The 72089-nt window shown below is 35.0% G+C and overlaps 3 protein-coding genes across 3 annotated transcripts; all 3 read right to left on the minus strand.

Annotated features, from left to right (window-relative positions):
* Positions 1-4762: 4762 nt before the first annotated feature.
* Positions 4763-6586, minus strand: LOC107850991 (eEF1A lysine and N-terminal methyltransferase). The gene has a single exon (XM_016695864.2). It carries the CDS (start codon positions 6521-6523, stop codon positions 5135-5137), a length of 1389 nt encoding a protein of 462 aa, XP_016551350.1. The 5' UTR covers positions 6524-6586; the 3' UTR covers positions 4763-5134.
* Positions 6587-52504: 45918 nt separating this feature from the next.
* LOC107849719 lies at positions 52505-56508 on the minus strand. Its single transcript, XM_016694280.2, has 2 exons — positions 56266-56508; positions 52505-53866 (listed from the first exon to the last, which is right to left on the minus strand). The coding sequence occupies exon 2, from the start codon at positions 53860-53862 to the stop codon at positions 53392-53394; it is 471 nt and encodes a 156-aa protein (XP_016549766.2). The 5' UTR covers positions 53863-53866; positions 56266-56508; the 3' UTR covers positions 52505-53391.
* Positions 56509-67475: 10967 nt separating this feature from the next.
* Positions 67476-71417, minus strand: LOC107851516 (pentatricopeptide repeat-containing protein At4g02750-like). Its single transcript, XM_016696573.2, has one exon. The coding sequence runs from the start codon at positions 71212-71214 to the stop codon at positions 68491-68493; it is 2724 nt and encodes a 907-aa protein (XP_016552059.2). The 5' UTR covers positions 71215-71417; the 3' UTR covers positions 67476-68490.
* Between the last annotated feature and the right edge of the window lie 672 nt (positions 71418-72089).

A 72089-nucleotide genomic window follows, 5' to 3' on the forward strand; every position in this document is an offset into this window, starting at 1 on the left:
AGAAAACAAGTAGAACAAGAAAATCAAGTTCAAAGGTAGTTTAAATAATAGGAGCGCGTGCAAATTACCTGTAAACATATTGGAAAGCATCCAGTATTCTAGTTTCATCATATGTTGTATCTTTGCCTAAGATTCTCAGAGTATCTGGTGCATGAGCAGCCATTATGCATTCATCAAATACTTATTTGGAACCATCATTGCAAGCTACTGTACAACCTGCAAGCCCGCTTCTTTTATGGTTAGAATCATGCAAGGGTGACTGAATGGTGAGGTATTTGGTATATAGAATGAGGTAGTTGTCACCGTTTGATTTAAATTTTGTAGTATTTATTGAAATTGGTTTTGACAATTAGGTTCCTTGAAAGAAAAAAAAGATGAAGCTACTGATAAAGAACTACAAGTCTACAACTTCAAATGCACCTAATAATGAACAAAATAGACATAAAAATCTCCAATATATTCAAATAGTCTCCGGGGAAAAAAAAGAACTACAAGTCTACAACTTCAAATGCACCTAATTATGAACAAAATAGACATAAAAATCTCCAATCTCTCTTATCAAACTCCAAGAAACTCAAAATTCATAAAATCACCAATTTCCAAACAGTCACCAAAAAAAACTACAAGTTTACAACTTCAAATGCAAGTAACTACAAGTCCACAATTTCAAGGGCAAGTAATAATGAACAAAAATATGCATTAATTGTTGCTTACAGAGAGTTAAAAGGCCAAGGAGTCGGTACCGAAGCTGGAGCTGTAGAGTCACAGAATCCTTCGGTACCGGAGTCGGAGGTGTACGAGTCACATAAACAGAGCCATTATCAGTACTGCCTTATAGAGAATTTTGGGAAATCCCTATCAATTGGGCATATTTAATATGAAATTTCTTAAATTGGAAAAAGAGAGAACTCACTTTAAAAAATGGCTAAGGATAGATCAGAGTTGGGAAGGAAATGGCCGATCGTAGATCTCCCACTGTGTAGCAATGGCCGACGTACCATCCACTGTGTAGCAATGGCTTCTTTCAGTTGGTAGTATTTTTTAGGGGGGAAAATGAGAGAGAGAAATGCTTTTGGGGGGGAATATATGAGAAATATTCTTTCAGTTCGCGATATCTTTTTTTGGATATATAGCGGGGGTTTTAGCCCCCGTAAATTATATAATTTTAGCGGTATTTTTTTTGAACGGATGACGAGGGTTAAAACCCCTGCAAATTATATAATTTTAGCAGCACATTTTTAACCCCGCATGTAATAAAATTTTGCAGGAATTAAAATAACCCCCACAAATAAATTCCCATAATTATATTCTTTTTTTTATAGTGACACTACACCATAGACAATCAGTAGGAAAATAAGAAAATTGAAATAATGCAATAAGTGAGATATAAAATATTAATAAAAGTTGAAATTAAATTACGGGGCTTATAAACATAATGTTAATAATGCTAAAAAGACAAAAAGTTCAAGTATAATCAGGAAGTCCATCTAACAGGAAAGTGATGAAAGCTTAATTACCAATTAATTTTCTAATACATGACCTCCTGACTCTCTTATTTAAGCCAAAGTTTTCGATAAAGGTCAAGATGAACTAGATTCTATCTAATCACTTCTCATAATAATTCTTTAGCTTGCTTCCTCCTTTCTTGAAATTCGCCGCTGCCACTCGCTCATATCTCCTCAATAGGCATATTTACACTCCTCTTTATATGCCCAAATCACCTCAACAAGATAAGTTATAGTAGGAGAAACAATTTAAGAAGGTGTTTGAATTAATTTATTTTTAAATATTTTTAATTTTAAAGTATCATTTTTTTTTTAAAGGTATTTGACAAAGACAGTTTATTTTACATTTAAAACATGTTAAAAAACAAAAATCAACTTTTAGCTTTAAACTTATAAATCACTTAAAAAAATCTAATCTAAATATTCCTAAAACTTTTGAGGACCAAAGTGCTTAAACTAAATCATAAGAGGTCAAACCATAATTTTATCTTGCCAAAAAAAACACCATTTTGTTTGGTTCTCTCCATTTTCCTAAACCTCAAAATTCAATCTTGCCACTACATTTTCATGGCAATATCAATGTACATATCCCCCTCATATTCACCACCAATCCCACAAAACCCATCAATCTCCAAAACCCATTTCCCCTTTTCCCCGATTCACATCCCCAAATCCCAAATTTCCCCTAAAAGAAAAAACTTTCTTGTTTTGACAGCACAAAATGAGACTAACAATACTGAAAAAAATCAAGAAAATGAGTTAAAGAACAATGGTAATGGTAGTAGTAGTGGAGGAAAACCCAAATTGAATTTGAGATGGATGGATCTTTTGTTTGACCCGGATCCGGATAATATTGTAGCAGTTGGGTTAACAGGTTTGTTGACATGGGCTAGTGTTAGTATATTGTGGCAGCTTTTTCTTATAGCTTTGGCTATTCTTCTTGCTGCTCTTAAGTATTCTTTTATTGCTGCTCTTCTTATTTTTATTCTTATTACTCTTCTTTAGAACTTAATTTTTTGTGTAAAGATAGTATAATTGAAATTATGTTTTTGGTACTTGCAGCTTGGTTATATGCTAAAGTTTCTATCTTTGTTATTTTTTGAGTTTTTCTAGTTTGTTGTACTTTGATTTCTGTTACTATATGTTGATTCTTTATACCTCGATTATCGTATCATTTTGTTGTACTGTTACTTCTTTTGCTCGGTTGCTTTTTCTTTGAGTCGAGGGTAGGGGTAAGGTTTGCGTATACCTACCCTCTCCAAACCCCACTTGTGTGGGAATACAGTGGTATATTGCTTGGACTTTCCAAAATTATTGCCATACTTGTTCCGTGTCAGGTTCTCCAAAATGCACTATTTTTGGAGTATCTTTTACACGCAACCGCCGACATTTTTGAAGAGTCATAGCAACATAGGTTGTACTTGCAGTTTAAGAACCAATCAATTGTTAAGAGAGGAGACATTAATTTAATAGGGCAAAATAATTTATCTCTGTGCAACCACTTGAGGAATAAGAACTCAATTACTGCCAGAGATGAATCCAAGATTTGAATTTTATGGGTTATTAATTCTAGGATAGCGATATCAAGTGTTAGTAACTTGGTTCTGAATTTAATTTTTGTATATATTTAGTGAATTTCTTGATACAAATACATGGTTGAAAGTAGAAGTAGTTGGTCAGACCATACATTGATCTGTAGCTCCGCCCCTAGTGACTGCTTGATAATGCCAAAAAGCATGCATAAATCAGAATAATGCAAATACTTTGGGGTTGTTTTAGAAAATCTGTAGAGAATATTGCATTGCACTTGAACAGCTATGAATTCTCTGGGAGAAATATGAAGCTTTATTCATCCAAGATGATTACAACTCCAAATCATATTGCAAATGATATAAAACAAGTGATCAACCTAACTCTAGCACAGGGCTTTATTATGAGACATCAAGAATGGATGCACTATAGGCGATGTTAAACTATCATTGAGTGTAGATGAGCTCAAATTAGCTGGAGAAACCTTTAAGCTGAAAAAGCTACTCGGATCACTTGCATTAGGTACTAAACTAGAGCGAGCTCCTAGTGTGCTACAGCATTTGTGGAAGAGCTGCATGAACTCAAGTTGCAGAGTGTCTGTTCAAACAGGTTGCGAGCAGTGACTACATAAATTCTCTTGATGCTTTGACCTTTGTATATCAAGCATCAGTCTAGTGGTAGAATAGTACCCTTCCATGGTACAGACCCGGGTTTGTTTTTGAGCTTGTGCGTAACTCATCCCCACAAAGTAGGGGTAATGTATGCATATTCTACCCTCCCCAGACCCCACTTTGTGGGATTACACTAGATATGTTGTTGTTTTTGTTGCGTTGACCTTTGTATCTAACGGTACAATCAAGATAAAAGTTAATTGGTTATTATACACCTTTAGAAGCTAGAAAGAACTTGTCTAATCCAACATCTTTGTAAAGTGCTCTAGACTCTGTTATATTCATCAAGGAATGATCTCCCAGCTACACCAGATTGTCTGCTTAGACTGGCCTTCAACTCAACCTTTGGCCGTTTGAGCACTTCTCAGTGATATCATAGAATGTTTGCTGCTTGCTCGAAACAACTGTATCTATAATGAGCGTAGGATGTTCCGACTGAATGGATGTTGAGTGTTTGGGAGCTTGCATAAACCGATAAGACGTCTGGCTGAAGGTAGCTTGGCATGGGTGTAGAGACCTTTGAATTCTGAATATCAACTATTGGCTTCTGGATGTTATATATGCTGGAACCTGGTGTTGTTGCATAAGAAACTTCTTGGTTTACCATTATGAGACATTTGCAATTTATTAGAACCCAAGGTCTGGCATAGTGGTTAATGAAGTAGGTTGAGCACTCTTCCCCATCTTTCGAGCTTTGGTAGGAGGTGAAAGGATTCCGTGGAATTAGTCAAAGTGTATGCAAGCTGGTCTGGACTCAACGGTTATCAAATCCCAGCATGATATCTTGCTTGCATGGTGCCTGCCATGTGGTTAGAATTTAGTACGACCAATTGAAAGTTGCATTAGCTATCCAGGGTTATTTTTTCTTATGCAACCAAGCAAACATTGTATTGCCTTTTGCAGGATTTTATACTTTGATTGATTGTTCCATTTACCATCAACAACTCCTAAGAAAACATGCACAACCTTACTCTACTTCTAGGGAGGATTTATCAACTGCTATCGTCGAAATTCAAAGATTAAATAAGTAGCAATTAATGCAAAAACAACCAATCGGAAAAAGCAAGAGTCATGTTTATAATTCTCCGAGCTACCAACAAATGATACCACAATTTTATCCCTCTGTCAACCAAAAAGAATAGTCCATTTTGTCTTTAACAACAAATGATATACAATTTGATCCCTCTATCAAAAAAAGGCAGCCTCGTGAACTCAAGCGGGCCATGCACCAGGTCTAGAGAAACGCTCGACCACTAGAGTCTATTATACACAACCTTATCTTACATGTCGGGAATCTGATCCCTCTATCAACCAAAAAAAAAAATGTATTAGATTTGTCTTTGTCCTGGCTCATCCTTTCTATAGAAAACTTCAAGCAAAAAAGTTACTCCATATGCTGCACAATTTCACTTGGTTACCAAGAATCCTTCATATTATTCTTATAGAGTCCACATAAGATCCTGAAACTTGTTTCAACTTCTGTAGAAATTTACTTTGATGGCCACTCGAATCAGGTCGAATTTCTGAAGCGGAGGCAATAAGAACAAAGTTATCTCCATTCCCGACATCTATCTCATACAACTCGGCGAAAACTTCTTGAATTTCAGCAATTACTAGCTTGTAAGATGACTGATCTGAAGGAATCACATTTATGATAACAACACCATTTTTGTTAAGCAAGGTTCTTGTGGCCAACAACGCGGATTTCTGCACAAATGCTAAAGGAGGAGCACTCATACCTACATAAGCATCGCTCGAGTCTAAATCAGCCATGATCACATCAAATTTACCATCAAAATCATCAAAACGCTCGCCATTCTCCAGAAGATAACCACGAAAACCATCACTGTCTACTTGAGTCGCGAACTTCCCAATCATTTCTAATGCATCTCCAACACACAAATGCATGGAATTACTGTCTTTCAACCCGAAAAACCTCCTTGCAACTTGCAAAACAACATCATCAACCTCAATACCCAAGACTTGAAATCCTAATTGAGACCTCAAAAAACCAAGAAGTGCCCCTCCTCCAACACCCAAACACAAAGCTTTCGGGTTTATACCACTTACTATTTTCGCGTTCAAGAATGACTCGATTACTGATAGACCTGCCACCATTGGAGTCAAATATGGATGAACTAAAACCCCATCATCAACAATCTCAAATTCAACTTCCTCCATGTTAACAAAATCGACTTTCTTGGGTTGAATCTTTATCTGTGTCTGTACCAAATTCGGCATTCTCTTGAACCTCAATCGCCTCCTATACTCTCTACCACCCGAATCCTCCAATTCCATCTCCACATTTTCTATCAACATTTCTCCAACAAAATCCCCAACACATATATCCAACACCACACTCCTTACCACCTCATCTTCATACCTCAAAAATGGAATTTCACCCAACCCGCCACCACCTGTTCGACGAAATGCCTCAATGGGCATCAACTCAATCAACAGCGGCATCAACTTGTCTTCAACAACAGACGAATCCATCACCCTATTCACCCAATTATACGAAATGGGGTTCATCGAATTCGGTGAATTCCCAATAAGCACAAGACGAGAGAGCTGAGGAAAATTAACAAGGAGTTGACGATGACCTTGTTCGGTAGAAAAATACCAATCGGATTCGCGGTTAATGGGAACCAACATTGCTGCAATTTGGGGGAGTTTTGAAGGAATAGGAGAATCAAGAACGGCAATACGGAGTTGAGAAGCATTGAAGTAATGGAGATCAAGCAAAGGATTTGGAATTGTGAAGGAAATGTAGCGGGACGGGATGATTTTTTTGAAGACAGTTGGATCCAATGCCATTTTCTTTTGGTTGAGAACGAGGAGGGAAAGGAAAATGTCAATACTTTTTTTTGGTTATTTATAACACGGACAAACAACATAAATTTTGATATTTTGGAGTTAAATTATAGAAATTTTGATATTTTGTATGATTACCGAAAATTTCTATTTTGAATCTATCGAGATACTTAATTAGCTCTTGATATATCAAACGAAGTTGCATTTTATTCTTTGTTAAGATACATAATTACTTCCCGATGCATATTTTCAATTTTGGGTCTGTTGAGATACATAGTACATCTAACAAAGATATTTTTTTTGTGTGTAAAAATACATAATTAGCTTTCGACATATTTTTTTGATTTTGCGTTTGTCGAGATATATAATACATCCAACGAAAATACATATTTTACTTGTAAAGATACATAATTAGCTTCCGATGCATTTTTTTTTATTTTGAGTCTGTCAAAATATATAATTAGCTCTCAATAATTAGTTAAAATTTTTGTGATTAATTAATTAAGATGGAGATTTATGTAAATATGAGAAGTTAATGTGTAGGTTTATGTTAATTTTTCCATAACTAACACTTTACTCGAAAATAAAAAAGGAGATAGGGAGAAATGATTTTCTTCTTTGAGATTTATATTTTTTTTAATAGATATTTAGATAGTATCTTCTTGTTTCTTTTCTGTTTAAATTGTACGAGGATAAAAGATTTCACTTTGTTAAATTAATTTTAGCGCTTGTTTGATTATAAGTTTTGAAATTAAAATTAATTTTAATTTCAAAACTTATAATCAAACAAGCGCTAAAAATAATTTTACGTGAAAAAAAATATTTTGCAAGTGAAAATGAAAATTTTCTAATTAAATCAAACTGAAAATTTTGACACCATTTGAAGGTCAGACTTTTTGAATTTGATCAAATTTTATTGAATATTTCAAAAATACCAATTGGGTTCCTGGCTAGTGGGACCAACTTTGCAGGGTTTTTGGAACGAATTGGAGAATCAAGAGCGGTGATATTCAACTCGTTGATTTTTATTTTTCATATTTTATTTTTTAAAAATTAAATTGTATGAATTTTGATTAATATTTTAAAATATATTTTTTTCATATTAATATGAAAAGTATTGCAACTTATAGCATTTTTGATATTATTTTTGAACATTTTAATTTTATAAATTTTAAATATTAAATTAATTTACTTTAATTTAGCTTTAAAGTTTAGCTAAATTGATTTTCATAAAGCAAAACGTGACAAGTAAAAGTGAATGATTTGAAAAAAAATATTATTCACTACATTTATTTTTAGATTGATATGATGATTTTACTGTAACGTCTATCAATTGATCCTGAGTATGGAGAAAACTTTGTTGGGAGTGCTGCTATCTTAATGGGCCCTGCAACCCACGATCTGAATTAGTCAAAACTTCAATGCGGACATCGGACACCGGTTGGAAAACTAAAAAAAAAAAATGTCTATCAATTAATGTTTATTATTATTAGATTTTGGAAAATGATTTAGAAATAAGTAATTAATGTTGGAGGTAAACAGAAAAAAATTACTTCTCCCATTTTATTTTAGTTAATCCTCTTTCTAAAAATATTTGTTTCAATTTAGTTATTTCTTTGATGAAATCAAGAAAATTTTATTATGCTCTTCAATATTATCCTTATCATTAAATGTCTAGACAAAGTGTATATACTCAAATTTGTATTTTTAAAATATAATTAATAAGATTAATTTATTAAAATAAATACCTAATAAATATTTTCATAAGGAGTATGTCAAGTCTACAGAGGCTAACGAATAAGAAACGGATGGAGTATATTCTCTTAATATGATAAAACTTATAATTAAAAATGAAAATTTTTAGAATAATTGACAATGACAAGTGAAGGTAAATGGTGAATGAGGTAGTAAATTTTTACAAATTACAAGTAGAAGTGGAATTTCTCCGCTAAGCAGGTTGATGTGGGCATCTAAAACAATTTGAAGATTAAATTTTATGACCAAATAAATACTATTCTCTTTGTTCCTTTTTAGTTAATTCATTTTTCGAGAGTCAATTTGATTAATGTTCAAAGTTAAATTAAATTAGATTAATTTAATATTTTAAAATTAAAATTTAGATATTTAAAAATTATATAAAAAGTATTATAAATTGCACTTTTCCTTTAATCAATATGATTAAAAAAATGAATATCTTAAAATTTTGGTCAAAGTTTACATCATTCAACTCTAAAAATTAAAAATATGTCAATTAAAAAGGAACGGAAGGGAGTACAACAACAACGGAAGGGAGTATTTTTGAAAATAAATCTCCAAAATCTTATCCATAAACCTATAGCTAAATGGCAGCTTAGTCCATCAATTAGTAATAAATTCTCATTTTAATCCTCGGGTAAGTATATCTAACTTTCGTTTTTCAATCAACATATACATTTTTAGTCTTTCAAATTTCAGCAATTTTTGGTATATTAGCATATGGAGTAACTTGTCTGCTTAAGCTTTTGATCTAAACATTTTTTTGGTCGTGTAGAGATATAAAATTCAACGGGTTAAATTCATACAAAATTTGAGTTTAATTCATGATCATTTGGGTTGCTTAACTAATTTCGGCCCTACAAATTAATTAGTCCATTTTGTTAAATTCAAGCCCAAGGTCCATTACATTTTGGAGCCCGAACCCATGCCACGTGTTAGGGTGACTTGGCATCCCCGTCAAATTAAAGACCAACAAGGTGACGCCACATGTCCAAGTGATGTGGAAATCTCATTCAAATTCAAGAACCAGTCAAAAGTCGCCAAGTATCAAAGTGACATATTTCAGCCTATCACAAGCAACCAGGTCCACTCCCTACAACTATAAATAGGGGGTAACATAACATTCTAAAGGACATTCTGAAAAGAGGACTTTGACAAGCATTGACAACGTCGACATTGACTATCAAGTTCTTGTTAGGAGCAATCAACGGAGTTCTTCCTGGAGATTATTCCAAAGTGATTAAACACCTTCCGACATCCCCGACGATTGAAATATGTCTCAAGGAGTCCAAATCATCCAACGATTCGAGAAACATGCTACTGAAGGCCCTCAGATCATTTCTAAGTTTAGGAGAGAAGAATCAAGAGAGTCACGAAATTGTACTCATAGGATTTATATTAATAAAATTATTATTTTCTTTTTATTTATTTTTGCTTGCAGTTAATTTTCAGCACTAGCAAAAAATTTGTTGCGAACAAATTTTGGCACGTCCAGTGGGATCGGTTCTGCTCTTCATCTCTTTATCCTGCAAATCGAAAGCTACAAATTCAACTATTGCGATGGACTTCGAAAAAATAAACGATGTTACATGCAAGGGTTCTACTGCTGCATCTACTGACCTCAGTCGTGTTGGACCAATTATTCGCCGAAAGTTCAAGGCTAGTGGCCGGGATGAATTTGAATACTTCACTTCGTTGGAGGTGGCGAAAAACAACAACTCTCATGTGACGATTGCTAGGGGCAATCTTGCATCCATGTTCTTTGACAAACTTTCTCTAACCGGATCTAACTTTGGTGAACCTGAAGATTCAACGGATTCACCAGTTTCAACGAAGGTCAATGCCTTAGTGGTTGACTCAACTGACATGGATGAGAAATTCGCAATGATGGAGCAAACCATTGAATCCCTAAAGAAGTCGATTGACGATAAAAATCTTCATATCGCTCAACTCATGAACAAACTGGAGGCCTATGAACTAGGAGAGTCGAGTCACGTCCCTACTTATTCACCCGGTTTCACTCCACAGGACAAAGATGTTGAGGAATTACCTGCTAAGTCTAAATTTCAGAAGTAGAAACAATCTGTTTTGGTTGCGACTTTATCTGTCCTACAGTTGCAAGACATGATAACAAACACCATCAGGGCTCAATATGGTGGAGCACCACAGAGTTCGTTGTATTACTCCAAGCCTTACACAAGACGAATTGATTGTCTACCCATGCCAATGGGCTATCAACCACCAAAGTTGCAACAATTTGATGGCAAGAAAAACTCGAGGTGTAACACCCCGAAAATCTATCCTGAGATGTCACACGGTGCTTAGGGTCACAAGTGATCCCAAGCTAACCCTTCTACTGGCATACTTATAAGCATCTGAATAAAATATATACATTTGAACAAAATCAGTGAAAATATAAAAACTCTTCTGAAATGGATCAATACAAATCTAATTTTATAAGATTACAACTCTGCTGTTACAAACAAAATGAAAATTAAATACATTAACACTACTAACTGTCTATGAAGCCTCTACTAGTACTGACTATAGGTAGCCGGGTCATGACTCTCAACTAGCCCAACTCAATACGACTGAATAAAGAAAATACAATACTTTTCAACTGTATAACTGACTTAAGCCCTTGAATCAAAAGGACTCATCACCTGCTGACTAAAAGTTGCGAACTGACTGAATATGGTGTATGCGCTATAACTTGTACCTATATTATGAGACAATGTAGCACACAAACGTATATATGGATTAGTACTTTGAGGATGTACTAAGTATATGGGGGTGTATGCAATAGTTAAACAATATCATCATCATAATTTACAAAACAATGCATGCTAAATGTAAATTACTCACATAAGCTGGAATATCTGAAATCATGAACAATAAATCATACTTTATAAATATAGTGAGTCATAACATTTAGTTCTAAAAGCTGTACTTATATTCTCTCTTTAAATCATACAGTCTAAGTGTAAAAAGGACTCATGCTAAAGTCTGAAATTTAAAAGCTAAAATCTGTGACTAATATCTTTCTGTAAAGCATAATCTAAATAGAGTTGTGAGCCTTTACACTTAGTTTTCTAAAAGCTTTTCTTTTACTCTTTCTTTTCTAAAATCTGAAATCTGTAAGCTTTAAAACTTTAAGGAAGATACTTAATCTGAAAGCTTTAGGGAGGTTCTCTTAACCGGCATAAATAATGTGAGCATCCATGGAGTCCAATGTTTTTCCCACGTTGGGGAGAGTTGTTCTACCCTTGCCATTGGAATAGAACCTAATCCATGCGATTGATCACAAGCTAAATCTGTCATCCAAGTAGAAGTTAGAATAATCTAATAATCTGTACCTACGCTAGCTACATAGTTCTGTGGAAGTAAGATGCGCTAAACCCACACTTTCTGTTCGGTGCTAAATACTAATCCCAATCGCATGCTCAAAATCTTAAGAAAATCCACTTTTAAAATAATCTAATGGTTTATAATAAAACCAGCTATAAATCTGTGAAGCTAAATCTGTAAGTCTGAATCTGTGAAATGGATTTCTTTATCTTTAGATTAGGACCAAAAGGTCAAATCTTTATCAAAATCTGAGTATAATCTTATCATGGGTGCTTATAGCACAAACAATCTTTAAACAACAATCGTTAATTGGGGTCTAATGACCCAAGTATCAATATCATGTTAAAGCATCTCAAAATTCATACTTGGTAAGTTAAGCATTCATAAATTATCTTAAAATCTGTAAATTTCATCAATATGCATGGAAATAGAAGCATAGTCATATAATTCAACTCTTAAATCATGAAAACTCTCATAATCATGTAAATATCAACAATGGGTATAAATCCCAACTTAAATTTAGTGGAAAATCATATATATTTAAAAAAATTCATAATTAAAATAAATCTTTGGGCACAAGGATGAAAGGATTATCCTTGTTGAAAACCCCACATACCTTAATGACGACAAAATTGTGAAAAGATTGGACCTTTAAGCTTGATTGAAAGAATCCTTGGAGAGAACTTTGAAGTTGGAGCTTAACTTCTTGATTCTTGAGAGGTAAACTTAGATTATGTTCTTGGAAAGAGGGGAAGGGTTTTGGATCATAACTTGACTGATTTAGGGCTTTGGGATTGTAAATAATGTGTTTAAAAATCCCTTATAATGATTTGGAGTGATTAGGGACGGTTTAGGGGTGTGAAATGACTTCAACACCCTTGATATAAGTTAAAACGGAGTGTTTTTGGAACTTGGAACTGACTTAGGCGGCGCCCAAGTAATCGCACAAGCCAGGTTGGACGGCACCTAACCAATCGCATACCCTTACTGTCTCTCACAAAAATGGGCATAACTTTTTGCTCGGGTATTGGATTAAGGAGAAATTGGTATCGTTGGAAAGCTAATTTGATTTTATACAATTTGGTGGTCTAAATATGCCAAAATACCACATATACATCAAGTTATACTTGTTCAAAGATGACCCTTGCGAAATCAAACACTAAAACTTGATGATTTCAAAAGCTCTTAGCTTGCATTACCTTAAGTGACTCGTATGAACACGTTAAACACATCATAAGCTCTCTTATCACTAGGATACTCATTGTAAGTCATGTACTCAAATATTAATTACAATATTAGAGGTTTCACACGTAGGAAAAAAGGTTTATTTTCTAGTTTAGAAGTATACGGGGTGTTACATGAGGCAACACATTGTCTACTTTGTTGAAACATGTAGCAATGCTGGAACACATGGCGATCTCTTGGTAAAATAGTTTGTTCGTTCACTGAAGGGGAACACATTTGACTGGGATATTGACTTGGAGCATCAGTCAATTGATAGTTAGGAGCAGCTAGAGAAGGAATTTCTCAATCGATTTTACAACACCCGACAAACTATGAGCATGATAGAGTAAACAGGCACTAAGCAAAGAAAGGATGAACCTATAATGAATTACATCAATCGATGGGGATCATTGAGTTTGAACTGTAAAGACCTCCTTTCTGAAATATCTGTGGTAGAAATATGCATTTAAGGAATGCATTGGGGTCTCCTATACATACTACAAGGAATCAAACCACGAATATTTGAAGAGCTGGCTACACGAGCACACGATATGGTGTTAAGCTTAGCAAGTCATGGGCAGGCATTCTTTTTTACTGACCCGATGAAAGAGAAAAGAGAGTTCAAGAAAGGTATGATTTCAAATACTAAAGATTCTATGGCAGTGAAAGCAACTTCTGTGAAGGTAACTACCAAGAAAAAGGTTAAGGAAGATGAAGGCTAGAGATAATATCCAAGAGAGGATAAATGTCATCCAACCTTGAAAGAATTAGAAGCTAAGGTTTATCCATTTTTAGATTCAGATGTACTTATGATACTGGATAAATTGCTAGTTAAGAAAATGGTTGATCTTCCTGAATTAAAAAGGCCAGAGAAAATTAATAAGGTTAATGATCCCAAGTACTGCAAGTATCATCGCGTCATTAGCCATCCAACGGAAAAGTTTTTTATCTTGAAGGAGAAAATCATGACGCTAGTAAGTAAAGGAAAAATCATCATCGACATAAATAAAATAGTATAGGGAAATCATGCTAGTATCATTCCCGAGAAAAAGTAGTGTTCAATGTTGCAAACCATGCCAAGCTCAATCTTCTTGCAGTTTGGGAGCTTCGAGCCAGTTAAAGTGGATTTTCCCAGGAAGACTCTTAAAGGCTCATTGGGAACAGACAACAAAGCTAAAGGTAATAATGATGATTGTTGGACCTTGGTTTTTCATAAGAAAAGAAGACATCAGACTATTCTAAGAATACGACTTCCTAAGCCAAGAGTGATAAAGAGTAGCGCGGAGTATCTACAATGACCAAAAAGTGTTAAGTTTGATATTAGCAAGAAGATTGATGGTGTGGAATGACCGAAGGCCTGTTACATTATATGAGTTCTTTCCAAAAAAATTTCTTAAAAATAGTCAAATTAGTGCCACTCATGTAATTTCTAGCACATAGGAAGTAAAGAAAAGTAACGGAGGGCATTGTCCACCAATAACACAAGAATTTCAGGCTACTAGAGAAGTTGCATCATGTTGTGCTGCAATTTTCTTCACGGATGATGATTTATTGTTAGGGTCTAAACTACATAACAAACCTTTGTTTGTGGTAGGGGCTATTCGAGGACAACATCTCAATCGTATATTGATCGATGATAGTTCAAAAATCAATATCATGCCAAAGACAGTGGTCAAAAGGCTTTGAATCTCCATTGATGAATTGTCCAAAAGCAACATAACGATTTAAGGCTTCAATCAAGGAGGACAACAAACCTTGGGAAAGATTCGTGTAGGATTATCCATTGGCGACATGAAATCAAACATTTTGATTCATGTTTTAGATGCCAAAACATCATACAACTTGTTTCTCGGACGCCCCTGGATGTATGAAAATGGAGTGGTGTCATCTACTTTGCATCAATGCATAAAGTATGTAAAGGATAGTGAAGTAGTCAAAATTAATATGGATATCAATCCTTTCACTGAGATAGGGTCGTACTGTGCAGATGCAAAATTCTACTTGGATTCTTATGAATTAGGTGTGGAGAAACCAACACTAGCCAGCCCAACTAATGTTGTTGTAAAAAAAGTAGAGGTCCAGCGGGTTGTTGTCAAGATTTCTAAGGAGAGAATTGAAAAATTCTCCACTAAGCTTTCATCATCTGAAGGAGACATGCAGATGAAGATGGATGAAGAACATCTAACTTTTTGCTACATCCCTCATGAGAATCGAAGGGATGGACAACCCTTGCTAGAAGTATGTACTCAATAAAGCCACTCTCCAAGGAGAGAAATGAGCCATAAGACATTCCAAGATTTGAAGGAGGTTATGAATGTCCCAGTTATAAAGGTCCCATCTATCACACCTGATCTACCAGGAAGCAATACTTTGGCTCATAAGATAAAAAGTCAATTTGGTGAGAAAGCCTTTACGCTGCTTAAAAAATCAGGTTACCTCCAAACCGACAAGACTAGGTGAGCTCAAAGATGATGTCACTGGTGAGAAGATACATGGTCTTATAGAGGCGCAAATGAAGTTAAGAAAGCAAGGGCATTATGTTGCCATTCCTAAGTTTAGCCTAGGATTTAAATTGTCGGAACCTCTTCGAATTGCTACTAAGAAGGGCAAGGAAACAACTTCATCACGTTATGCCTCAGTATAAAAAGAAAAGGGATCTAAGGATGAGAAAATGCCATAACAAACTTCGTTGTTTGAACACATAGGAAGATTGACACCTCGTATCTCTGTATTTGAAAAATTGGGTTGCAAGGACAAAAATGGAGCCTTTAAATAAATGGAAGAAGTGGAAGACACCTCAAGAACTTCTATCTTTCAGTGTTTGAGAACCACAAGAAAATCATTAGCACAAAAAAGGTTGCAGGAGAATAAAAACAAGGTTTTCTTGAAGGAATCGATGACAAAGACATTCATAGTATCTTTCTATCACGTATGAAGAGAAAGGTTTTGTTGTCAATCACCACAGATGGTTCACTAAAAGTGAAAAGAAGCACCATTATTTTCACTAACCAGTCTTGTGGAGATACAAAGAAGGAGCAAGAAGAAGTCATCACGATATTTGAAGGAAGTCAATTGGAAGATTCCAACTTTGTTCAAGTATTCTATCACATAACAGTGGAAGAAGGTCCATACTTTGATGGTATGTATGATGATGTTCAAGAGGCTCTACCCCAACTAGAGGATGGCGTACAATCAACCGTATATGAACTTAAAGAACTTAATCTCGAAACTTTGGAAGACCCGCGCCTAGCATTCATTAGTGCACTTCTTATGCCGCAAAAAGAAAGGGACTACTTTAAGTTATTCATTGAGTACAAAGATGTCTTTTCCTGGTCATACCAAAAGATACCAGGCCTTAGTACAAGGGTAGCTATTCATCATTTGGGGATAAAAAAAGGGGCATGTCTTATAAAGCAGTCACAACGAGTGTTTTGTCCTGAGTTGGTAACACAAATTGAAGCAGAGGTTAATAGGTTTATCGAAGATGGATTTATCCAAGAAGTGAAACACCCATCATGGATTTCAAACATTGTGCCTTTCAAGAAGAAGAATGGTCAAATCCGTGTCTGCATTGATTTTTGAGACTTGAATAAGGCATGTCCAAAAGATGATTTCCCGTTATCGATCATAGAGCTCAGGTTGACACGACAATTGGACTTGAAGCTATGATATTTATGGATGGGTCTTTCGAATATAATCAAATTAGAATGTCTCCAAAGGACGAAGAATGCACTATATGCCGAACTCCAAAAGGGATTATTATTACAAAGTTATGCCTTTTGGTCTAAGGAATGCGGGTTCAACCTACCAACGTGCAATACAAAACATTTTTGATGACATATTACATAAGAGGGTGGAATGTTACGTCGATGACTTGGTGGTAAAGACAAAGTGCAGGGACGACTATCTTGAAGACCTTTGCATTGTTTTTTAGAGTTTAAGAAAATTAGACTTGAAAATGAACCCACTCAAATGTGACTTTGGGTTACTTCAGGAAAGTTTTTTAGCTTTATCGTGCGTCATCGAGGAATTGAAGTTGATCCCACAAAGATTGATGTTATTCAAAAAATGCCTGAACCAAAAAACTTGAGAGACCTTCGCAGTCTACAATGAAATTTGGCATTCATTCGGAGGTTCATCTCTTGCTTGGCTGGAAGGTGTCAACCCTTCAACCATCTAATGAAAAAAGATGCACCTTTTTGATGGGACAAATCATGTCAAAATGCTTTTGAAAGAATCAAAAGATACTTGTTGAATCTACCCGTATTAGGGGCACTAACTCCTGGAAGGCCGTTGATACTCTACATTGCATCACAAGAGCGATCACTTGGAGTACTTCTTTGTTAGGAGAAAGAAGATAAAAGGACACAAGCGTTGTACTATTTTAGTCGAACCTTGATAAGAGATAAGGTAAATTATACACCCATTGAGAAAATATGCTTAGCTTTGCTTTATGCAATAAAGAAATTAAGGCATTATTTCAAAGCATACACCATCAAGCTAATTTCTCGGGTCAATCTCGTGAAGTTTGTAATGAAACATCCAGTTCTTTTAGGGCATCTAGCAAGATAGTCTATATTGTTTAATCAATATGAGATCGTATACACACCTCAAAAGGTTGTGAAGGGATAAACACTTGCCAATTTCCTCGCCGATCATCCTTTACCAGCAGAATGGGAGGTTTCAGATGAGTTTTCTGATGAAGAGGTACCATTTACTAAAGAACTACCGCCCTGGACAATGCTCTTTATTGGATATGAACGTTGAGATGGCGCAGGAGCAGGCGTTGTGCTGATATCACCAGAAAAATTATTTTTCCATTCTTATTTGTTTTGGGTGAAACATGTTTCAATAATGCGGTAAAGTACCAAGCTTTAATTGTTGGCCTTGAAATGGCATTAGATATGAAGATTCCACAATTGGATATCTATGGTGATTCTAAGTTGATCATCAACCAACTTTTTGGGGAGTTACGAGGTGAAGAAGGAAGATCTTTTACCATATCACCATTATGCCATTATTTTGCTTGAAAGGTTAGATTAGACATTCCTAAACCATATCCCAATAGGAGAAAATCGTATGGCGGATGTTCTGGATAACTTAGCCACAACGCTGGCATTTGGAGAGAATGAGTTAACAAAGGTGCAAGTATGTCATCGATAGGTTATTCCTGGTTGTCTCGATCTTTAAATAGATGAAAGCCATCATACATTTGTTCGAGTGGTAGAAGAGAAATATTGGTGAAAGCTAATAATTGAGTATCTCAAGCATGGAAGGCTACCTGAGGATCCACAGAAAAGAGCGGATATTAAGAGAAGGGCACCACGATTTATCTTTCATAAGGGAATATTATTTCGTCATTCTTACGAGGGGTTATTCCTGTGATGTTTTGACAAAGAAGAATCTCAACAGACAATGGAGGAAACACATTTTGGCACGTGTGGGACACACCAATCAGGGCCTAAACTTTATTTTTGCATCAAAAGGATGGGCTACTATTAACCGACAATGGTGGTGGATTGTCTAGAGCATGCCAAAAGTTGTCAAGCATGTCAATTCCATGCTAATTACATCCATCGATCTCCAGAGCCTCTTCATCCAATTGTGGCCTCATGGCCTTTTGATTCTTGGGGACTTGATGTTGTTGGACTTTTTCCAAAGTCGTCAAAAGGGCAAATATACATCTTAGCCGCTACTAACTATTTCTCAAAATGGGCTGAAGATGATCCATTAAAAGAAGTAAAAAGGGAAAATGTTGTTGATTTTATTAAGTCAAACATAATTTTCAGGTATGGCATACCAAGATGCATAGTTACAGATAATGGAACACCCTTCAACAATAAACTCATGAATACTTTGTGTGAGAAGTTCAATTTTACGCAACACAAGTCTTCAATGTACAATGCACCTGCCAATGGTCTTGTCGAAGATTTTAACAAAACACTTGGTAACATATTGAAGAAATTTATACAAAAAATAAAAGGAATTGGCATGAGAAAATTGGTGAAGCTTTGTGGGCATATCGTACAACCTTCAGAACTGCAATACAAGTAACTCCGTATTCATTGGTGTATGGCATGGAGGTGGTCCTTCCATTAGAAAAACAAATTCCATCATTGCGAATTACGATTCACGGAGGGATTACAACTGAACATAACGCTCAACTTCGTCTAGCAGAGTTGGAAGCATTGGACGAGAAGAGATTAGAAACGCAACAAAGGTTGGAGTGTTATCAAGCTCGACTTGCTAGAGCTTTCAACAAGAGCGTGGGATCATGATTATTTCAAGTAGGTTACTTGGTATTAGCAGTTCGAAGACCTATACTCCTCAACAAACACATCGGTGATAAGTTTACATCAAAATAGGATGGACCATATGTAGTGAAAGAAGCTTATTCAAGTGGCGCTTATAATATTTCCGATCAATATGGTGTAAGAGTTGGTCCCATCAACGGCAAATTCTTGAAGCAGTACTTTCCATGAAGGTTGCCTACTCTCCTTAAGGCACGAGCTTAAACTGCATGTCACTCCTAGCCCGCATGAGTCTAAACTGTGAATGACTCTCTAAAAAAATATAAAAAAAATAAATAAAAAATAAATTAACTTATCATTCTTGAACTACGTTATGACTTGATCCTTTCGAGGTACATAGGTAGCTTAGAGTATTTTTACTCTAAGTTCAGTCATATGAGTTAAAATAAAAGGGGATAAAAAACATTTGAGCATGGAAATAATACTTTGAATTGATATCAATACCACATGATGATAGAAGTTCCTTCGCTAAGCTTTCCGCGGACGTGCAAAGGTGAAGAGACAAGCAAGGCAAAACAAATTTTGACAATATATCTGTATAAATCCATATAGATGTTCACCATTATTTTTACATATATGGTAGATCTTAGAGTCTTCTTTGAATAAAAAACATCTCATGATTCGAAAGCTCCTACACCAAGTTATGAATATTCTATCAATGCCGCTCAAAGTTGCAAAATAGGCCATCAAATTTCGAACTGAGCTGACTTTGATGAAGTATCTTTATGAATACGTAAAAAGCGTTGAGTGTGGTTTTTATGTATGTTGTAGATCTGCGAATCTTCTTTCGAAAAAAAGAAATGACACCTAATTCTAATACTCCTACATCAAGATACGAAATTGATCGTAACGCTGTGCAAAGCTGATAAATCTAGCAAACCAGGATTAGAAGATTGGATTTGGGATAATATATGGGACGATTTGAGTGTAATCTGATTATGATTTCCGCGTGGGACATAGATCTATGAGTATAGTTTTCAACGCAATAAACGGTACTTGATTTCGATACTCCTATGTCAAAATACGGAGTTTATCGTGACACTATGCAAAGCTGATAAAACTAGCGAACCAAGATAAGAAGAGCAGTTTTGGGGAAATATCTGGGACAATTTAGGTACAATATGATTGTGATTCTCGCTTGAGACGTATCTCCACGAGTCTAGTTTCTAACTCAAAAAATAGCTCATGATTCTGATGTTCCTAAGTCAAGATATGAGAATTTTTGTGAGGCTGCACAAAACAAACAAAAAGTGACGAATCAGAACTGAAAGACTGATTTCGGAAGGATACTTGGGAAAATCCGGAGAACTTCTGGTCATGATTTTTACATCCATTATAGTTACATGAGTTAGATTGCCAGCAAAATAAGAATTCTGTGATTTCGACACTCTTAGTTTGAGTTATGAATTCTTTTACTATAGCCGCTCAAAGCTGAAAAAAATTGGGTGACACGAAGTTCGAGCAAAGCCTTCTATAAAAGATTTGCACAAGTGTTGAAATCTTTTGGTTATAACATTCATGCGCATTGTAGTTTTGAGAATTTTCATTCGAACGACACAAGCGACTCATAATTTTAAATTATTTATCTCATGTTACAAATGTCAAAGCATATGGGTCGGGAAGGGAAATAAAAAAAACATGTTGGCGTGTCAGATTTAAAGAAAAAAACTATATAGCGCGAAAGACATTAAAAAAAAATTACTTTTATTGCTCCAAGAAAGACTGCCAGAAGATCATAATAAGATCCAAAGTAAAACTAAAAAGGGAAAAGAGAGAATTCATAAGCAAAAAAATTAGGGAAAAAGCTTATGGCCAAGAATCTGAAGGCGACTTGTCTCAGCGATTTCCTTTATCTTAGAAAGTTCTTTGATTTCTGTTTCTGACAGTGGGTTGATTTTCTCAAGGGCATGAATCTCTCCTTCAATGTTGGTGACGGTCTCTTGATTTTTGGACAATTTCTTTTGATGTTTTTCAATAAGCAAAATGGTCTTCTTCTTCTTTGACGTTCAGGCTTCTAACTCTTTTTCAGCTCTCTCAAGGATTTTTTGAAGCTCTCCCAAACGCTGGTCTATCTTGACCTTGTCTTCATTTGCAGCATGAAGACGTTGTTGCGTAATAGAAAGCAACTCTTGATGAGCATCTCTAGTTATCTTTTGGGAACTAGACACTTTTTCAACATCATAATCTCCATGCTTCTTAAAAAAGTCTGCAAGTAGAACCTCCAAATAAGAGAGGTCAACGACATTGACCTCCTGAAGACCTTTAAGAGTTAGAGCAACACCTTTCTCTAATTCTTTGAGGTTTTGGAGGATTCGTCAGAGAATTATGTAATACATTCACACAAGGTACGCCACAATCCAGAAACGTAGGACAATTTGAAAGCCGAAATAGCCTTTTGTGGTTCAAAATTTGGGGCAATCTGCTTTAATGGCTGAACCATATTCTTGGAGACATTATAAGGTCTATTATCATTTGCTTCAGTCACCATATCAGTAGTTGAAATATTTTGAAAAGATTCAGCATTTTCTAACAACTTTGCCGACGGATCCTTATTTGTAGCTTGAGTCATGGCATTATCAAGACAAAAATTGAGACTCTTCAACACACTTGAAGGATTTGGGCTTGTGACACAATCCTCACCAAATACATCATCACTAAATATGTTGCTGGAATCGTCCATAAGACCCAAGTAAAAAAAGAAGAAGTTAATATCGATTAAAGAGGCAAGTTGTGATATTAAAGAAGTTATTATTACCTAATGTGCCAAATCAGCCTAGGGTATTGTTAAACCAGCTGCACTATCTTCAAAGATAGCAGTGTCAATACTTATGGAATCCAAATCAACAAACTTATGATGTTGATCGCTTAAGTCCTTATGTTTTTTCTTCAAACGCTTCTAGTGTGGTTCTTGGCTAGCATTGCTTTCATTTGAACTAGAGGTGGCACTATCAATAACAACTCCATTTAATGAAACAAGTGGTTTGGATACATCACAGTAAAATGACACAATGTCTAGTAACTTTTCAACACCTTTATTCGGTGGGCCAAAAGATTTCTTTCTTTTTTGGACAACGTTGATCACTTCGAAAGTGGAGATGGCTACCACCTTGGGGGTCGATGAGGAGTTTTTTACTCTTTTATCCATATGTGTATCCTTGCCCTTCGAATTTTTATATTTAGGAACAACTTGGACAGATTGACCAGGATTACCCGTTACCGCCTTGGACTTTGAAGAGAGAGAAAGCTTGTCTTGACCATCCAACTGAAGTTGGTCTCCTTTGGTTGATGAAGGGGCATCATTTTTCTTTGGACCTCTTAAAATAATGTGGGTATTTTGTCTTAACACAGTCTCCCTATGGGCTGGCCACCAATCTGAGTACTCTCGAGTCATAAAAGGTCCATTATACAACGGATGCATTGGTATCTTAAGCTTTGACAAACTTCCAAGACGAACAAAAGAATCCCAAAGTTGAACCAAAGCTAGCAACGAACCATTAAAATGGTATTTTGCTAGAATGCCGGGAACATCTTGACAAAATTCAAATGTGCGACTAAATCGATGGGGACTATAATGCTCCACGATCAGATCATCATCATGCCTCAAAGTGATAAAACTTGAACGAAGGCCTATGAAGAAGTCACTCCAAGAATTGAACAATTTATTGCTATCATCAATTTGTACCTCTTTTCCCAATATCAAGGCCAAATAAGAAAGCTTCTTTACATTGACTTGTTGAAATAAGTTGCGAGCATCAACAAAGTCAAATTGTTTTTCTATCTTTTCTCTTGAAATTATCCATATTTTCACCCCTTGTTGTACACGGTTTACATGGTAATAAGTTTTAAAATACTTACTTATACATCCATAAACATAATGGATGGGTAAGAGTGCATGGCAGGACCCCAAGTTTGAAGAAGTAAAGATCTCTCAGAGGCCTCGATAGATGGTTGCAAGAACTGGGACCGCTACAGAAAATTTTTCTCCATGAGCCATCAAGCTTGCAACTTTGAAGACGCTAGCACGAATGTAACCAACTTTCTTGTTGGGGAGAAAAAATTTACAGAGTCAACATGCAAGGAAAACTGCCAAATAAGTTTCATCTCTGAGTGATTCTTCCACGCTTAACTCGACAAAAGGGGCATTCTGTTCTTCGGTTCGTGGTAAAAAATTCATGTCAATATTTCCCAATGGGTCATGATTCATCCTTGGATTCGTTCGATTTTTTAACATCTTTTGTGAAGGCTCAACATATTTTCTTGGTCCTCGAAATCAGAAATTAGTCCAATCAAGAAAAGAGACATCATTAATGACACCTTTTGTAAGCCGGTAAAATACCGAAAATACGTGTGAGTAGTTTCTAGGGAGAAAAGGCTTCTCTTTGTGATCCACATATGTCAACTCCTTAGCCGAAGGAATAACTTCGTCATAAAATGATCCATGAATATGAAGACCTCCGATGTTTCTCAAGTCCCATAAAGATATGGACAACTCTCCAATAAAAGTAGAAACTGTGTTGGTGGATGGACGCCAATTCTCACAGAAGGCTTGGAGCACATTCTCGTTATGGTCATACGTGAACAATAAAGCAAAGACGACATCATAAGTCTTGTTACGCTCTAAGGTCTCCTTATTAGGGGCAAGAACGTCTTTTATCCACTCCTAGTAGTTAGATGTATATCGAACCTCCCCAAAGCCGGAGGGAGGAACACGCCAATTGCTAAGGCTCCGATTGCGTATAGGAGAGCTCGCAACAACAACATTTTGATGCGTAGAAGACTTCAAAAGGAGAACTTTTTCAGTCATAATTTTTTCCAAAAAATTGTCCATGACGTCCTTAGTTTCCATCGTTGACCATTCTATGAGGTGGAGAGGAGTTTTCAGTGGCTTTCTAACAAGTGGGAAGGCGCCAATCACCGGAGGATGAACTTTCAAAGTACGGGCTTTGACATGCGAATCTGATTTGCTTTCCACAATCTCAAGACAAGGGTATGGAGTTTCATGATCATTGAAACAAGTCATTATTGGGGACCAAGAACAACCTACACCGTTCTGGAGGATTAATAAGAGAATAGAGATTAACCGTTATGGACAAACAAGTTGAAAAAATTAGGAAACAAAAGAACCTGAAGTTGAGTGTTAAAGTAAAAACCAAAAAAAGATATAAAAAAATGAGTAGCTCGTGATCACAGTCACGTATTTAATGTTGCAATCGTGCAAATCTGAGCGAGCAAGAGTCGACAAGCTGCTATCAAAGTTGCAGTTACCTGAGTAGCAGTTGGTGGAGTCAATCGTATCGGCCAAGGTCACAACTTCACAGTCCGACAATCAAACATAGTCGAACACTTTTTTTTGTGTGGATACCTAGTGCTTTGATGCATTTTCTCTACAAGGAAAAATCATCTTATATAGAAGTTTTGGTGAAAATCTCAATTTCATATATAAGGATGGTTGTAATAAGATTCGAAGAAAAGATTCCCGGAAATTTCAAGTTTTCAAGTAGCTAAAAGAAAATTACCATATTTGAAAGATTTCTTTAAAAAAAATTTGATTCTTTCTGAACACCAAAGGAAAGTTAATATTTGCTTGGTATAAAAGTTCAATTCAAGAATCTTTACTAACATGCAAGGGGCAGTAAGTTAAGGATTTACTCAATATGATCCTATTTCAAATCCATATGGAGGTGCCTCAGTATTGTCTAGTGTGTAACAACTTGAATAAATATTAATGGTCATTTATTTCACGCTTAACCAAGAACTTTTGCTATATGAAAATATGTGGCAAAAATTTTAGACCACTCACAAGTGGCGGTCTATCTAGAAGGCACCGACAAGAAACAAGTACCTTTGAAGTGAAAAAAATAAAAAAGCACATTCATAGGTACTCATTGATACTGTGAGTCTTCAAAACAATACTGCCAAGGAACATCAAAGTTAGCTAAGGCAAGATGGAAATTCAGTTCAAGGATACTACACCACTCAAATATTAGTTTTGCAATGTTTAGTATATCTTTGGCAAGTTTAGCTTCTTTTATTCACTCATATTGTAACACCAGATTAAGACATTCTTTAAGTCTTATTTTGGTCATTAGCTTAATTTTATTTTTTTACTTTATTTTAAAGCTTTGGCTACATTTGTAATGACTTTTGATTTTGAAAAATTTATAAAAAGAACCTAGGCACCTTGCCTAGTGGATTTTGCTAAAAAAAAAAAGTCTCGTTGCCAAGTTTTAACAAGCCTACACATCGACAAGGCTCGAAGTAAGGGGCATTTGTAGATATATAAAATTCAACGGGTTAAATTCATACAAAATTTGAGTTTAATTCATGATCATTTGAGTTGATTAACTAATTTGGGTCCTACAAATTAATTTGTCCATTTTGTTAAATTCAAGCCCAAGGTCCATTACACTTTAGAGCCCGAACCCATGCCACATGTCAGGGTGACTTGGCATCCCCATCAAGTTAAAGACCAACAAGGTGACGCCACATGTCCAATTGAAATCTCATTCAAATTCAAGAACAAGTCAAAAGTTGCCAAGTGTCAAAGTGACATATTTCGGCCAATCACAAGCAACGATGCCTACTCCCTATAACTATAAATAGGGGATAACATAAGGACATTATGAAAAGAGGACTTTGACAAGCATTGACAGGGTCGGCATTGACTATCAAGTTCTTGTTAGGAGAAATCAATGGAGTTGTTTTCTTGAGATTATTCCAAAGCAACAAAACACCTTCCGATATCCCCGACGATTGAAATACGTCTCAACGAGTCCAAATCATCCAATGATTCGAGAAGCACGCTAATGAAGGCCCTCAGATCATTTCTAAGTTTAGGAGAGAAGAATCAAGAAAGTCACAAAATTGTACTCGCAAGATTCATATTTATAAAATTATTATTTCTTTTTATTTATTTTTGCTTGCGAAAATTTATTGCGAACAGGTCGATAGAGAGATCAAATTGTATATAAGTCCACATATGGTAGTTGACAGTATTACAAACATGACTTGTTAGTTGCTTTTCAGTTGATTGTTTTTGCATTAGTTACTACTTCATTTATCTTTGCCATGTTTGCATGGTGACATAAGAAAATATAATCTCTCTATAACTAATGTGACTTTTAATCGGTGGTAGTATCAAATAATATCCACATTAAGCTATACGAATCTTCTAAGTGTGATTTTATATAGAGTAGAAGAATATGATCATTAGTAACGAGGCCCCTGTGGGGATTAAACTATTTAAAGAAAAATGATACGCTTAGGTAATTCATGTGTAACAATCCAGTCGTTGTTAACCAACATATAACAATCGTGTATAACAATCCCTGTATATCCTAATTTAATCCCTGTATATCATGCTAGGATTTGATAATCGCGATGTCCACATCAGCATAGTTACCAAGAACTCAAGTTGCCTGGTGTCTAGCGATTTTCAAATCTCTTGGTGTCTAGCGATTTGCAAATCACTCGGTGTCCAGCAATTTTCAAAGTTCCTTTTTCTAATGAGATTCTGGCACAAACGGAGCTAGAATATCGGAAGGAGGTTTAAATCTTAAAAATTACATATATATTGCTTAACTTTTAAAATCACTTAAAACTCATTGCACACCAGGCAACTTGCAAATCGCTGGACACCAAGCGATTTACAAATCGCTTGACACTGTTGGGTTATTGCGTCTTAGTCCCTTCCTATGTAGATAAATAAAGCCCAATTTGGACCAACCCACTTTTTTCATAGGCCCATTACTATAGGATATATATATAGATCTTTTTTAGGTCTTATTCACCATCACAAAAAGTGTTTTTTAGGAGCCAAAGAGAGAAAAATAGTGCAGATTTTCACACCCCAAACTTCAGCCACAGCTGGCAACTTCAAATTGCGATTTCCACTCCATTTCTCGACCGATTGAGCTGATTTTTGGACAGCTTGTTCCTCTCATCTCAATCTTTGATCAGGAACTTACGAAGGTATATTTGGTGGTGTCGAGCCCAATTTTGAACCGGTCAAAACAACACACGATGTATGGTGGCATTTTAATGACTCTTGGGTTTTGAAATTTTCTTTTTTAGTGTCGTCACCTAACTTTTTAGAAAAATTAGGAAAAAACCATTTTTGTTGTAAAAACTCTGTTTTGGTCTTTTGAAAATATTCAGAGATTCTGAGTAAGGGTTTTAGTCACTCGAGGGGAAGGTGTTAAGCAGCCCTCAGAGCCTATCCTAGGATAAGTCCTTATGCTTAGTTTATGAAAATATTAGGAAAAAGCTTTATTTATTTTTTTGCCAAAATGGTGATGAGAAACTTTCGCTATTTGCATATATATATAACTTATAAGCAAGAAAAATATGGGCAATGCACACGCATATATATATATTTGTATATTATACTCATGTCTGGGGCGTATACATATGTTTACCTTGTACAAATATTTTAATAAAATTGCATCGTGTCATTTTTAGGGAAAGAAAATGTACATTAAGGATCCTACGCCATGACTAGTATTAGCCGATTCCAGAATTCCATTAATTTTAAGGCCAAAGTGCAACATTAGGCCCAAGTGCATTATTGATAAAACAAATGTTTTTTACTTGACTAATTTGAAACATTTAGCTTACAGATCGACTAATGATGCATTAATTAATAGGATATAAGAACGTTAGGCTATTTCGAAAGGAAATTCACAAGTAACATAAGCTACATAAGCACAATGAACCAATGATGCTACTTTAAATAATTAATAAGAATAATTGGTTTGCAAGCTTATGTAAAGTCAATTAACATAATCTATATAATAAGAGGAAAGGCCGAAGAATACTAGACTCTTAACGAAACTAAGCTCCTAATTTGTGACCTCGAGGCTCTGTGATCATATAGTTGACCCGATGTTGGGTCAGACGAGTTCCGTTGAGGAACTTCAGCTCCCGAGAGTGTACATGAAAATGAAACAAGGAAATAAAACAATTAGAAAGTGATAGAACAAAAATGAATGAGTAAATTAGGGAGGAAGCATGGCCATTGGAATGTATTTTTCAATCATACAGTAGCTTAGCGCACACAGATAGAATTCAAGAACCATTCCCATTTATTGTTCCACTTAGTTCCAAATGAATAAGGTTTTATCTCTTAAGGAAATGCTACTTTTAATCTCAACTTCAAACTACTTACCTATTCTCAGTGACTTACTAGAAAAATAGGATCAAAGTAACACTAATAGTCTTAAATTCCCACAAAGATAAAATCCACCAACAAAATACGTAAAAAAAAATGTTAAAATACTTCTAGGCTTACACCATTAATATTATTCACACAATTGATCAAAGAAGAGGAGATAACGTATAATCGAATGAGAAAGGGATACCCAGCCGTAATTCTTATCATGGCTTTAGCCTTTCAATTTTAAAGAAATGGGTTAAGGAAGGAGGCAAGTTTAGCTTAATTCTATACAAATACACTTTTGATAACTACAATGGGCATTGAAGCTTAAGAGGTAAAATTCCTCTACATATATGCATCTCTAATCCAAAAGATACTATTTTCGAACTCTATTTTGCTTCCTTGTTTTCTAATGCGTGCATATTAACTAACCTATGATTTCATCTTCGTGAAACTGGAATTATCAAAACGTCATAATACCTTCATCTTCAAACTCTTATAAGGTAAACATTTTCACTGCTTTTCAAAGTCATGCTTCGGCTATCCTAAATTAGTCCGCGAGGTAAAAAACAACCACATACAAGGATTGAAGTCGTGACGTTTGTACTATCATAATTTCATAAGAAAAACGAATGAAACTAAGAATATGTTGTTTTCATCATTCTTCTAGCCATCCTATTAGTTATTCGAGAAACACAAGAAGATCATTAGATTAATGATGTGCTTAACAACTATAAAATAAGGTTTGGTCCTTTATATCACTAGCCATTTCCAAGTTGTTTTAATCACTTAGTCAGAGACATGAGGATAAAAAAATCTTAACAAACAAAACAATCAGTAGTTTCTACAGCATATGCACACTAATTTTCGAGTTTAAGACAGTGAGTAAGAAACTCCATCAAGTCTGGACGTGCTAATGTTCACTAATATTGAATAACTAACACTAAACCATCACTTGAAGTTGTGTATGCTATATGCTTAACAAGGCAATGAAAAAACAAACTCAAAAATTGAATCATAAAAACAAACTCAAAAATTAAATCATTTTATCAACTTATAATGCCTAACTCGGATTAGTAATTCCTTTGTTAAACCTAAATTCATATCTTGGCCTTAAAGCATTACATGTTGATTCCTATGAAGAACACTGATCCTCAAAAAAGTAAAATAAATATAATAGAAGCAACAGTATCATTTCACAAGTTTTGATATGCACCACTAGAATATTTTCGCAACACACACAGCTTAACGTGAACGAAATCAAGCGTTCACACAACGTTTTACTTTGCACTCACATCCGTAATCAACCAATCAAACCCAAATGGTTAAAGAAACCCAGAAATTAAATACACTGTGATTAAACGGGATAAGAGTTTCACCTTGTGTTGGGCAGCAAACCTGGGGTTCCACGTCAAGAAGATTCCGACGAAGAACTCAAACTCCGGTGCTCGAACTTAGACCAAAAACAACAAAAGAAAAAAAAAAGTGATTATGTGACCTTTTTTTTTGCAGACTTTAGAGTGTTCCCCCTTTCTTTTTTTTTTTTTCCTTTTGGTCATGGTAATCCGGCTATTTATAGCCAAAATTCAGACTTCAGAATCTGACTTTGAAATAAATTTTTTGAGAAAACATGAAGGGAATTCAAAATTTGAATATCCCGACTTCTGAAAAACGCCAACTTGAAAGTCATTAATGGAGGATTTGAAGATTTTCCATTTTTTACACAAATTTAGGGCTGAGCCTTCTGCCTTTTCGGATTCGTAAGCTGGAGTGATGATTTTGGGGCGGGATCTTTGCAGTGGTGGCAGATGGTGGCAACTATGGAGATGCATCTAGGTTTCCTCTTTGATGATTGTAAAGGAGAGGAGAAAGAGAGAAAGGAAAAGTCGGTTGTTGTTGTGTCGTATATGTGGAAAATTGAAGGGACATGACACTGCATCTTTAGGGAAGAGGGAAGGCACGCATATTGGGAAGGGGAATACGCGTGCTTTGTTTTGAATTCTTGATCAGTTTTAATCCGTCCGATTTCTTGATCGGACGGCTAAAAACAAGTGTCCCTTTTAAAAAAAAATTAATAATAAAAACAATTATATACATAAATAAATATAAATAATTTATAAAGTTGAATATAAATCCTTATTTATATATATATGGATAAATATAAAAATTAACTTAAAAGTAATTACTTTTTAACCGTCCAATCATTTAATTGGACGTTTTAAAATTAATAGAAAATAATTAAATATATATATATATATATATATATATATATATATATATATTTATAAAGTTGAAAATTTTGAATCTTTGGGTTGAACATAAATTTACATACTAGATTGATTTGAGTCTGTTGGATGAAAAGGCGAAGCGGCTATGGATTTTATATTGAATTTCAGGCTAATTTATTTTGGGTTCTTATTTGAAATTTATAAAATAAGAGTTGGGCTTGGGTGAAAAATAAAAATGAAATTTGATTATTGTCAGCCCAAATATTCTTTTTCTTCTGAAATCAAATCTATCGGTGCTCCCTGATATCCAAGAAATATTTTTTATTTGTTTTTTTTTAATTTAATATTACCCATATATATAAATGTGTAAAAATAAGAACATAACAAAATATATATTTTATGTGATAAAAATATACATATATATGGTCATAATATGCCCTTAAAAAAATAAATAAATAAAACTAGAGAAATTGAATGCGATTACCAAAAAATTCTTGGTGCTAATATATTTTATAATATGATAGAAAGATAGATTTTCTTTTATTATTTAAAAATATGTAGAAATAGAAATAAAATTTGAGTCTTATTCCTTCTTTAATTTTTCAAAATTGTTTAGGGCCGAGGAACATCGGTAAAAGTAATTGAGGAAAAGGAGAGAACCAAAATTGGGTGTCAACAGGTGGTGTGTAGCTCCTATTCTTCATTCCCAAACAGTAGCTGCATTTTGGTGCTTTAACTCCTTTTATTCTGTAGTTTTTGGTGTTGTCGTTTATGCATTGTTGCTTGTTGTTTGGCACTTGTTTGTTGTCCATTTTGGAGAATAATATTGTAACTCTTTGGTGATTATAGTGGAAGTTTAGTCCCGTGGTTTTTTGCTCTTCACACCGAAGGATTTTCCACGTAAATTTGGTGTCTGTTATTCTTGGCGTTATTTTTATCTTATCGTATTTGTGTAATTGGTTATTTTCTGCCATATTAATTTTTTTTGCTTGGATGTGCTTATCTTTACTTGGTTCAAATTAAAAGGAAAATTTTACTTGGGTATTTTCTACTGCTACCCTGTCGGACTCTTTGTTTGTGCCCCTGCCTTTATCAACAAAGTGGTATCAAAGTATTGATTGCTATTGATTGTTGATTTGAATGATGGAGGCAAATATGAGCAAGATGGTGTATCTGAATGGTAGTAATTATCATACTTGAAAAGGCAAGATGAAAGATCTTCTCTTTGTCAAGAAAATCCATTTACCTATGTTTGCGTCTACTAAACCTCAATCCATGACAGACGAGGATTGAGAATTTGCACTTACAGGTTTGTGGTTATATCAGACAATGGGTTGGAGATAATGTTAGAAATCATATTGTGAATAAGAGACATACCGAAAGTTTGTGGGACAAGCTCAAGACACTTTATGCTTCGAAGACTGGTAATAACAAGTTGTTTCTGCTTAAGAAATTGATGAATATCAGGTATAAAGAGGGCACTCCTATTTTTGATCATATAAATGATTTTCATGGTGTCCTTGACCAGCTGTCCGGAATGGGTGTAAAGTTCGATGAAGAAATTCAGGGACTTTGGCTTCTTAATACTCTGTCAGATTCTTGGGAGACTCTTCGAGTTTTTTTGACTAATTTTGTTCCTGGTGGTGTTGTAACTATGGAATATGTTAAGAGTGGTGTCTTGAATGAAGAAATAAGAAGAAGATCTCAGGACTTATCTTCTTCATCTTCACACTCTGATATTTTGGTTACTAAAAAGAGGGGGAGAAACAAGTCCAGAGGTCCGAATGATAGAGATAAAAGTAGAATCAAGTTGAGGTCCAAATTCAAGAATGTTACATGTGACTATTGCAACAAAAAGGGACATATTATGAAATATTGTTACAAACGTAAGAGAGATATGAGATGACAAAAGAACGAAGGCGATAATGAAAATCGGGTTGCAGTTGTTGCTAATGATGATCTTCTTGTTGCTTGTGGGGAGAATGTCATTAATCTTGTTCGTGATGAGTCTAGCTAATTTGTGGATTCTGGTGTTATTTCTCATGTTACAACAAAGAAGAAATTATTTTCTTCTTATACTCCAGGTAATTTTGGGATGTTAAAAATGGACGATAATGATGAAGTTAAAGTACTTGGCATTGACATGTTTGTTTGGAAAGTAATAGTGGTTCCAAACTAGTTCTGAATAATGTCAAGCATGCTCCAGATGTTCGCTCGAATTTACTCTTTGTAGGAAACCTTGATGATGGGGGTTATGTTAACACCTTTGGTGCTGGCCAGTGGAAGCTTACTAGAGGTTCGATGATTGTGGCTCGAGGTGACAAGTTGTCTAACTTGTACATATTTCAGGGCTCTACTTCTAAAGTCTTGATAAACTTGGTGGAGAATAATACTTCATCAGAGTTATGACATAGAAGATTGAGTCATATGAGTGAGAATGTGATTGATAGTTTGGCTAAGAAAAAATTGCTTTCTGGAGTGAAACAAGCAAAATTGAAAAAGTGTGTTCATTGCTTAGCCGGTAAACAGAAAAAAGTTTCTTTTCAGAGTCATCCGCCTTTAAGAAAGCTTGATTTAATGGAGTTGGTGCATTCTGATTTGTATGGTTTTTTTTTTTTAAGTAAGATCTCATGGTGGTGCACTTTATTTTGTGACTTTTATTGATGATCATTCCCGTAAACTCTGGATATTTCCTTTAAAGTCCTAGGATCAAGTACTTGATGTGTTCAAGGATTTTTAGGCCTTGGTTGAGAGGCAGGTAGGGAAGAAATTGAAATACATCCGCTCAGATAGTAGTGGTAAGTATATTAGTCCTTTTAATAGATATTGCAGAGAGCAGGGTATTCGTGATTAGAAAACTCCTCTAAAAACTCCTCAGTTGAATGGTTTAACAGAGAGGGTGAACACAACTCTAGTTGAGAGGGTTAGATGTATGCTTTCAGATGCTAAGCTGCCAGATTCCTTTTGGGCAGAAGCACTTAATACTGTTGCTTATGTTATCAATTTATCTTTTACTGTTGCTTTGGATAGTGATGTCCCTGACAGAGTTTGGTCTGGTAAGAATGTTTCTTATGATCATCTTAGAGCCTTTGGTTGTAAAGTATGTGTGCATGTTCCTAAAGATGAAAGGTCAAAGTTGGATATTAAAACTAGACAGTGTATCTTCATTGGTCATGGTCAAGATGAATTTGGCTATCGTTTCTATAATTCAGTTGAGAAGAAACTTGTTAGAAGCCGTGATATTGTATTCTTTAAAGACCAAACAATTAAAGATTTTGACAAAGCTGAGAAGGTTGATTCTCAGAGCAGTGAGAGCCTAGTTGATGTTGATCCGGTTCTTTGACTATTGCTTCTAAATAAATCTTCATGATAATGAAAATCAAGTTGATAATGAAGATGATGATAATATTCAGAATGACCATCATGATGTTGTTGATGCTTCAGTGCAAGTTGATATGGTTGATCAGCAACCAATTGTTTATGTTCCAGGGAGTTCTCTCAAACGATCTACTACAGAGGGAATACCTTCATCTCGTTATTCTCCCAATGAGTATGTACTCTTGACTGGCGGGGGAGAACCTGAGAATCCTGATGAGGCCATGAAAAATTAAGAAAGAGAAAAATGATTTGATGCTATGGAAAATGAGATTAAATCTTTGCATGATAATCATACCTTTAATTTGGTTAAGCTGCCTAAAGACAGAAAAGCTTTGAAAAACAGGTGGTTTTTTGGGTGAAATATGAAGATGGTTACCAAATTCTATGGTACAAGGCTAGACTGGTTGTGAAAGGATTTAACTAAAAAAGAGGAGTTGATTTTGATGAGATATTCTCTCCAGATGTGAAGATATCATCCATTTATATGGTTCTAGGCTTAGCTGCAAGTCTAGATTTAGAGATTGAGCAAATGGATGTTAAAACTGCTTTTCTCCATGGTGACTTAGATGAAGAAATTTATATGGAGCAACCCGAAGGTTTTGAAGTCAAGGGAAAAGAGAATTATGCTTGCAAATTGAAGAAGAGATTGTATGGTTTGAAACAAGCTCCTAGGCAATGGTACAGGAAGTTTGGTTCCTTTATGAGTCAGCAGGGCTTCAAGAATATTCAGACCATTGTATTTTTGTGAAAAAATTCTCTGATAGTGACTTTATTATTGTGTTTCTTTATGTTGATGACATGCTTGTTGTTGGTCAAAATGCTTCCAGGATTTAAAAGTTGAAGCAAGAGTTGAGTAAGTTTTTTTTATGAAAGACTTAGGACCAGCAAAGCAAATTCTTGGCATGCAGATTGTTCATGACAGAAAGGCCAAGAAGTTGTGGTTATCATAAGAGAAGCACATTCAAAAAGTACTTTGAAGGTTTAACATGGACAAGGCTAAGATTGTCAGTACACCTTTAGCTATGCACTTCAAATTGAGCACAAAGTAGTGTCCTTCCAATGATGGTGAGAAGGAAGATATGAAAAAAGTTCCATATGCTTCAGCTGTTGGTAATTTGATGTATGCAATGGTTTGTACAAGACCGGATATTGCTCATGTTGTTGGTGTTGTTAGTCATTTTCTTTCTAATCTGGGAAGAAAATATTAGAATGCTGTGAAGTGGATTATGAGATATCTTTGTGGCACTTCTAGTCTGAGTTTGTGTTTTGGTACAGGAAAGCCTATTCTTTGTGGTTATACTGATTCAGACATGGCTGGTAATGTTAATACTCGCAAGTCTACTTCTGGTTATTTGGTTACTTTTGCAGGGGGGTTGTGTCTTGGCAATCTAGGTTGCAAAAATGTGTTGCACTATCTACTACAGAAATGGAGCTCATTGTTGCTGTTGAAGCTTGCAAAGAATTGCTTTGGATGAAGAGATTCTTGGGGGAACTTGGTTGTGCTCAATAAAGGTATGTGCTTCATTGCGACAGTCAAAGTTCCATACATCTTGGTTAGAATTCTATATTTCATGGTCGGTCTAAACACATTGATGTGAGATACCATTGGATTTAGGATGTGTTGGATTCTAAGTTGCTTGAAGTTAAAAAGATTCATACGAATGATAATGATTCCGAGATGATGAATAAAGATTTGAGGGAAGTTTGAAGATTGTTGCATGATCGTCGTAATGGCAGTCTTCTCCACATAGTCGGAAGGAGGAGAATTATTGGGTTATTGGGTCTTTGTCTCTTCCTATGTGGATAAATAAAGTCCAATTTGGACCAACCTGCTTTTGCCTATAGGCCCATTATGGGAAATATATATAGATATTTTTTAGGTCTTATTCACCTTCACAAAAAATGTTTTCAGCATCCAAAGAGAGAAAAATAGTGTAGATTTTCATACCCCAAACTTCAGCCACAACTGGCAACTTCAAATTGAGATTCCCACTTCGTTTCTTGTTCGATTAAGCTGATTTTTGGACAATTTGTTCCTCTTATCTCAATCTTTGATTAGGAACTAACGTAAGTAGATTTGGTGTCTTGTATCTCCTATTCTTCATTACCGAACAATAGTTACGTTTTCGTATTTTCACTCCTTTTATTCTCTAGTTTTTGGTGTTGTGGTTTATGTATTATTGATTGTTGTTTCGCACTTGTTTGGTGGTCATTTCGGAGAAAAATATTGTAACTCTTTGGTGATTATAGTGGAAGTTGGATCCCGTGATTTTTTACTCTTCACACCGAAGGATTTTCCACGTAAATTTGGTGTCTCTTATTCTTGGTTTTATTCTTATCTTATCGTATTTGTGTGATTGGTTATTTGATGCCATATTACTTTGTTTTGGTTGGATTTTATTTTATCCTCTTGGTTCGAATTAAAAGGGAAAGTTTACTTCGGTATTTTCCTCTGCTACCCTATCGGGCTCTTTGTTTGTGCCCCTTCTTTCCCAACAAACACCAGGTGACTTGAGCGATTTGTCCCCTTTGGTTTCTTTTTAAATCAAGTGTCCCCTTTGAATCTTTGGATAAAAAAATAGCCCTTGTTTCTCCAGACTCTGAGAAGAAGTCGCCTATACTTTTTATGTTCGGCCTACTTCATTGACCAGTACGCCATACCCTTGGGTGCTAATACATTGCAACTGTTTCATAATGGTAAACCTAGAATTTTCTTATGCAACAACACCAGGTACCAGTATATATAACATCTAGAGGCCACTAGTTAATCTTCAGAATTCAAAGGTCGATACGCCCATGCCAAGCTACCCTCAGTCAAATGTTTATTCAATTTATGCAAGTTATCCAACAACATTCGACGTGCAGTCAGTCGAAACTTCCTATAGCTAATTACAGATATGCTTATCCGAGCTAGCATCAAACATCGTAAGATATTACAGGGAAGTGCTTAATCAGGCAAAGATTGAGTTGAAGGCTCGGTCTAAGCAGACTATTCGGTTTAAATAGTATACAAAGATGTTGGATGAAGAAGAGTTCTTTCTAGCTTCAAAAGGTGTAATACAACCTATTCATTTTCACCTTGATTGTACTATTAGATACAAAAGTGCAAACATCAAAAGAATTTATGTAGGCATTGCTCATAACCTGTTTGCATAGCAACTGTGCAACTCTAGTTCATGCAGTTCTTCTTCAAATGCTACAGCACACCAGGAGCTCCAGTTTAGTACCCAATTCAATTCAAAGGCCTCTCCAACTAACTTGAGCTTAGCTACACTCGACTATAGCTTGATATCACCTATAGTGCATCCATTCTTGATGTCTCATAATTAGGTCATCAGTTGATTTAGATCGACTAGTTTTTATATAATTCTTAGTATGATTTGGAGTTCCTGAGCCGGGGGTCTATCAGAAATAGCCTCCCTACTTCATCTGAGGTAATGATATGGACTGCGTACACACTTTATCCTTCCCATACCCTACTTTGCTGGAATACACTGGGTATGTTGTTGTTGCAATTTGATTTGGAGTTGTAATCATCTATCCATGAATAAAGCTTCTAATTTATCTTAAGAGAATTCATGGTTGTTAGGAACTCATAAAAACAACCCCAAAGTATTTGCGTTCTTCTGATTTATGTATGCTTTTTTGCATTATGTAGCAATAATTAAGTTCTTATACCTCATGTGGTTGCTTAAAGATCAACTAATTTAACCCTTTTAACTAATGGTTTCTCTATTAATGATGCTTGTAAAGTTGTAGCAACAACTACAACATACATACCCAGTGTATTCCCACAAACTGAGGTATGGAAAGGGTAAAGTGTATGCATAGCTTACTCTTATCTAGGTAGAGCAGCTGGTCTTGATAGACCCTCAGCTCAAGAGGGAAAATGTAATGACCCGATTTTCTGAACCAAAATGCTACACGGTACTCATGACCCAGAAGGACCACAAGCTAATCCATGACTGATATATGTACCTGTATACTGCATAAGATAACATAATAATGCAGAAACATGCACTGAAAGGCCATAAGGTTTGATCATGAACATAACTGAATAACATAACATCTGTGTGGGGTAATAGAATACCCAAAACAAAATTGAAAATACTGAAGTCAAAACTTGATAGTCTGTATCTAGTCTGCATCTAGTCTGAAAGCCTCTACTATCTGAAGAATCTAAATAAGGATTTGATGGGACATGTCCCCAACTAACTCCAACTAATAAGTTAATCAATGAGATACTAGAAAATCATTATGTCGTCGAAGAATGAGGACTCACTTCTACTTTGTCTGCTGAATCTGGAATCTACTGTTGATCTAGAACCCGTGTCTCTAAACCTATAGTGAAACATAAAAATAAAGCACCATAGCGCGAATGCGTCGGTACATATATACTGAGTATACATGTGAGGTAGGCTAAATACAAGGGTTTACATGCATGCTAATGCTAACTGACTGTATAACATGAACGTGAAAATACATAGATAATTATGTAACTGTAACTAACAACATGATATCTGAGTATAACTGATAACGTGGGTGACTGTAGCTGACAGTCCTGAATCAAATGGAACTATCTGAGTTCTGTACTGTATCTGAGTTGACTATATCTGACAGTCCTGAAATCTGAAGAACTATCTGAGTTCTATTACTGAGACTGATTGACTATATCTGACAGTCCTGATTCTGTAATATGAAATTGTAGGAAGTAGTATCTAACCGACATGCCCTAAAGGTGCTATAATAGCTGAGCTGGGGTCCAATCTATACCCTGATTAGAAGGGTGTCAATACCGCGCCGCTGGTAAGGACAACATATGAGTAACCCTCATATAACAGGTAACTCTAGCGAGAACGGTGGGAACCCTTCCATAACAAGTTAAGTCACCTCATCTACCCTCATATAGCAAGCTACGATGTCTCAACCTATGCTGGCTACATAGTTCTGGAACGCACAGATTACTTCTAGGAATCACACCCTCGTATAATAGGTGAGTCCCCATCCTTGGGTTCACTCGGTGCTAATTTTACTCTCATCTGAATGGACACTGAACATGATTTACTGAACTGAACTGAGCATGGGCTGAGTTACTGAATTTTTGTGGCTGACAAAATACTACTGATATTTGACAACTGACTGAGTCATGAGATCATGGAGATTTTTCCTGAGTCATAAGACTATCTGAAGTTTAAGAGTTCATAGCTTGACTGAGCATATCGTGAAAACATGACATGGGTCTAGGCACACAGCTAATATTTCAGGTACAAGTACCCCCAGGACTCGATAGAAGGAAACTGACATGACTTGATATTCTTGAAAACATGGTAATCACCACATACGTTTATTGAAGCATTTCATCAAACGTCTAATAGTCATAAGCTTGTACATTTACGGGGATTTTCATGATATCCGGCTAGTTAGGCAAATTTCCTTCATCTAGGCATTTTATAAAACATATGGCAGGCATAGTACATGTAAACATCATGGTATAATAATTAAACATCATGGTTCACTTCCAATTTCATCATACAAGGTTTTAGTCATGAGATTTCGTAAATCTTTATCTATACTAATCAACCCACATGGAATTTATCATCAAATCATGGAATAGAAATCAATTCCTCATTTATCAACATGAAAGAGAATATACAAAGCATGAACACATGAAGAAAATCCATAACTTGTAGTTGAAAAGTGATTCTTGGACTTCATAGATGAAAGGAGCCCATGAATGAATACTATGCATACCTCGTGATTTCGTGAATATTGATGGTGAAACCTTCTTGAAATTGGACCTATTAAACCCTAGCTTGAGTTCTTGAGAGTATTTGAGAAAAACATCAATATTTTGGATGAATAAGGGATAAATCCCGTGTTTGAAAGCTTATATAGGGGAGGAAAATTGATCCTTTTAACCCTGGACAGGTAATTTAATTTTCAGTTAAATTTTCTGAATTGGGTCGTTGGCGCAACGCGGCATTATCGGCCGTGTCACTAAAAATTGACAATTGGGAAACTGCACGGTGGCACGACGTGAAGCTATTACGTTGCCACCTTGTCTACGACCTGGAAGTTTGGCGCAACGCACCAGTATCACGGAGCAACACTGGAATTTGACAATTGCCATTTGAGTTGTCTCCGCGACGCGCTAAAGGCTCAGGTCAAACACTCTCTCACTAAAAAGGACCTAACTCTTCGTTCGGGTTTCGGATTTGGGTGAATTATATATCGATGGAAAGCTTATTCAATTTTCCACGTGATAGGAAGTGAAAATTATGGAAATACCACGTGTATAAGAATGAATTCTTATTTCAAAGCAAGTTTTAACATCTTTGAGATGATTTTCGAGCTAAGAAAAAGCACGGGTATTACAATATCTCCCCCTTGAGAACATTCGTCCTCGAATGAGACTAACTGAGAGGGAAAAAAATGAGCTAAACATGAATAACTGGAACATAACCTCATAACAGACATGACTGACAAGCTGAACATAACATATTGAACATGCATATCTGATGCATGCGTAACTGATTCATAAATGCATAACTGAAAGTTCTAAAGAACTAAGTTTTCTCACAATGAGAATGCATGTCTGATGCATAACTATATAAATAATCTAATACATAAATGCATGACTGAATATGCGGTGGTACTTTATACCAAGTTTATCATGGGAACATGAACATGAGACTGAACACTAAGTTAGTGATGTACACTAATCATGAAACCGAGTAAGCTTAAGGAGAACTATTACCTTGAGCTTGATTTGAGTTAGCAGGGAAGAGGTGAGGATACTTGGTACGTATATTTGCTTCTGTTTCCCAAGTAGCTCCCTCGATGGACTGATTTCGCCAAAGAACTTTAACTAGAGGGACTTCTTTGTTCCTCAATCTACGGGTCTAATAGTCTAGGATTTCAACTGGAATCTCTTCATAAGAGAGGCTTTTCTGAACATCAATGCTCTGAATAGGGACTACGACTGATAGGTCACCTATACACTTCTTGAGCACAGAGACATGAAAGACTGGATGAACTGAGGCTAGATCTGAAGGCAATTCGAGCTCATAAGCTACCTTGCCAAAACGACTGAGAATCTTAAAGGGACCAACATATTGGGGACTGAGCTTTCCCTTCTTGCCAAATATCTTCACTCCCTTCATAGGAGAGATTTTGAGGCAGACATAATCACCAATCTTGAACTCGAGATCCTTTCTACGAACATCTGCGTAAGACTTCTGTCAGCTATGAGCAGCCCAAAGTCTTTCTCTGATCAACTGAACTTTCTCTAAGGTGTCGAATACTAAGTCAGGACCTATGACTAAGGCCTCACTAACTTCGAACCAACCAATTAGAGATCTACACCTTCTACCATAGAGAGCTTCGAATGAAGCCATCTGAATACTAGAATGATAGCTGTTATTGTATGGAAACTCAATCAAAGGCAAGTGGTCATCCCAACTTCCCTTGAAATCAATTGCACACGCCCTTAGCATATCTTCTAATGTCTGAATGGTCCTTTCTACTTGACCATCTGTCTAAGGATGAAAGGTTGTACTGAGATGGACTTGGGTACCAATACCCTTTTGGAATGCTTTCCAAAAATGAGAGGTGAATTGTATACCTCTGTCTGAGATAATAGACAACGAAACACCGTGCAATCTGACCAGCTCCTTGATGTAGAGCTTAGCGTAATCCTTGGTTGAATAAGAGATATGAACTAGAAAGAAAAGAGTTTATTTGGTCATTCTATCTATAATGACCCAAACTGAATCATGCTGACGACGAGTTCGAGGCAAACCCGTCATGAAGTCCATGTTTACAACTTCCCACTTCCAAGTAGGAATACTGAACTCCTGCATAGGACCACTAGGCTTCTAATGCTCTATCTTAACTTGCTGACATGTAGAACACTTAGCCTCAAACTCTGCAACATCTCTTTTCATCCCACTCCACCAATAGATTTCTCGCAAATCGCGGTACATCTTAGTGGCCCCTGGATGAATAAAGCAATGCGCACCATGTGTTTCTGCAAGAATTCACTGCCTTATATCATCTACACCTGGAACACATAGATGACCCAGACAACGGAGGATGCCATCTCTCCCTTGGAAGAAAACCTCTATTTTCTGATTCTGAACTGACTCTTTTAGCTTGACAAGGATAGGATCCTTATCTTACTTTTCTTTCACCTCGAAAACTAGAGATGATTCTGAACTACTCTGAACATATACACCGCCCTCTGAAGAGTTGACTAGTTTAGCAAGCTGGTGGACTTCCTGGGCTAACTTCTTCTTACTATTATCAACATGAGAAAACTACCCATGGACAGCCTACTGAGAGCGTCGGCCACTACATTGGCCTTGCCCGAATGATAAAGCACACTCATGTCATAATCTTTCAAGAGCTCTAAGCACCTTCTCTGACGAAGATTGAGATATTTCTGAGAAAAGACATACTGAAGGCTCTTATGATCTGTGAAGACGTCTACATGAACACCGTATAAATAATGCCTCCAAATCTTCAAGGCAAATACTACGGCTACTAATTCAAGATCATGAGTAGGATAATTCTTCTCATGGGGTTTAAGCTATTTGGAGATAGGCTATGACCTTACCATGCTGCATGAGGACACAACCTAAACCCACTCTAGATGCATCACAATAAACTAAAAAACCGTCTGAACCTTCTAGAAGAGCTAAGACTGGAGCTGAGGTGAGTCCAGTCTTCAATTCTTGAAAACTCTTCTCACAAGGATTTGACCACTGAAACTTGACTTTCTTCTGAGTCAATCTGAACATAGGGGATGTAATAGAAAAAATTCCTCAACAAACCATCTGTAATAGCCAGCCAGACCCAAGAAAATCCTGATATCTTATGAAGAAACAGGAAAAGGCCAGTTTCTTACCGCTTCTATCTTTTGAGGATCTACCCTAATTCCATTACTGGAAACGATATGACCAAGGAATGTTACTGACCTTAGCCAAAACTCGCACTTACTGAATTTGGTGAATAACTGATGATTTTTGAGAGTCTAGAGTAATATTTTGAGATGGTATGCATGATCGCGCTCAGTACGAAAATAGACCAGAATATCATCTATGAAGACTACAACGAACATGTCCAAGTACTGTTTGAACACACGATTCATCAAGTCCATGAAAGAGGCTGGAGTATTGGTAAGACCATATGACATGACTAGAAATTCAAACTGACCATACCGCGTACGGAAAGCCGTCTATGGGATATCATATTCTCTAACTCTGAGCTGATAATAGCCAAATCTGAGGTCTATCTTAGAGAAATAACTGACACCCTAAAGTTGGTTAAATAAGTCATCGATTCTGGGAAGAGAATACTTGTTCTTGACCGTGACTTTATTGAGTTGACGGTAATCAATGCACATTCTGAGAGAACCGTCTTTCTTGCGCACGAATAAGACTGGTGTGCCCCATGGGGAAATGCTGCGTCTGATGAATCCCTTATCTAAGAGATCCTTCAACTGGTCTTTCAGTTTTTTGAGTTCTGCTGGTGCCATTTTATATGGAGGAATAGACAATGGCTGAGTACTTAGAAGAAGGTCTATGCCAAAGTCTATTTCCCTTTCGGGAGAAATGCCTGAAAGATCTTCGGGAAAGACATCTACATATTTATTCACTACTGGAACTGATTTGAGACTGGGAGCCTCAGAACTAGAATCCTCTAACATGAACTAGATGATAAACACATCCCTTAGATATCATTTTCCTTGTCCGAAGGTAGGAAACAAGTTGACCCCTGAAAGCGGATACGCTACCCTTCCACTTTAGGATGGGTTCATTTGGGAACTGAAACTGAACTATTCTATTTCTACAATTGACTGTGGCATAGCAGGAATGAAGCCAATCCATGCCTAGAATAACATCAAAATTAGTCATCTCTATTTCAACTAAGTATGCTGAAGTGACTTTTTGAAATATCATAATCGGGCAGTTCCTGTATACCCGCTGGGCTATGATGGTTTTACCCACTAGGGTAGAGACTGAAAAGGGCTCTGCTAGAATTTTGGGACTAATTCCAAAACCAACTGCTATATAAGGAGTAACAAAAGACAAGAAATCTCCTGGATCTAGCAAAGCATAAACATGCACATGAAAGATTTGTAACATACCAGTAACTACATCAGGAGAACTTTCCTGATCTTGTCGGGTCTGAAGAGCATAGAGACGATTTGGGTGTTGCCCGTTAGTAACACTGGAAGTGGCACCCTACTGATTTGGGTGACCGAACTGAGCTGAAGAGCGATTCTGTTGACCTTGAGCACCTGGCTGCGGACAGTCTCTAACTCTATGGCCTGGCTTGACACAACCAAAACAAATGTCACTACCTGCTCTACACATACCCTGATGGTTCTTACCGCAAGTTTGACAAAAATGATAGGTGCGGGCACTGCTAACACTACCCTGGGTCTTAGAGCCTGGTGCTCTATCTTTGTTACCCTCTCTAAACTTAGGAATTAGAGCAATGGCAGTAGAGGGAGCTGGAAATGATGACTTAGGACGAAACTGAGAACGGTTTCTTCCTTCTGACTTAGGCTGACTAAAATTGAAGCTACCTGTCCTAGCTTTCTTATTCAATTTTTCCCTCTGCTTAATCTTCTGCTCCTCTATCTGCTGAGCATGGGTCATAAGTCTAGCTAAGGTCATGTCACTGTTTAGCATGGCAGATCTGTACTCATTAACCATGTTGTCGTTCACCCCTGAAGTGAACCCACTCATCTTGGATCTACTATCTGCAACCACATGAGGGGCATACCTAGCTAATTGAGTAAACTTAAAAAAATACTCTTTCATTGTCATATTGCCCTGCCTGAGGTTGATGAACTCCTAGCACCTTAGCTCTCTAAGATCTTAGGGAAAGAATCTATCTAAGAATGCAGTGACAAACTCTTCCCACTCTATAGGACCTACATTATCTACCCTTTCAGAATTCCAATGTTTGTATCAAGTATGGGCCACATCCTGCGATTGATATGCAGCTATCTCAGCACTCTCAACAGTAGTCACCCCCATGGCGTCTGTTACTTTCTGAACTTGATCTAAGAATTCCTAAGGGTCTTCATCTACCTTAGACCCGAGGAAGGTTAGAGGATTCATTCAGGTGAAGTCCTGAATTCTCGCTACAGCTGAGTTGGCCACTGGGTTGGACGAAATAACTGTTGGCCGTTTATTATAAGCAGCGACTGATAGAACAAAAGTGGTAAATGCGGTCCTGAACTCCGCATGAGAAACATGATCGCCCAAAGGTTCTTCGGGCTGAGGGGCTGACTGATTTCTTCTCTTAGGAGGTATGTTCTGAAATAAAGAGAAGAAGCGGATTAGACTGAGAGACTGACTTGTGATTATGCTCACAGGCACGACATAAATACTGAAAGAATGGAAACTATTCTTAAAATATATCATAACCTCTTGCACATAAATGTGGTGCGCAACACACCCATGCAAAAAACTCTACTAGGTACGGCTTTCAGACTTCCTAGGACTCTATTGAACCTAGCTCTTATACCAAGTTTGTAATGACCCGATTTGCTGAATCAGAACGCTACACGGTGCTCATGACCCTAAAGGACCACAAGCTAACCCATGACTGATATTTGTACCTGTATACTGTATAAGATAATATAATAATGCAAAAACATGCACTGAAAGGCCATAAGGTTCGATCATGAACATAACTGAATAACGTAACATCTATGTGGGGTAATAGAATACCCAAAACAAAATTAAAAATACTTAAGTCAGAACTTGATAGTCTGTATCTAGTCTACATCTAGTCTGAAAGCCTCTACTGTCTGAAGAATCTGAATAAGCAGTTGATGGAACATGTCCCCAACTAACTCCAACTAATAAGCTAATCAATGAGATACTAGAAAATCATTATGTCCTCAAAGGATGAGGACTCACTTCTACTCTGACTGCTGAATCTAGAATCTACTTCTGATCTGGAACTCATGTTTCTGAACCTATGGTGTAACATAAAAAGAAAGCACCATAGCACGAATGCGTCAGTACATATGTACTGAGTATACATGTAAGCTAGGTTAAATACAAGGTTTCACATGCATGCTAATGCTAACTGACTCTCTAACATGAACGTGAGAATGCATACATAATTATGTAACTATAACTGACAACATCATATCATGATTACTGAATCTGAATACTGACAACATGACATGACTGATAACATGAATGACTATATCTGAGTATAACTGATAACGTGGGTGACTGTAGCTGACAGTCCTAAATCTGATGAAACTATTTGAGTTTCGTACTATATTTGAGTTGACTATATCTGACAGTCCTAAAATCTGAAGAACTATCTAAGTTCTATTACTGAGACTGATTGACTATATCTGACAGTCTTGATTTTGTAACATGAAACTGTGGGAAGTAGTATCTAACCGACATGCCCCAAAGGTGTTATAATAGCTGAGCTGGGGTCCAATCTATGCCCTAATTGGAAGGGTGTCAATACCGCACCATTGGTAAGGAAAACATGTAAGTAACCCTCATATAACAGGTAACTCTAGCGAGAATGGTGGGAACCCTCACATAATAGGTTAAGCCACCCCATCTACCCTCTACAATGTCTCAAACTATGCTGGCTACATAGTTTTGGAACGCAAGGATTACTTCTAGGAATCACACCCTCGTATAACAGGTGAGTCCCCATCCTTGGGTTCACTCGATGCTAATTCCTACTCCCATCTGAATGGACACTGACCATGATTTACTGAACTGAACTGAGCATGGGCTGAGTTACTGAATTTTTGAAGCTGACGAAATAATACTGATATCTGACAACTGACTGAGTCATGAGACGATCTAAAGTCTAGGAGTTCATAGCTTGACTGAGAGTATCGTGAAAACATGACATGGATCTAGGCACATAGCTAATATTTCAGGTACAAGTACCCCCAGGACTCGATGGAACAAAACTGACATGACTTGATATTCTTGAACACATGATAATCACTACAATATGTTTATTGAAGTATTTCATCAAACGTCTAATAGGCATAAGCTTGTACATTTATGGGGATTTTCATGATATCCTGCTAGTTAGGTAAATTTCCTTTATCTAGGCATTTTATCAAACATATGGCAGGCATAGTACATGTAAACATCATGGTATAGCAATTAAACATCACGGTTTAGTCATGAGATTTCGTAAATCTTTATCTATACTAATCAAACCACATGGAATTTATCATCAAATCATCGAATAGAAATCAATTCCTCATTTATCAACATGAAAGAGGACATAAAAAGCATGAACACATGAAGAAACTCCATAACTTGTAATTGAAAAGGGATTCTTGGACTTCATGGACGAAAGGAGCCCATGAATAAACACTATGCATACCTTAGTTCGTGATTTTGTGAAGATTGATGGTAAAACCTTCTTGAAATTGGACCTTCTATGTAAACCCTAGCTTGAGTTCTTGAGAATATTTGAGAAAAACATCAATATTTTGGATGAATAAGGGCTAAATCCTGTTTTTGGAAGCTTATATAGGGAGGGCAAATTGATCCTTTTAACCCTGGACACATAATTTAATTTTCAGTAAAATTTCCTGAATTGGGCCCTTGGCGCAACGCGACGTTATCGCATCGTGTCACTGGAAATTGACAATTGGGAAACTACATGGTGGCGCGACACGGAGTTATCGCGTTGCCACCTTGTCTACGACCTGGAAGTTTGGCGCGACGCGCAAGTATCGCGGAGCAACACTAGAATTTGACAATTTCCATTTGAGCTATCTCCGCGACGCGCTGAAGGCTCAGGTCAAACACTGTCTCACTAAAAAGGACCTAACTCTTCGCCCAGGTGTCGGGTTTGGGCGAATTATATATCGATGGAAAGCTTATTCAAATTTCCACATGATAGGAAGTGAAAATTATGGAAATACTACGTGTATAAGAATGATTTCTTATTTCAAAGCAAGTTCTAACATCTTTGAGATGATTTTTGAGCTAAGAAAAAGCACGGGTATTACAAAAAATAGTTCAAAGCAATATAGAGAATGAAATAACGAAAATGAAGTAAGTCATGGCAAATAGTATAGACGACGTGACAAACATGACAAATTATATGAACAAAAGTCATAACAAGGTAATACTATAATTGAAGTACAAAAAGAAACAGATAATAATTATACTCAAAAGGACAAGAAATTATAAAGGTAATAATACGACTAATAGTACTGGTAATAGTATAGAGAAATAAGCATGATGATGCTTAACTATATAACTAAAAAATTGTAATTTTTTTAATGTTTTCAGGTACACAGAATCTGTAATTTGACAGAATAACTTCAACACTAGTTCAAGTATAAAAAAAGAACACTATGAAGTACAACAACACCCTTAACACAAGATCAAAGTGATCTTTCTAAGAAGTGTGTTTTTCCAAAAAAATTAGATGAAACAGAAATGACCAAGTCCTCCGAATTCACGGAGTGTCCTTAAGGAAATAATTCCTCGCAAGTACTCGTGGTTGCAGAATTTTCCTCCTAGGATAAAACGGCCAAACAAACCAATTGTAGTGGTACCTCAAACAATTGGAATCTCTTCAAACTCAGTCAACGATTAGATGATCACACCATTATGTTTATGAAGACAAAAAGTGTTTGTCTATTTAGAAAATTTCATATCTAAACCTGTGGATAAAAATAGGTTTATAAAGCAATCAGGTGTCCCTTCCGAAAGGTGGCAATGGTTCACTGAAAAAGTGTATCCCTTCTGAAAAATTATGTTTGTTCATTCCAAAGAATGTGTCTTTCTCGAACAGTCATAACTATCCAAACGGGCATACCATTTCACGAATCAGTGTGTTTCGTCGAAGGGTTGCATCCCTTATGAGACAGCATTTAGCATTCTGCACTGCATTTTGAATTTCAAAACAGTGTTACTGCCTGCATACATGTTAATAGAGGATTAAAAACACACAAAAGTTTATGTTTCTGTTGCATTTTTCCCTTTGTTTTTTTGGATTAAATTTCTGTCAAATAAATTTTGTCTAAAAGATAGATCTCATTGATCGATCATTTTTCAAATCCAAATCCGAAGTCGAAGCCGAAGCAGAAGTAGAGCTGAGAAAGAGACGACGACAACGACAGCGCGAGGCACCTCTTGGTTCTTACCTAACTTACCATGTGGGGTAAGTTTTTCTTAATATAAAAACTTAAAAGTCGTTTTCTCCCACCAATGTGGGAGAATTAGTTAACTTTTTAATTTTAGAGTACACTTTCCATATTAGTGTTTTCTTAATTTTTTCCTCTACTTGGTTCCCTCTATTTTTCATTCACACTTTTCATATTGAACCCAACTATCCCCCATATGAATGGGGAATGACTATTTTTTCATAAAACTTTATGGACAAGTATGTGATCATCAAGCAAAGACTGATTGAATCTGGATAAGTGGGTTTCCCTTTGAACTTTCCGTAGTAAATATGCATCGGATGCACTCGGTCAATCGGTAGATTTGATATCTTTGAACCATCGAGCTTTAATGTACACCTAGACAAAACATGTCACATAACCAGCCTTTTACCATTTATATTTCTCACGATTTTATTTGTTTTAGCCATGAACACGTCCCAGTTTCATTAGAGTTTAGAGAACAGACATATACTAACATTCTCCTTGAAGCGGCTTCGACTTCGCCCTCATATAGGTAATTTCTAAACGTTCAATCCTGTAGATTAAACTATTTGGTCAAATCTTTCAAATTTAGATAATTATTAAAAAACTTCATACAATAAGTCTTATCTTCGTTTACTAAACATTGTCTACATTATGAGAATGGATTGGGTAAATTGACAATGTTGAACCTGTCAGGCACAACTTTATTTGATCTCCTTGAACCTAATTCTTGGGATCTCCAGTCTGCTAGGTAGAGTTACCGCCATGCTGACTTGTCCTAGTCCTTAAACCCATTCCTTTGGATGTCCTTTCAACTCCTTCTCTAGACAGGCCTTTTGTAAGTTGATCTGACACATTATCCTTTGATTTTACATAGTCAATAGTGAAAATTCCACTAGAGAGAAGTTCTCTAATGGTATTATATCTCCGTCTTTGTGATGAGATTTACCGTTGTACATCATGCTCCCTGTCCTACATACTACCTCTTGGCTATCACAGTGCATGCAAACTAATGCCAATGGTTTGGGCTAATAAGAAATATCTTCCAAGAAATTCCGGAGCCATTCTGCTTCTTCACTAGCTTTATCCAATGCGATAAATTCAGATTTCATTGTAGAGCGAGCAATACATGTTTGTTTGGATGATTTCCAAGAAACCGCTCCTCCATCGATAGTAAATACATCTCCACTCATGGATTTTACTTCGTTCTATCCGGTGATCCAATTTGCATCACTATATCCTTCAAGTACCGAGGGATATTTATTATAATGCAAAGCATGGTCTTGAATTTATTTAAGATACCCCAAAGCTCTTTTCATTGCCATTCAATGAGTTTTACTGGGATTACTCATGTAATGACTCAATTTACTAATAGCACATGCTATATTTGGTCGTGTACAGTTCATGATATACATTAAATATTCCAACACTCTTTTGTACTCCAACTGTGAGTCACTTTCACCCTCATTCTTTTGAAGTGCAAAGCTCATGTCCAATAGAGTCTTGGAAATACCAAATTCCAAATACTTGAATTTGTCAAGTACCTTTTCAATGTAATGAGACTGTGACAATGCCAACCCTTGTGGAGTTCTATGGATTTTTATTCCTAAGATCACATCTGCAACTCCAAGGTCTTTCATATTAAACTTTCTCTCGAGCATTCATTTCATAGCATTTATGTCGGAAATGTCTCTATTGATAATCAACATATCATCCATATATAAACAAAAAATGACTTGGTAATTTGGAGTGTCTTTAATGTAAACACATTTATTACATTCATTAATCTTGAACCCGTTTGCCAACATGGTTTGGTCATACTTTGCATGCTGTTGTTTAGATGCTTGTTTTAGTCCATAAAGTGACTTAACAAGTTTACACACCTTAATTTCTTTTCCTGGAACTACAAAACCCTCAGGCTGTTCCATGTAGATTTCTTCCTCCAATTTTCCATTTAGGAATGTTGTTTTCACATCTATTTGATGGATTTCAAGACCATATACCGCCGCCAAGGCAATTAACATCCAAATTAACGTTATCCTTATTACAAGCGAGTATGTATCAATGTAATCAAGGTCTTCCTTTTGTTTAAAGCCTTTTACTACAAGTCTTGTCTAGTATTTGTCAATAGTACCATCCGCTTTCATTTTCCTTTTGCCATTTAGAACCTAAAGGTTTAATTTCGGGAGGAAGATCAACCAACTCCCATGTATGGTTGCTTAAGATTGAATCAATCTCACTATTAGCTGCCTTTTTTTCAAAAGGATGAGTCCCAAGACGTTATCGCTTCTTTAAATGTTTGAGGCTCATTTTCTAAGAGAAATGTTACAAAATCTGATCCAAACGAAGTTGACGTGTACTACGTCTTGAATTTTTATCATTATGTACATCCTTACTTGGTTCATCTCGAGGTCATTTAGACCCCCTACTAGACTGTTCATGTCTAGTTTTATACGGATAAATGTGTTTAAAGAATTCAGCATTTTCTGATTCAATTACCATATTTTTATTGATATCCGGATGTTCAAATTTATGAACTAAAAATTGACATGCTTTATTACTTTTAGCATTTTTTATGAACATGTAGTCCACCGTCTTAGGTCCCATCCTTACTCTTTTAGGCATAGGAACTTGGACCTTTGCTAGACACCCCCACACTTTCAAATATTTCAAGTTGGGTTTAATTCATTTCTATTTTTCATATGGAATTGATTGTGTCTTACTATGGGGCGCTCTATTGGATATTCAATTAGCCATAAGGATAGCTTTCCCTCACAAGTTTTGCAGTAAACCTGAACTTATTAGTAAGGCATTCATCGTTTTCTTTAAAGTTTGGTTTTTCCTTTCCGTAATTCCATTAGATTGAGGTGAATACGAGGCTGTAGTTTGATGGAAAATTCCATTCTCTAAACATATTTGCGCAAAGAGAGATTCATATTCTTCGCCCCTATCACTTCTTATCGTTTTGAACGTTTTCTCTAAGTGATTTTCAACTTCTGTTTTATATTGCCTAAACGCATCTATTGCTTCATCCTTACTATTTACCAAATAGACATAACATAATCTAGTGCAATCATCAATAAAAGTTATAAAATACTTTTTTCCATCACGAGATGGTGTTGATTTCATATCACAAATGTCAGTGTGGATTAGGTCTAAGGGATTGGAATTCCTTTCAACGGACTTATACGGATGCTTAGCATACTTTGATTCCACACACGTTTGACATTTTGATTTATTCCACTCAAAGTTTGGCAAAACTTCTAAGTTAATCAGTTTTTGCAATGTTTTGTAATTAACATGGCCTAATCATTCATGCCACAAATCATAAGACTTAAGCAAGTAGGAAGAAACTAAATTTTTATTGATTTCAACATTCATTACATTTATTTTGAATTTGCCCTCAATGAGGTAGCCTTTCCCTACATACATTTCTCCTTTACTAAGTACAATTTTTTCAAAAAGAAATACACATTTGAATCCATTTTTGTCTAGAAGTGATACAAAAATCAAGTTCGTCCGTAACTCCAGTAGATACAGGACATTGTTCAAAGTCAACACTTTGTCTGATGTCATTTACAGGCAGGCTTTTCTTGTTCCTTTAACTTTAGTAGTTACGGAGTTGGCCATATATATCTTTTCCTCGCCTTAAGCCGGAGCAAAAGCAGCAAATAACTCCTTATTAGCACACACATGGCGGGTGGCACCAGAATCCATCCACCATTCTCGAGGATTTTCCACCAAGTTGCATTCGGACAGCATGGCACACAGATCATCTATTTCTTTCTTAGACTAAGCCATATTTGTCTGGTCTTTCTTCTTCCCTTTCTTTAGGGCACGAAAATCAGTATACTTATGGCTTATCTTGCCACAGCTAAAGCATTTTCCCTTGAATTTCTTCTTGGGTTGATTGCTTTCATGTCCAGTTTTCTTCCGTTTTTGGAGTTGTTTTGATAGTCTTCTACAATATTTGCTCCACTTATTGCAGAATTTCCTTTCAACCTTCTTTCCGCGGCTTTATTATTTTCTTTAATGCGCAGTCTTATTATAAGATCTTCGACTGACATCTCCTTCCGCTTGTGTTTCAAATAGTTCTTGAAGTCCATCTACATAGATGGTAACTTCTCAATAATTGTCACGACTTGAAACGTCTTATTCACGATCAAACTTACAATTAAGTTCATTTGAACATTAAGAATATTTTTAATATATTCAACTAAGGTATTCCTCAAAATCATACCTTCCGCGAGGAGATCATGGATGATTACTTGCAGTTCCCAGATTTACGATACAAAAGACATGGTGTCAATCATTTTAAATTCTAGGAATCTTGCAACGAAGAACTTTTTGGTTCCCGCATCCCCAGTCTTATACTTTCTTTCTAGCGCCCCCCACAACTCCTTTGACGTTTTCATCCCACTATACACATTATATATTTCATCTTGGAGGCCATTCAGAATGTAATTCCTGCTTAGGAAATCTAATTTTTTCCAAACCTCCACAATGACAAATCGCTCTTGAGCAGAGGTTCCCTCGGGCACCTCTGGAGCTTCTTCAAATGTGAACCTTTGAAGACAAAGAGTTGTAAAGTAGAAGAACATTTTCTGCTGCCACCTTTTGAAGTTAATACCCGCAAATTTTTTGGGTTTCTCTGCTAGTGTCATTGCCGGCGGAGCATTCGTTTGACTCGTTGTGGCAATATTAGTTGCTGCCACAGTCGTTGCAGTATCATGCACTTGACTGTCTGTAGTCATTTTCCTGTCACAACAAGACAAAAACTTTAGTATATCAAAATACTATTAATAAAGTTGCAGCAACTTTAAAGCACCTCCTGTTTCTAGTTTAATGATGAAGTTTTTATGACTTTCAATCGTCAACCGAGTGATTTTTAACTTGTGATGAAGATTTTATTTTTTCAAATCACTTGTTAAGTTCAAACGGAGTAAAAAACTTAAAGCTTTAATCTCCAGAAACCAAGCAATACAGATTCCAAATTTATTTTCTTAAGATTGTTATTTTTTCAATATTTTCGGGTACACAGAATCTGTAATTCTTCAGAATCACTTCAACACTAGTTCAAGTATAAAACAAGAACACTATGAAGTACAACAACACCCTCAACACAAGATCAAATGATTCCCCTCAAGTACCCGAGGTTGCAGAATTTTCCTCCAAGGTAAAATGGCCAAACAAACCAACTGTAGCGGTACCTCAAACAATTGGAATCTCTTCGAACTCACTCAACGATTAGATGATCACACGGAATGTTTTTGAAGACAAGAAGAGTTTGTATATTCAGAAAATTTCGTATCTAAACCTGTGAATAAAAGCAGGTTTATATAGTCCTCAGGTGCCACTTCCGAAAGGTGGCAATGGTTCACTGAAAAAGTGTATCCCTTCTGTAAAATCATGTTTGTTCATTCCAAAGAGTGTCTTTCCGAACAATCACAACTATCCAAACGGGCATACCATTTAACGAATCAGTGTGTCTTTTCATCGAAGGGTTGCATCCCTTCGGAGACAGCATTTCGCATTCTGCACTGCATTTCAAATTTTGAAACAGTGTTACTGCATGCATGCACATTAATGGAGGATTAAAAGCATTTTTTCCTTTAGTTTTTCAGATTAAATTTCTGTCAAATAAATTTTGTTTAAAATCGAAAACTGAAGTCGAGCCATGACATCGCAAGGCACCTCTTGGTTCCTATCTCACTTACTATGTGGAGTAAGTGTTTCTTAATATAAACACTTAAAAGTTACATTTTCCCACCAATGTGGGAGAATTAGTAGACTTTTCAATTTTAGAGTACACTTTCTATATTAGTGCTTTCTCATTTTTTCCCTCCACTTAGTTTTCTTCATTTTCCATTCACACTTTTCATATTTAACCCAACAAAAATTACAATGGATTTCAATTTACTTCTAAGAATCCACTCTAAATAAAAGAAAAGAAAAATGTTATCTTTACATCAAAAAAGTGCTAAAGAAGAGTATTAAGAATGAAAATAAGAAGAGCAGCAATAAAAGAATACTTAAGAGCAGCAAGAACAAGAAGAAAAGCCAAAGCTATAACAAAAAACTGCCACAATATACTAACACTAGCCCATGTCAATTCTTATGCTTCAATTTGATCGTGTGGATAAATTTTGATATCAATTATTTAGGAGTGAAGATTACACTCAAAAAAATTACTAGTGGATCAAAGAGGGAAGTCTCTTCCTCGCACGAGTATTGTTACGAAGAAAAGAATCTTGTACAAAAAAAAGTTTTTTATATCTATTCGGATGGAGACAACAATAAAAACTGAGTAAGCTACACAATTGAGTAAAGCTAAAAGAAAAAATGTAGATGACACTAATTTTTGATGATTATTAATTGCATCGAATTTTACTTACATTGGCTCTAGCGCTTTCAATCTAATACATTGGTCTGGGTAGAAAAACATAGCTTTTAACCCCTCCATAAGATATAGTTTTTCTCTCTTTATGAAGAATTACGAACAGAGCTAGGAAAAAAAACTGAGGAAAATTTTAGGTAAATTGATGGAAGTAGATCAACCACCCCAACAAGTACATGTAAATTCCACCCCAACAAGTACATGTAAATTCCAGCTATGTACACAAACTCATGCACAATTGCCTTTTCCCTCACTTCTTTCGACGAAATTATATTTTCCTGTATAGGCAGAGGAGAAAATGAGATTATATTTTCCGTGGCAAAAATCAGTAATAATCAAAGTTGTAGGTTGAAAAATGGGTTATCAAATACTTCTTTAAAAGAATGACCTACTTTTATTTTTAGTTCGTTAAAAATGACCTATTTTTCTTTTTAGCTCGTTTTTGAAAAGATTGTTTTTTTTTAAACGGAGCGAGTACTTAAGAAGCAGCTTCAAGAGTTATGGAAGGAACTATCACTGATGGACCTGGGTTATGACTTTTTCCTGATTAAATTCAACAATGAGCAGAATTCTCTTCAGGCCCTTCATGATGGTCCTTGGTTTGTATACAATAATTTTATCTCGGTTCAAAAAAGGGAACCAAATTTAGTGGCTTCATAGGCCCATCTCGCTCATACGGCTATTTGGGTTCGTCTCCCGGAATTACCCACGGAATTTTATGATTTTGAAATTCTTAGAAAGATTGGGGGAAAATAGGAACCTGTTAAAGATAGATACGTGCACATCTACTACGTCTCGAGGTTGATACGCTCCTCTTTGTATACAAATGCCGCTAGAAAAACTCCTGCTGCGCCACCTCTTTTTGGAGACCCGTAAGCAGCAAATTCTAGAAGAGGCATCCACTTTGCTTTGTACAAATTGTGGACGATTGGGGCATAAATCCCACTGCCCATTTAAAAATCCATTGAAATCGGAACTTGATTGGCGGAATGGACAAGAAACCGATGACAGTCACCGGAAGGAAGGAGGATCAGAGTTTCCAAATCGCAACAAATATGTTGAATGATATGCAGGAAGATAAAGAGGGACGATGGCAGTTGGTCAATTTAATTTCCCCGTCATTTAACATTTACTCTTCAAGTCAACGGTCAAGAATGTCTAGTAGTGATTCAGAATCAAATCGATCTTACTCATATTATCATGAAAGGAATGACAATAGAATCAGAAGTCTTCAACAATCTCTCGGGGACAAACCCGGCTATTCCAGCCCTTCCTTTTTATCTGCAACAACATTAGGAGGACAATGAATTCTGTGGATACGCCTCATGTGATGGTTGTATCTATGGAACCCAACCTGCAGAGTTCCGAGGTTCAGCAGCAAGTCCTGAGCTTGACCACCCCTCACTCTCCAGGTTTGAACCAGATGGAAAATGAATCGAGAGAGACAGAAACAATGACTACCTTCTTAGGTCAAGTACGAGTATTCCTGTTAAGAGAATTGTGCAAAAGAAAAAAAAAAAGCATAAATTACCTTTAAAATATGTATAAATGCTTAATTCATGTGAGACCGACACTGAATTCGAAGGTAGAAAAATATGCATTGATTTTGAGTCCCTCACCGAGGGGACACTATATTTCTTATAATATTTTGATAGGTCTCCTTTTAACTTTAAATGTTCTATAAATTTTCTTATTTAAAATTATAAGGGATCAACTCTCAGGAGTTAGGCTCAATTTTAGAGAATTAATTGAACATAAACACGCATTATTAGTTTCGCCGGAAATTCATTGGGATAACCACCAGTTTTTGCTGGAAATTCATAGGACATAAACTGGTGATTGTCCCGATAGATTTTCAGCAAAACTACTAATGCGGGTTCCAACCTCCTGAGAGTTGATCCTTATAATTTCATATAAGTTCATAGAGCATTTAAAGTTAAAGATACCTGTCAAAACATTATAAGGAATATAGTGTTCCTCGATGAGGGACTTAAAATCAATACATATTTTTCTACGTTCGAATTCAGTGTCGGTCTCACATGAATTGAGCATTTGTACATATTTTAAAGATAATTTATGTTTTTTTCTTGCACAATTTTCTTAGGAGAAATACTTGTACTTGACCTAAGAAGATAGTCATTGTTCCTGTCCCTCTCGATTCGTTTTTCATCTGGTGCAGACGGAGAGTGAAGAATGTTCAAGCTTAGGACTTGCAGCTGAACCTCGGGACCCTGCATGTTGGATTTCATGGATACAACTGTCATATGAGATTGTATTCACGGGATTGCATCATTTCCTAACGTTGTTGTGAATAAAATGAAAGAGTTGAAATAATTGAATTTGTTCCCGAGGGATTGTTGCAGACTTCTGATCCTATTGTCATTCCTTACATAATAATATGAGCAAGATTGATCGGATTTTGAATCATCAATAGACATTCCTGACCGTTGACTTGAAGAATAAATGTTAGAGCATAGCTATCGGGTCGAATTCGTTGAGCGAGTAAATTAGACACGGGAGTTGATTGTTTGTCTGATCCATTAAATGAAAATGACTTTGAAGAAATTTGTGAATCGAATAAAGGTGGAGAATAGTGTATATGAAGGGCTGTGAAGGGATAATTTGATTGAAGAGCCATGATTTATAGAAGAGCAGGGAGCAAGTTGGTTGGCTGGCATTGGGCTGAGTTGGAGAACTATTTTCACATGGGGCGTAATCATTGCCCTCATTAATAAATAGAATCTGTAGTAGATAAATATTGAGGGTTCAACGTATCACGCCGAAGAGGGGTAAAATTATGTGAGGCGTCACTTGAGATTTTAAAGGATTTAAATCTCAAGTTTTTCATGAACAAAGGGTACTCATAACAGTACCCTTAAAAGTTTTTAGGGGTCGTTTGGATTGAGAATGAGTTATATTAAAATTAATTATATTGAGATTAATTGTTTTAAGATAAGTTATTTTAATATTATTTTTTTGTGATTGTTTAATTTGTGGTACTAAAAATAACATGTAATGCATTATTTGTAAAAATATATTGTTTGTTTATTAAAATATCCTTCATAATATTTAGCTTAATTATTTTTCTTTATATTAAATCATACAAAAGAAATTTAAAAGTTACTAATTTTTTTTTAACTTTATTAGTTTCTTTTTCCTAAAAATATATGTTAAGAAATTTATGTTGATATTTCTTAAATGTGTATGAAGTTTTATAATATTTCATATTAAATTACTTATTTTGTCTAAATTTCATAAAATATTGATAATCTCATTTTTTGTCAAAAAAATTCATCATCAAAAAATGTGAAAAAGAATTACTCTCATTTTTCATTATTTATTATCATTAATATTTGGAGAGACAAATTGTATTTTAAAAAAAAAAATTCAAATACTTTTAGCTAAATATAAAAATATTTTTTAATTTAATAATTAAGCTTGTATTAAGTTAGAAAGGGAATGTTAAATTTGTTAGGAAAAATGAAAATTTATGTCCGTGATAAATTTGTTAGAAAAAATGAAAATCTATATATGTGTGAAATGAAAATATAAAGTTTGAGGGTACTTTTATTATTTTATATTTTATACCAAGGATAACTTAATGAGATAATAATCCCACTATATTTATGAATAATTTATTTCGGGATTAATTATTAATCTCGGGATAAATTATTTCAGATATTTACAATTAAATGAGTGCATAAAATTTTTATCCCAAAATTATTATTTTATCCTGAAATTATTTACATTGATAAGGAAAACCAAACGGCCGTATTTCCACTTTTTAATGTTTGTGAGATAAGCAAATGGAAATTTTTCATTAAGTAAGCATATTTATGTTCAAAATTAAGACTATATCAACTGTTTCATAATTATAAATAATATTAAATTATATTTTGTATTTTAAATAAAATTTGCTATATAAATATAAATATAAAATTATAATTTCTTCTTTTACTCAAATTAGTTGAATAAAATAAGAATAATTACCATGTATTTAAAGTAGTAGTTTTTTTTTTATAAATTACTCTTATTTAAATTAGTAGATAACTTTTTCAAATCAAACTCAATTCTGAAGACTATTATTTTCATGATCTTCAAAATTTTAAAATAAAGCATTATTGTTATTTTTTCTCTCTTTCATTCTCTAATATTTCTAACTTTTTTCTTGTTATTATTTATTTATTTTTTTTTAATTTTTAATTTCTTTCTTTCCACTTTATTTTCTCACTTCTATTTCTCTTTTTTTTCTTTTTCCTTTCTTCTTCTTTATTTTTTTCTTTTTCGTTTTCTCTTTTTTTTTCTTTCTCATATTTTTCTTTTTCTTTTCCTATTTTCATTTTCTTCTTTTTTATTTTTATTTTTTTCTTTTATTCGCTTTATTTTTGCATTTCTATTTTTTTTGTTTTTCACTTCATTGTTTTTTGAATTTTTCTTTTTCATTTTTTTTCTATTTTTTTTTCTACTGTTCTGTATCTAGCTTTTATTTTTCTTTCTCATTTTATTCTGGGTTTTATTTTATATTCTCTATATCACATATACATAGACATACAGATCTGCATATATATTGACAGTATCAAAAACACATATATATTTGCATATATATTTATAGAAAAAAATATCTAACTCATAATGTATATGTCTATGTACACATACAAGACACAAATTTTCATAAGAGAAAATACATAAGTACCCCCTGATGTTGGCCGATTTTTTAAAAAAGACACCTAAACTTTGAATTCGACCTATTACCTCACGATTCTTACTTAATCTGTTGCAAATACACTATTTTTCGCTGAATTCCAGTCACACCAAAGAGAGTGAATACACGCACCAATCAGGTGCTGCCACGTGTTAAATATATTTAATTTCATATTTTATTTATTTTTTTAATAAATTTTTTTTTTAATTTAATTTATCACCCCACCCCACCCCTCTTTCCCCACCCCACTCCATCCAACAACTCCCCCTCCCCCCACATCCAGCAGCTCCCCTCACCCCTATCCAGCGTCTTCCTTATCCAGCACTCCTACCCCGTCAACGTCTCCCTCTACCCCCACCCGTCCACCATCATCACCACCACTATCACCATCAAAACACACTCATCACCATCATGAGATTGAAACTCCATTTTTACACTTTTGAATTTTTCTTGAATTTCAACCATTTTAATTCAAATTTCATATCAATTGCTTCTTCAAAATCAAAATCCAATTTCATTAAACATTCAAAAGTGATAAATGGAGCTTTAATGATATGATTAAAAAAAAAAAAACTTCAATGGTGCTTTAAGGGTGGGGAAAAAGAGAGGGGGGGGGGGGGGGGAGGGGGGAGGGGGGGGGGGGTCCGAGGTAATTTTAGAAAGAAAATAAATATTTATTTATTTAAAAAAAGAACATAAATTATTTACACGTGACAGCTTTTTATTGGTCAAAAAAAATAAATTTGAGCCCTTTTCATGCGCCCGTGGCGCGTGTATACACGCAGGGGGTCAAAATGGTGTATTTGCAACGGAATAGAGAAGAATCGTGGGGTAATAGGTCGAAGTTAAAGTTTAGGTGTCTTTTTGCAAAACTCGAACAAGATCAGGTGTATTTATGTATTTACTCTTTTCATAACAAAAAGGACAATTATATACATATGCATATAGGTAATAAAAAAATACATGATACATATTTTAAATATATATATTAAACAGTAAAAAATATAAATAAATACATATGTTGCCCCCTAGAATGACATAGAACAATTCAAAGATAAACCCAACACTGTACAAAAATACATATGAATTTGTATATACAAAATACAAATACATGCACATATCCTCAAAAAATTTATAATACATTTGTGACATACATCTGTCTAATTGCGCTTGAACTACACATTTTTTCTTCTTTATGTAGACACCATAAATATTCTTATTACAAAAAATCTTGTACTGCTTCTTTGATAACATCGCCTTAATACGTTCTTCTATGTCACATATACATAGACATACAGATCTACATATGTATTTACAGTACAAAAACACATATATATTTGCATATGTATTCACAAAAGTACATATGTGACTCATATGTATATATACACATATAGGACACAAATCTTCATAACAAAACGGATAATTATATACATATACATATACATATACATATAGGTAATAAAAAAATACATGACACATATTTTAAACATATATCTTAAATAGTAAAAAATATAAATAAATACATATGTTACCCTCTAGAATGACATAGAACCGATCAAATTTTAACACCGTACAAAAATACATATGAATTTGTACATACAAAAAACAAATACATGCACATACCTCTAAAAAATTTATAATACATTTGTGACATAATACATCTAGCTAATTGCGCTTGGACTCTACATTTCTTCTTCTTTATGTAGACAGCATAAATATGCTTACGACAAAAAAACGTGTACTGCTCCTGATAACATCGCCCTAATACGTTCTTCATTGTCATTGACTGTGTGACATCCTATATGTGGCGCAAATCTTGAAAGAACCGTTACCATGAATATATGATCACGCGGTACCTATTAAACAAAATAATGACATAAATCTATATTACATATACTTTTCACAAAAAAAAAAATACAAAATACATAATATGCATATGTTTCTTTTACATAATACATCTTACATTACAAAAAAAAATAAAATGCATATAGCTCTACATAAGTATTTACAAAATACATGCCTGATCCATATATATATTACCATACAAAAAATGACTCTGATATATATTTACAAAATACATGCCTGATCCATATGTATATTACCATACAAAAAATGACTATGATATGTATTTACAAAATACATATTATATTCATATTAAACAGTAACAAATATAATTATACTATATATCTTCATATGTATTTGCGAAATACAAAGGTGACACATATAAAATTTTAAAATACAAATTCATATCTTAAACAGTAACAGATATAACTCTCTACAAGGTGACACAAAAAAAAATTCTTTTCCGTTTCAATCTTTGTTTCCTCTATAATCGTTTGAGCATTCACTTCAAGTATAGTCTATTTGTCTTGGTAGACAGTCTCTTTCCGATGCTCCAGAGCAGTGAAATTACTGGAGCGGTCTTCTCTTTTGAACAAATTAGTCATAGAGTTCAGTTTCGGTGCTACTATAGACCGTTGAGGAATCGCCGAAAAATCGACCGAATTTGAAGATGAGAGTTAGAACGATGGCGTTGCTAATAATGAAAATGAAAAGAGACTTAAGTATCGTAGCAATAAGTTATCGAAAATACTCGCTGGAGATTTTGATAGCAAAAGGCAACCAAGTAGAACTCCATAAGAGCACAAAAACTCTAACACAAAACTCAACGATTCAAAAAAGCTTTGCGAAATTTTTGAAACTGTGGAATATCAGAATCACTCTGTTTTTCATATTTTTTACTACCAAAATCGAAAGCATCCATTTGAAAGAACAATGGAAAAAAGTTGGGCTGATTTTTTGGGGGGTGAACAAGGTTGAAGAAAATATACAGATTATATGAAAGAGATAACATGCAATAACTGTAAATATCAATTTACCTTATTTGATGAAGTGCACAAATTTATTAACAATTTGAGAAAATAAGTGGAAATTAAAAAAAAAATTGAGTAGAAGATATAGTTAACTTGGAGGAAAGTGAAATGATGGAGAAAAAATAGAAAAAGATAAATTATGTGAAGTAAAACATGAACCTGTATAGTTAATGGGCAAAATAATGCTATTTTTGTTATGAAATATAATTTTGTAAAAGTATTGTTATTTATTGTAATTATAGTCTTAAAATTATTACTTTCTGTAATTTTTCCTAAGTCAATCTTCATTTTATGAGAGTGAGCCCAAACAGGTCAGTGCTGACCTCATCATGTTCTTCCTTTTTTGGATGGAAAATTTCAAAGGAATTAAGGAGTCGTTTGGTGTGAGGTGTTAAAACATATAATTTCGGAATAAAATTTTTGATGCTATGTTTGATTGTCAAATTCGGAATAACTTATTCTGAAATTAACAAATAGTACCGAAATATGTTATCCTACCTAAGGGGTGTATGTATGTATGTATATTTATATATATATACATACATACATACACACACACACACTACTATAAATAAGAGAGAACGTGAGATTTTGATAGCCGTTACATTAAATTCTTTTATCAATTTTATCCCTAATTTAAATTTTAATTACTCTACAATTTTTCGTTCATTTTGATAAATTTAAACAATTACATGGGTTTATTAAATGCTACAAAAGTAACGAGTTATAAAAAAAAATGATAGTAACACCATGAAAACTATTTATACAGTTAAATTCAAAATTGATCCAAGGGTTTATTGTCTTTGTATTTTGTAGTTATTAATCTTACTTCAAGTTTTTATTTTTTTCTAACAAATTTATCATGGACAAATAATTAAAATATCTTGACATTTCCTTTCTAACTTAGTATATGCTTAATAATTAAATAAAAAAAATATTTTTTATATAGTTAAACATGTTTGAAAATTTGATTTTTTTTAAAAAAACAATTCAACTTTTCAAATATTAATGATACTAAATAATGTAAGATGAGAGTAATTCTTTTACACATTTTTTGATGGTGAATTTTTTTTTTAAAAAAATGAAATTATCAACATTTTATAGAACTTAGGAAAACATAAGTAATTTAACATGAAATATTAAGCTAAATAAGATGAAGAGTATTTTTGTAAATAAACTATATTCTTAGAAAGGATGCAATGCCTATCATTTTTAGTACTACAAATCAAATAATTACTAAGAAAATAATATTAGTATAATTAATTGCAGAATAACCAATCTTAGCATAACTTGGTTCTCAACCAAACGATCCTTAAGGATAGAGAATGTCCATTAGGGATGGCAATGGTGCGGTGCGGTCCGGGTGCGATACGGGTTTTTACTAAATCCGCAAGTTTTAAAACCGCACCGCATGACATTTAAACCCGCATAAGCCCGCCCCATATTCATACCCGCGGATAACCGCACCGCCCCTCCCCATATTTTTATTTTTTTTATTTTTTTTTGAAAAATTTGTAACTCTATTGAAAATCATAATATTTTCAAATTTACAACTAGAAAATAATAACTAATTTATACTATAGCACTTTTCACTAAAAAATTGTCAAAAAATATAACGTGTACAAGTAATGATCAAATATCATATTTTTATACAAATGAATAGAGATGTTAAAAAAGTTACTATAAAATTATTTATTTGTAGTGTTATGCATGTAGTTTTAAGTATCATAAAATTTAAGTAAAAAACGTATATAATTTTAGGTATATTCACGAGAATAATGTTAATTTTTAGCTTTTTTATTATTTTAAATTCGTATATACCCGCAACCCGCACCACGCCACATCATTTTAAAAAAAATTACTTTAACTTGCACCGCACCCACACTGCGCCGTATTACTTAAAACCTGTACCGCACCGTATAGTTTAAAACCCACACCGCACCGTCCCATTGCCATTTCTAATGTCCATAGAATTATGGTGCTCTAAGTTAGCATACTACTACTACTGTGCTCTGGAATCCTCCATCATTCACTTTCGATATTTTACAGGCTTAGCGGGGCAATTACTATTGTTGTTAGTATTTGTACAATGTCACCATCACAAATTACATCCCTGTAGACTGATTTTCTCTTATATAATAAGTGACAGCTGAAGTAGCCGTCCTGTTTACCGATCGATTGTTTGTTACGTGATTTTACTATATTATTTTTAAATAATTATTATATGTTATTTATATATTAAAAAATTAATAATATTTAATAAAAAATAAAATAGATATTTATAACATATCTGTTTTAGCCGCTTCAACCGTAATTTTACTATATTGCTCTTAATTAATTTTATTACATATCATTTATGTATTAAAAAATTCATAATATTTAATAAAAAAATAAAATTTAAACTTATGACATATCTTCAGCTGCTTCAACCGTAATTTTACTGTTTTGCCCCTAATTAATTTTATTATATGTCATTTATGTATTAAAAATTAATAATATTTAATTAAAAAATTAAAATAGAGATTTATGACATGTCTTCTGTAGCTGCTTCAACCATAATTTTACTGTATCGCCCCTAATTAATTATTATAAGTGATCTAAGTGTTAAAAAATTAATATTAAAAATATTTAATAATAATAAAAAAGACATTTATGACATGTCTGCTTCAGCTGCATCAATTGTAATTTTACTGTATCACCCCTAATTAATTATTATAAGTCATCTAAGTATTAAAAAATTATTATAGAGTCATCTAAGTATTAAAAAATTAATAATATTTAATTAAAAAAAAGTAAAATAGACATTTATAACATGTCTACTTGAGCTGCTTCAACCTTAATTTTACTGTATCACTCATAATTAATTTTATTATATGTCATTTATGTATTTAAAAATTAATAATATTTAATAAAAACTAAAATAAATATTTATGACATGTATGTTTCAGCTGCTTCAACTGTAGTTTTACTATATCTCCCCTAATTAATTATTATCAGTCATCTAAGTGTTAAAATTATTTAATAAAAAATTAAAATAAACATTTATGACATGTCTACTACAGCTGTTTCAATCGTAATTTTAATGTATCTCCCCTAATTAATTATTATGAGTCATCTATGTATTAAAAAATTATTACAAAGTCATTTAAATATTAAAAAATTAATAATATTTAGTGATAAATTAACTTGACGTCTAAAATGATGTGCACTTAATTTTTTTTCGCAAGTATTTTTTATGGTAATTTTGCTATACTACTTCTAATTAGTTATTATAAGTCATTGAAATCATCTCTGCATTGCTGCTTTAATTGTGATTTTTCAATATTACCCTAATTTATTATTATGGTAATCTAAGCATTGTGACAACTAAATTGGAATAGAAGAAAAAGTATTTTAAATCATAATAATTAAAAAATTAAATTATTTAAAAAGTATAATTGATTATCACTGCCAATAAATTTTGGACAGGGAGAATACTATATATTATTTGAAAATTACGTAAAAGGTATTATAAATTATAATAATTAACAACTAAAAGTATAAAAAAAATTAATATGTTATATATTTCAAAAAAAAAATACGGAAAAAAAACTATACATTACAATAATTAACAACTTAAAAAATTTAAAGGTCAATCTGTCTGCTTTGACACAATTTCATTGATCCTTTCCCTTGCCTTCATTTTTTTATCCACTTTAGTTTGTTTGTCTTATTTTTTAAAATTTATTATATATTTTTAAAAAATACAAAATAAATTCCTATAAATCACAATAATTATCTAAATTCTATTTGTGTCACATAAATTGATACTAAAAAATAACATATATTGAGTCCGTGCTGGCACGGGCCGTACACCTCTAGTTTGTTATAATATAAGCGTCATTTGCAACCAAAGAAAATAAACCTCCATAAGGAATTTTCTATGCTGAATAAGTTTTTAGTACCTCATTATCCGTTGTTTGGTTATAAAGTGTGAGATAACTTATCCTAAAATTATTAACAGTATATATAAAATAACAAAAATACCCCCTTAAATCCTCTTTTATACATTACTTTTCATATTCATGTGTATTCACATAATTAATCACAACCTTCACTACTCATAAATTTTTTATGATGATATATTTTTTCATTAACAAATTACACTATATAAACATAACTTTTATTTATACATTGAATTTATTTGACTAATTTGTATGTTTATTTATATTTATAAACTTTAATATTTTACAATATAAAAGTGATATGTGCTTAAATGAAGTGACATAAATAATAAAATCTCTTTTATTTTAATAAACTTAAGATGAAAATTTTATTTTTAAGCTAAATAAAATGAAAATTTTATTTTTAAGAATGAATAATTAAAACTTACCAAAAAAATATTAAAAAATTAAATAAGGTAGAAGCTATTTTTATAAACAAGCAAATTATTCTTTGCAATCATGCAATGCATATTATTTTGAATATGACAAATCAAACAATCAATAAGAAATAATTTCAATATAATTAATCCCATAATAACTTATCCCCATATAACCAATCACAACATAACTTGTCTTCGAACCAAACGACCCCTAAAAGCAATTCAATCATTTTCTTCTCTCTAAGTCAACCTAAAAGTCCTAAGAGGAGCAATATTCAAGAAGTTCAATTTTTCTTTCACGGTTCTACTTCCTCATTCTCCAACTTGCCAAACTTTGGCTGCCAGTTTAGTTCATGATAACTTAGGACACATACAATATATATGGAACAAACTAAGCTCATAATTCCTGTGCAAAAATTGTGGTGCAAGCAATGATAGATGATCCGCCTCCTCGGCTCCTCCCGGCCATGCCTCTTACACGAGAATGAACTGAAAAAAAATGTGACTCCGGCTCCTTATACTATCTTCTTGTTGGGATTGTACCCGAAGCTATGGACCATTTAACAAAAGCCACTGTTTGAGGTGCCTTAGTTTCCATATCAACATTCACATGGCCTCGTATTGCCTCCATTTATATGCATTTGTAGTGTAGAATATGGATGATGCTACCTTACGAACTTAATATCTCAATGTCCCCAAATTGAGTGAGTATAAAGGTTGAAGTAAATCCGTAGCTGCCTCAATTCCTGGTCTTGAGGGTTTATCAGAAACGACTTCTTTACCTCCCAAGGTAGGGGTAAGGTCTGCGTGCACTCTACCCTCCTCAAACCTCCCTTGTAAAATTACACTGGGTATGTTGTTGCTGCCTCCATTCCTGGTCTTGACGGGTTTCCTGAATGAAAGGACCATATCAGCAAATCCACTTCAATTTGCTAAAAGAAGCCTTTCACAACGTTGTGCTTCAGCATTCATCAATAGTAACCATCAGACTGGCACAGAAGGAATGCTACGCGTCAGTTAGTCAGATGAAGATTTCTCATGAATTTATCACCAATAATCTCCACAAGAACAGAATCCCTCAGAGAAATGGTGAAATCTATTTCCATCTCGAATTATTATCTTGCGATGGGTAGCTTTGGAAAAGAATTTCATAAAAGTGTGGCAGTCACCACATATGCGGAGGTTTTTCATAATCTCGACAGGAGATCCATTCGGAGTGTTTAAGATGCCAAAGACAACAGCAATCTTCTCACTATGGTACAAAAGCTCATTTTGCTTTTGCTCTTCCTCAACATCACGGAGGACAAATTTTGTCTCAGGGATGTAGCCCTCTGCTTGAAAGCTCGTGCAGAATTCTCTCAGCATCGGATATATCTCATCAACATGATCACATGTCTTATTCCCTGAGAGGAAAGAGTAAAGCGTATTCTTGATCTGGATCCAGCTAAATCCAGGTTCTTTATTTACTTCTCGATCCAGCATTGTTTCACGTACTTTGCGGACGTTGTCCCACATACCTTGAGAAGCATATATGTTTGATAATAGAACATAGGTTCCCGACTCTTTTGTACCCATGTGAAAAAGCCTTTCTGCAACTCTCTGCCCAAGACTGGTGTCATGATGATTTCGACAGGCAGCAAGAAGGGCGTCCCAAGTTACAGTATCTGGCTGCATAGGCATGTCTTTAATTAGTGACTCGGCTTCAAGGAGCCGTCCACCCCGCCCAAGAAGATCTACCACTGCAGTATAATGATTTAGTACTGGTACAATCCCGTATTTCTGTCTCATGGAATTGAAATACGCCAAACCTTCATCCACTAGCCCCGCATGTCCACAAGCACACAAGAGCACAAGAAATGTGATTTGATTCGGAACAAACCCTTCAGCTGTCAGTTTCTCAAAATAAGAAACAGCCTCTTTACCTAAGCCATTCTGTGCACAACCAGTCAAAAGAGCATTCCACGTTACAATATCTCGTTCTAACATCTCATCAAAAACCTGAATGCCATCCAAAGATCCACACTTGAAGTACATTGCACTGAGTGCATTACCAATAAACAACTGTGAATCCATCCCAAGCTTAAACGTTAGGACATGAAGCTGTTGACCTAGCTTCTTTGCACCGAGGCTCCCAGTGGCACTCAATAGACTAGTGACTGTCAGTTCATTTGGCTTAATTCCGTGATAAAACATGTCAAGAAATAACTCAAGAGCAATTTCTCCTCGCCCACCTTGCACATAAGCTGATATCACAGCAGTCCAAGACACAACATCACGATTATGCATCTGTTGGAAAACTCTAACAGCATCCCCCAACCTGAAATTATAAGAGTGGCCTGCAGGGATGGAGGGGGAGCATATTATGTCTGATCTTGTTAAGCCAAGTGCTTCCGCATCATCTTCCAAGTTCTTGCATTTAGCATACATAGTTATCAATCCGTTCCCGACATATGGATTATACTGGCAACCTGCTTTGAATGAAAGAGAATGTATCTGTCTCCCCACCTCAATGTCTCCAATGTTTGCACATGCCAAAAGAGCACTAGTGAAGCTCGAATCGCTTGGAATGTTACCTAATCTATGCATCTGAGCCATCAACTCCAGAGATTCCACACTTTGTGCATTATGCATTAGCCCAGAAATCATTGCTCCCCAAGATGCTACATTCCTTGTAGGCATTTGCTTGAACAACTCCTCAGCCTCCTCAATCATGCCATTGTGCATATATCCAGCTAGCAGAGCATTCCAACTAAGGACGTTTGGGTTCCTAATGTCGTTAAACACTTGCCTTGCCTCAACTATCCTCCCACTCTGAGCATATGCAGTCATCATTGCAGTTTGTGTCTCAACAGTCTGTTCGGGAACTTGTCTATAAAGTGCAACTGCATCTTCCAACCTTCCACATTGCCAGAGAGCTGAAATCATTGTTGTCCACGAGTACTCGTTCTTCTCAGGCAAATTCTCAAAAAACTTCAACGCCATATCCATATTCCCAATTTGCGTAAATGCATTCAAAATCGCAGTTACTACCACAACATCCTCACTATACCCCATTTTCATCGCCAATGTCACCAAATTCGCTAGCATCACCACATTATCCAATCCAATAACCACCGATAACGCCACCAAGAACATCTTCTGATCTGGCCTAACCTCTCCCCTCCTACGCATATCCACAAACCACCTCCACGCTTCCTCAAACTCACCCACCCCAACACATCCCGAAATCATAATGGTATACGACACCTCATTTCTATCTGGCATTACATCAAACATCTCATGCGCTTCCCTCATCCTCCCACCCTTCACATACCCATTAATCATCGCGTTCCAAGAGGCAACATTTCTCTCACCCATTTCATCAAACACCTTCCGTGCACTCACAAAATCACCGATCCCCAAATACCCACTCAACATTGCATTATACGACACAACATTCTTCTCCGGCATTGCTTCAAACACATCAACAGCATCACAAAACCTCCCATTTTTCGCATACCCAGATAACATCGAAGTCCAAGTCCTAATATTCTTGCCTTGAAAGACATCAAAGAGTGCTCGGGCATCGTTAAGGAGCCCGTTGTGACAGTAACCGGAGATCATTGAGTTCCAAGAAACCGCATCTCGTTGAGGCATTTCGTCGAACATTTTGCGGGCATCGTTGATTTTGCCGATTTTGAAAAGGCGTTGTATTTGTTGATTGCATTGGTAGAGATAATTTTCGGATCGAAAAGGGTTGGTGAAGGAAGAAAATGGAAGAGTGCATTTCATAATACTAATGGCGGGAGAGACAGTTTGTATAGTGTTTTTAGTTACTCCGGTATTTATTCCCTTTCCATTTGTTTGTTTGTTGGTTGGTTTAAAAACGAATGTCTATCGATTTGATACTCCTAATTTTTTTTATTTCAACACCTCCCGTGATAACTGATTTTTGTGCCTGGACTAGCTTCATGCACTAGCAAATATGTGCTTGGATAACTTTGACCATAATAACTTGGACCTCTAATAAGCGATAGATATTAAAAAACTTTGACCATTAGAATCTCGATTAATTTTATGAGATATCTTCCACTTTCTACTAGCAGTTGACACCACGTAAATCTATCATACTTGGCATCTTTCACCAATAATAAGTATCGGATAGTTCTGTCCAATAAGATCAGACCTCGATTATGCAACAAGTACCAGGTAATTCGTCCAACAAAAGTTAGGACCTTGACTAACGTATGAAATATTTGTTGTCTCCACCAGTAACAAATATCAGATAACTCTGCCCACGAACGATAGAACAGGTGAAAAGATATCACTTACTCCCTCTAATTTATGTGAAAACTTTCAGATTTTAATATTCAAACAAGTTATCTTTGACCATAATTTTTATATCTTTAAATATTTTGAATTGTCAATTATTATAATTTATAATACTTTTTACGTAATTTTTAAAAATATAAATTTTATAAAAAGTTGAAGATTCTATTCCCAAATTTACAATCAAATTTAAACTGTTTGACTCTCGAAATTCAAACGGTGTCACAAAAATTCAGATAAAGGAAATAGTACCTTGTCTCTAATGGGATTTGAACTTGATATCTCATTGTCCCAAGATTAAAACTCATTAGGTACATTATATATAGTATCTTTAGTTT

Source organism: Capsicum annuum, chromosome 12 (genome assembly GCF_002878395.1).
Source record: "Capsicum annuum cultivar UCD-10X-F1 chromosome 12, UCD10Xv1.1, whole genome shotgun sequence".
Lineage (NCBI taxonomy): Eukaryota > Viridiplantae > Streptophyta > Magnoliopsida > Solanales > Solanaceae > Capsicum > Capsicum annuum.

What these genes read in the sequence shown, in the direction of transcription:
- LOC107851516 (XM_016696573.2), bottom strand. Translation starts at nt 71,214, where the DNA reads ATGAAATGCACTCTTCCATTTTCTTCCTTCACCAACCCTTTTCGATCC.
- LOC107850991 (XM_016695864.2), bottom strand. Translation starts at nt 6,523, where the DNA reads ATGGCATTGGATCCAACTGTCTTCAAAAAAATCATCCCGTCCCGCTAC.
- LOC107849719 (XM_016694280.2), bottom strand. Translation starts at nt 53,862, where the DNA reads ATGACTACAGACAGTCAAGTGCATGATACTGCAACGACTGTGGCAGCA.